Source organism: Budorcas taxicolor, chromosome 22, assembly GCF_023091745.1.
Source record: "Budorcas taxicolor isolate Tak-1 chromosome 22, Takin1.1, whole genome shotgun sequence".
NCBI classification, from domain to species: domain Eukaryota; kingdom Metazoa; phylum Chordata; class Mammalia; order Artiodactyla; family Bovidae; genus Budorcas; species Budorcas taxicolor.
Window position 1 is genome coordinate 18,101,669 of NC_068931.1, and position 72,089 is coordinate 18,173,757.

Below are 72,089 nucleotides of genomic sequence, written 5' to 3' on the forward strand. Positions count from 1 at the left end.
ATGGCAATGACATGTAGATAAGTAGAGGTGAAAAAACTGGGGTCAATAATACAATTCATCAAGGGTCTGCTATTTTCAAACTGTGATTCTATGTGATTCTTCTATCCTTATACTAAAGTACATCTTCTATTACTCTTTCTTTTCTTATTTAGCTCATATTTGAGCAAACTACAATGTAAATGCGTCAGTGATTATCAACATAAAAATTGTATGGATTTGCCTTAGTCATGTTATGCCATTTTGTGTATTGGTAAAACCCCATTCTCTTATCTATTGAAGGATTTTGGATCGAAAGCTACAATCTCATGTTAATTACTGGTGTCTATCAGGCATGGATGTATGTGATTTTGTGAAACTAAATTGCAGTGATCCCCATCCTTCTATTACGTGGGTCTCTGACTTTTAGGCCAGATGGAATTCTTGAGCTATTGCAGTACTCAGAATACTCTGCCTCAAGAACTTTCTTCATTTCTAGCCTCCTAAACTGTGTTTAGGGACACATCTTCCAGAATGTAATATACCCCTCACTTCTCTAAGCTTCATATTCATCACATTATCACGTGCTCTTTTGTTTTCCATGATTTGCACTTTAAAGCAGTAAATCTTCATGGCTTTAGATATGGCAATGGATTGTTAGATATGACACCAAAAAACAAACAAACAAAAAAATCAACAGAAAAAGTTGATAAATAGAATTTCATCAATTGGACTTCATTAAATCTAAAAACTTGTTCACCAAAGGACTTTATAAAGAAAAGGAAAAGACAACAGAATAGGAGAAAATAGTTGCAAATCATATGTCAGTAAAGATTTATTGTTCAAAATATATAAAGAAATCTTACAAGTAAACAATAAAAGAAACAATGCAATTAAAAAATACAAAAATGGGAAGATATTTCTCCAAATAAAACATACAAATTACCATCAGCAAACACAAAAAAATGTTCCAGATCACTAATTACCAGAGAAATGCAGATTAAAAGTACAATAAGAAACCATTTTACACATACTAGGATGGCTATAATAAAGGAAATAAAAAGGAAAATAGCAAGTGTTGGCAAGGATATGGAGATACTGGAATATTTGTGCATTGCTAATAAGAATGTAAAATGATGCCACTACTGAATACAAGTTCAGTAGTTCCTGAAGAGAGGAATCACGGAATTATCATATGAGCCAACAATTTCATCCTATACCTCCAAAGAATTGTAAATAGAAACTCAAGCAGATACTTGTATATCAACATCCACTGCACCATAGCCAAAATATCAAAACAACCTAAAAGATCACCAACAGATGAATAGCTTAAAAAAAAAAGTGGTACACAAGTACAATAGAATAATATTCATTCACAGAAAGAAGTTAAGTTCTGATACATGCTATTACACTGATGAAACTTTAAATGTTTTGCAATTATACTATGTGAAAAAAAGATGTAAAAGAAAAATGTTACATGATTCTACTTATATAAGCAAATTTATAGATACAAAATCAGATTAGAGGTTACCAGGAATGGGATGTTTGGATGGGAAGCAGAGTTTTGTTTGGGGCAATGAAAAAGTCTAGAAATAGATATTATTCAGTTCAGTTCAGTTCAGTCGCTCAGTCGTGTCCGACTCTTTGCGACCCCATGAATCACAGCACCCCAGGCCTCCCTGTTCATCACCATCTCCCAGAGTTCACTCAGACTCACGTCCATCGAGTCCATGATGCCATCCAGCCATCTCATCCTCAGTCGTCCCCTTCTCCTCCTGCCCCCAATCCCTCCCCAGTATCAGAGTCTTTTCCAATGAGTCAACTCTTCGCATGAGGTGGCCAAAGTACTGGAGTTTCAGCTTTAGCATCATTCCTTCCAAAGAAATCCCAGGGTTGATCTCCTTCAGAATGGACTGGTTGGATCTCCTTGCAGTCCAAGGGACTGTCAAGAGTCTTCTCCAACACCACAGTTCAAAAGCATCAATTCTTCGGCTCTCAGCCTTCTTCACAGTCCAACCCTCACATCCATACATGACCACAGGAAAAACCATAGCCTTGACTAGACGGACCTTAGTCGGCAAAGTAATGTCTCTGCTTTTCAATATGCTATCTAGGTTGGTCATAACTTTCCTTCCAAGCAGTAAGTGTCTTTTAATTTCATGGCTGCAGTCACCATCTGCAGTGATTTTGGAGCCCCCCAAAATAAAGTCTGCCACTGTTTCCACTGTTTCCCCATCTATTTCCTATGAAGTGATGGGACCAGATGCCATGATCTTCATTTTCTGAATGTTGAGCTTTAGGCCAACTTTTTTGCTCCCCTCTTTCACTTTCATCAAGAGGCTTTTTAGCTCCTCTTCACTTTCTGCCATAAGGGTGGTGTTATCTGCATATCTGAGGTTATCGATATTTCTCCCGGCAATCTTGATTCCAGCTTGTGTTTCTTCCAGCCCAGCGTTTCTCATTGATGTACTCTGCATATAAGTTAGTGCTGCCTTAACATTATATGTAGAATTAATGGCACTGAGTTATATACTTAAAAGCAGTTAAAATATTTTGTTCTTATATATGTTTCACCACCATTTATAAAGTAAAAGATACAGGGAGCATGATAGCCTCTAAACTTCTGCCCAAGCTTAGACTTGAAGAATAACCATGAATGTTTCTTGTCTCTTCATTTTAACCAGAGCTAACAATAGAAATAAATCTCTTCCTTTCCTTAACTCTCCTTCCACTGTTTTATGCATGTATTTAAATGAAATTACTTATTAGATTTAATTGTGATAATTTGCAATTTTACTTTACAGGGTAGATACTCCTTGATAACAAGAATCTTACAAAGTGGCTGGTTCAAGAAAGGTCGTGAGTTTGATAAATGTAAATTGTTAACTGTCCAGTTGTTAAATAAGTGAATTGCTCTCAGTTTGTGGCAATTAAAATAGTTCTACCGAAGGGAAGCAGATAGAGCTATATGGGTGGCTGGTGTCTACCATTATAAAGACTGAATATGATACCATGCATTTTGTAAATTTGACTTAGCTATATTTGAAAGTTAAATTACAGTGTAATAGTTTGCAATATTATATAATATGTATATTTTAGAACTGAACAATGCAGATATTAATACATTATGTTCTTAACCTGATAATATTAATCATAAGACTATACTAACATATTTTCCATACTTCTCTGTAAGAAACTTTCACATATTTATCTAATATAACCCTACAAATAATTAAATTGTATTGTTGTTTTTCAGTCATTAAGTCCTGTCTGATTCTTTGCAACCCCATGGACTGAAGTACTCTAGGTTTCCCTGTCCTTCACTATCTCCTGGAGTTTGCTCAAATTCATGTCCATTGAGTCGATGATACCATCCAACTATCTCATCCTCTGTCACCCCTGTCTCCTTTTGCCCTCAATCTTTAGGGTCTTTTCCAATGAGTTCACTCTTCGCATCAGGTGGCTAAAGTATTGGAGCTTCAGCTTCAGTATTAGTCTTTCCAATGAATATTCATGATTGGTTTCCTTTAGGATTGACTGGTTTGAACTCTTTGCTGTTCAAAGGACTCTCAAGAGTCTTGTCTAGCACCACAATTTGAAAACATCAGTTCTTCAGTGCTCAGTCATCTTTGTAGTCCACCTCTTACATCCTTACATGACTATGGGAAAAATCATAGCTTTGACTATACAGACCTTTGTGGGCAAAGTGATGTCTCTGCTTTTTAAGATGCTATCTAGGTTTGTCATAGTTTTTCTTCCATAGAGCAAGTCGTCTTTTAATTTTGTGGCTGTAGTCACTGTACACAGTGATTTTGGAACCCAAGAAAATATAGACTGTCACTGTTTCCATTTTCTCCCCATCTATTTGCCATAAAGTAATGGAACCAGATGCCATAATTTTCATTTTTTGAATATTGAGTTTTAAGCCAGCTATTTCAGTTTCCTCTTTCACCTTCATCAAGAGGGTCTTTATTTCTCTTTTATTTCTGCCATTAGAGTGGCATCATCTACATATCTGAGGTTGTTGACATTTCTCTCAGCAATCTTGATTCCAGCTTGTGATTCATGTAGCTGGGCATTCCACATGATGTACTCTGCATACAAGTTATACATTGTATTTGTAGATTATGACTTATTTCACCCATCCAAAATAGGAATGTCCTAAATCAGGATAAATTTAGTGATATTTCAGATTTATTCAGTGCATTAATGGCAGAGCTAGTGCAAAAGCTCATATAGTTGACATTAAGATAACATATTGAAAGATTCTATATTTCAACAGAGATGGTGGAATGTTTCTTCTGAGAAAGTTGCCATGAGAGGGAAAATGTTTCTGTGCATGCAGACTCTCTCTCTAAGGAGCTGCCTTGTGAATTATCTGTGCAGCCATCATGTAAAAGAACAATCAAGGGATGGCCATGGCATGCAACACAGGTGGAGCATAGACACAGCAGGTTTCTCTGAAGCTGACATCAACTACAGTGAAAAGTAGGGTATTATTTGGTGTTCCCTGATATCTAATGCTTCTCTTTGAGATCTGAGGCATATCTAGAAAGAGGAGACATAAAAAAGAGCAATGTGAATGTAACATCTGTTGGGGAAATCAAAGGAAAACTATGCAAAATGGTTTCCAAGTTCTTGGGTTTAAGGTAAAGAAATCTGTTCAACTTTAGAGTATACAAATTATCCCAGGATGGAGTTTTAGGATCTTCATCTTCATCTCATACTCTATTCACTAGATCAAGGAACAGAGCCAGTTATCAAACCATAACACTTTCAGAAGCCAATCTGATAGGATTCCATGTTGCCCCAAATGATTGACAATGGCAGGAACCGCTGGTCTCTTTCATTGTCATTCGTATTTGACTCCTTGCTCTTCTTGTTTTTACTCTCCCATATCCTCTCTCTTAAAATCATGCATCCCCAGCAGGAATCTTCTTCCACTGTATTTTGTTTCCTTCATTTTCCCTTCACTCTTCCAGAGACAAAGCCACACAACTTTCTCTTGCCTAGGTCATACTTTCAGCTTTAACTCAAATCCATCATTCCGTGTCTCGTGACAAGTGATCTTTTTTTCCACTTTTGCACACCAGTGTTGTTGCATACATTCTGAACATTTACATTGGGATTATATACTAATGAATATGCTTCTCTCCATATGGCCAGGAGTATTTAGAACAACAAGTAAAAGCAAATAAACAAAAAACAAAATACTTTAATGTACGTATATATTATGTCCTAGTTGAAATTGCTTCTAACCTGATGGCCGTTGCTGTTTAATCACAGACAAAAATCTCACAGAGCTCTAGGCTAAATTGTCATGTGCTTCTCTCTCCAAAGTATTGCCTGCTAAATATTCTAATATTTATATCAAATTAGAGAAGTGATTCAGAGAAGGCAATGGAACCCCACTCCAGCACTCTTGCCTGGAAAATCCCATGGACAGAGGAGCCTGGTGGGCTGCAGTCCATGGGGTCACTAAGAGTCAGACACGACTGAGCGACTTCACTTCCACTTTTCACTTTCATGCATTGGAGAAGGAAATGGCAACCCACTCCAGTATTCTTGCCTGGAGAATCCCAGGGACGGGGGAGCCTCATGGGCTGCCATCTATGGGGTCTCACAGAGTCGGACACGACTGAAGCGACTTAGCAGCGGCAGCAGCAGCATAAGGGAAGAGATTGTCTAAACTTAGGCCCATAGGAAGAAAGCATTTCTTGAATATGAAACTGGAATATACAGAATTAATGACACTGAAATGTCGCTCTGATGATGCGATACTAAGATATAATAAATAGTAGAAGGGATACAGCTAGGAAGAGCACATCTGGGTTTAGGGTTCTTTTCTTTAGTCAGTTTCCTCACAATTTAACAGTATAAGTTACAGGAAGAAGCTGCCACTAACTAGGTTTTGGTTTTAGCATCTGTAAAAGGAGGTTAACTAGCTCAAGGGTCTCGGTACTGTGCTTGTATGGTGCCAGTGTTTCTCAGGAGTGCCTCAAGATGCCAGGGTGAGTGAAGGGAGGGAGATAGGGTGCAGGTATACAGCTAAAAACCAAATCAAGTTACACTGTAATCCACCAGAGTGGGTTTTATATATTCTAGTCCCCAATAAAATCTCCTCTGAGAAGGATTGCTATATAGGAAAGTTTGTACACCTAAGGCAAAATAGTTCATGGGGTCTCCCTCAACTATATGAACTGAAATAAATTATTTTATGTTAAAATGTTAATTTATATTCTTTTTTATTTCAAAAGGTGCTACCAGGTGTTCCTTTTGTCTGCAATATTCCAGAGCGTTAGACCTGGAGGTGACTGTCTCCCTTTACTTCACTTCCCTTTCTGGCCTGTGTTCAGGTTTATTATGAAGGAGAAAGATAAACCAATTCCAATCCATCTATCCAAATCCTATTCATGGCCAGGCAATAACAATTATCTCCATCTTTACATTTTCTCCCATCTCTTGCTATTTCTTGTACAGTAATGAATTGTAACAGCTACTTCTTGCTGACTTCTCTCCCATATAATTAATGTCCTAAGATATTCTATTTACTGGTAAAGCAGTTTGAATCAAGAAGTGATTACTTTTAGAGTAAACAGAGCTGCTAAACCCTCTCCACAAACAAAGCTGACAGCAGTTTTATTTTTAAAATAATCAAATTGAAATCCCCAAAAGCTTCAAGTTTGGGACTTCAAATTTATTATATATATGTAGGTATTTTGTATGTGAAAAGTTTATTAATATTTAGAACAGAAGATAGGAAAGTGCATAAATTGAAGGGAATTAAAAAAAAAAAAAAAAGAACTGATAACAATGTCATCAGCCTGTTTCCCTGTTTGCCCTAAACCATAAGCCTTCATATCAGGTAAAAATAACAGAGAAGAATAACTGTTTATTTAAGAGTATAAATTCATTTCTAGAAAACATAAAAATTAGACATTGGGCTTTCTGAATTTAGAATTCTAATAATGACTGAATATAAAAGAAGAAAAAGAAAAATGCTTTCACCGTCAAGGTCAATGTGGATTTTTCATTATCAGTGTTTGTGGTGATTCTTTCATTTTTGTAATATTTTAAAATGTTGTAGTGTGGACTCAGACTTCCTTTCACATTGAAAGGAGTATTATCCACAGTTAGAAATTGATTAATACATAACCAAGTAGGGTAGATTGACATGATCACCTTCACATCTTAAAGTCTCGTCCCCACCTCTGCAAGCACTATAGGATGCCAATCCCAGCCACAACCACAATCTATGCCTCAGCTTCAGCAAATTTTCCTGAATGCATTCTCTTTTAACTTTCCAAGCCTCTGTCTCCAACCACTCTATCAGACTCATCCCTTCAAATATCTGCTCCTTTAGGAATCTCTTGATAGTTTCAAATTAATTCTCTAAACTTAAAAAATAATTGTCAATTTCTTCCTTTCTTGCTCTCTACTTCTCCAATAGCTAATTCATGTGGATTCTTTAACATGTTTTCTCCCACTTCCAGTCTCTCTGCCCACATTCATCTTTCTATTACCTCAAATGTGGATATGGAAATAACCTTCTAAATGGCCCCTCTGTCACTCTGCATTGCCCTCTTCACTTCATGTGATGCCTCCCTGCTAAATTAATCTTAAATCTTTAATCAAGCATCAGAACTAGTGACATTCAGACAATGGAGAGATCATTGAGGGTCGAGTAGTTAGGGAAGGTGAATCTGAGAAGATGGGCCTTAAAGTATGAATAGAGAGGATGTAGATAATCAGAGCAGAGGTTGGAAACAATTCTCAAAAAAAGAGAGAGCATCAAGAAATCCATGGATGGCGAGCTTCAATAGCATGCATTGGATTGTTTCCAAGTCTCCTGTCTGCCCAGACTTAACACAAATTCAAGTCATTTACAGCTCTCTGACAGACATGCTCTTTTGCAAGGACAGAGAAATGGTTTGACAGCTTGGCTTTTTTGAATGCCATCATTGCCCCCACGTATGACCTTGTCATATTTGCATATTGTTTCACGGGGAATCTGAACTTATCTTCTAAACCATATTCTCTGCACCAGTTATACTAGTTTATTCACAATACTCAAAATATAATTCTACCCTTTGATCATGTTTTTTCTTATCTAGAGGTACTAATTCTCCAAATTCTAACCTTTATCTTTTAAAACTCTGTCCCAGATTGAAATTTCCTTTCTCTTAACTATGCTTCACATAGCTTTCAATATTCATCAGGCACACTGTATGAGTTTCTTTATATTGTTAGTATTTTTAAATGTTGTTTTATGCCATATAATTTTTCAAAATATAGAAGACCTCTTAGTACATTGGCCTTTTGTATTATTTAAAATGAAGGACAAACTTCCATATTCTATGACATGTGTGTTGCTGAAAACTAAAAGTCCCCAAAATTTGTCCTTAAAGCAAAAGGCTAATCATTGAATTAATAAGGATGGGCTATATTTGCATCTGGGATATTATTTATTGATGATAATAAAATAATTCTGGCATTTCAATTGCCCTGACTGGTTGACATAAACAAGCATTTTCCTACTAGAAACTTTTTTTGTTTGTTATATATTTTAATCAATTTATGCCCTTAATCAATTTATGTCTTTATTTTGATCAATTTATGACAGTAGCCTAACTATAAGTCTACTTTTTATTAAAAAAGAAAAAAGTGACAAAGGCACCAAGAGTACACAATGGGGAAAAAAATAGTTTTTCTCTTATAACTCTGTTAAAACTATTGCATGGTACTAATATTACAGGAGATAGGATGCAGAGTCCTCAAAATACTGAAAATAGAAAAATATAGTTTAGCATTCCCACTTCCAAAGAAAATGAAATCACAATCTCTAAGACATCTGAACTCCATGTTTATTGTGGTAGTATCCACAAAGCCAAGAGATGGAAATATCTTTGGTGCTCACCAACAGATGAATGAAGAAAATGTGATATATACACACAATGTGATACCATTCAGATATAAATAAGAAAGAAATTCTGCCTTTTGTAACCCTTTGCTTACTTTTCCTTCATGTGTTCTCACTGAATATCCACATGAAGAGCACCTCCATAGCACATGCAGTATAGAACTTGCCTCATACCTTGGAGGAGCAAGAAGTCACTGATAATATGACTTTCTCAAATCTAATATGGAAACACATAAATAACCCCAAAATATTCCCCTTACCTATGAAATGCTCTTATTAGGATTTTACTTATCAAATAAGTACTGATTCATCTAAGACAGAATTTAAACACTTATGAATGCTCACTAAAATTTAGTCAAGCTTTATGGTCAAGCCACTATACTAATGTTCAAATATACTAATATACAAGAAAGTAGTACCATCTTCTGTAAAATAAATGAGGAGTGTCATAAAACAAAGTACTCCGAGAGAGAAGAAAAGGGAAACATTCTATGATCCTAAGGAGAAAGGAGGGCAGTCTATTAAAAAGTGAAAACATTTGTACTGAATTTAGAAGTGTGTATTTTGGGAAAGGATTAAGGGTAGAAATGTGAGCCCTGGAAGAATAAAACATCAAAATGTGCCCATGAGGTAACGAACTCTTCCAAGGAATAAGAAGTGTACAGGAGACTTGGTCAATAAAGCTATAAAAGTCATTTTGGCAGACAAAAATAAGAACTTTCTTTAGGCCAATTTGTTGAGTGCTCTAGACTTTAGTCCTTGAGTACTAGGACATCATTCTGCCTTTGGATTAGACAGTGAGTCAGAGGTTATCCTTGAACTAGGAGTTTCGGGGCACAGGAAAGAATGTACCCTCCAGGTTAGAATGTTAAGCCTTGCTCACCAGTTCTCAGTTGTGTAAGAATTTTCTTATTACAATACAGGCTGAGATTTGGACCTATGAGTGGAATGGGAGATAATTTTGAAAGGGAAGACACTGCATTTATTGATAAGATCTAGAAATGGGGCCACATGGGGCTCCAGGAAAAGCCCAGGAAAGAAACAATTCAGTAAAAATGACAGAGGCAGGGAGGTTGGTAGGACTCTGCTTATAACATTTACTGTTTTGATTGGCCACAATCCTGTGCATGAGATGTAAAAGAGCATTTGGAAAGGACTTGAGTAAATTATTATTGTTCTCTCAAAATTGACATTCATTAAAATATATCAAAGAGCAAAAATCAGGCCATGAGGATAAATTAAAATAAAACTTGCCATTGCATTAGTAGGTTCAGTGTTTTTCTTGACTCACTGTGTGTGTGACTGAGATAGGACAGACTTCATTCCATGAAGGAGAAAGTTCAGTATTTTCATTTTCAAATTAAGATCACATGCAGAAACTGACAGAAGGAAAAGGAAGATGCTAAAATCGTTCCCATTTAGGGTCAGTTTTCTAAAGCTTTCATTTGGAGTAATCAAGCATTACTAGTGAACAAGCTGAAAAAACTTCACCTGTATTACTCAGGGAAGAATCTATTTAGCATGCAACGAAATTACAAGTCTACTTACCTTTAAAAAGTTAGTTTGCATGCAGTAAAGAATCTGCCTGCAATGCAGGAGACCCAGGTTCAATCCCTGGGTCAAGAAGATCCCTGGAGAAGGGAATGGCTATCAATCCAGTGTCCTTGCCTGGAGAACCCATGGACAGAGAAACCTGGTAGGCTACAGTCCATGGGGTCACAAAAAATCAGACATGACTGAGAGACTAAGTACAATAAATGCATACTCTTGTGTGCTTAGCTGCTCTGCTGTGTCCAACTTTTTGCAACCCCGTGAACAGCTCACCAGGCTCCTCTGTAGGTGGGATTCTCTAGGCAAGAATACTCAGATCAGGAATCTTCTAGACTATCTACACCTAACACCCTCAAGAGAGAAAACTAAGTGTATATCAGACCCATTCACATTTCCAAACTGACCATACTTTTGATTATATTTGATGCTTTCTCTTAATTATGATCATAAAGAGGCAAAACTGTTTATATCAGTATAGATATGTTTTTTCCTTAATTTTAACTGTCTTTTCTCTGATTTAACAGAATAATACACGTTTCTTTTAGAAAAATTGGAAAGCAAAGAATGACAATAATCAGAAGAAACAAAGAAAATCGCCTACAACCATATTAGCCATAGGAAAAATAAAATCATTTTGGAAAAACTTCCATAGATCTATTTAACTGTCTCATCTTCACTAAAGTAATTTTTAGTCAATATTGTGTGCATTTGCTAAATGTTTATTGTGTACGTTTTATGGGGCAAACACTGTTCAAAATGAATATCACAGATTCACTGCAAGCTAAGATATTACTGTTTGGATGGAAAGAAAGATATGTAAATAAATTATCACACAATATGATAAGCACTATAATAGAAGGATTCCCCTTTCTAGACATTGTGTACCTTCTGGAGTGTGGGTCTTTATCTGCCATGTGGGGAAGAATGCAGTCTCAAAAATGATGACATGTAAGTGATTAATTCCAACTTACAAATCCTAACCATGCTTTTAAAAGTAAATTCTGTTTTTGATTAAGAATTGCATCACTTAACTAGCCTCTTCATACCAAGCTTGACTGTGTATATTGTTTAATAGTTCTAAAAGTGAATCCATCTTCAGTTCAGTTCAGTTCAGTCGCTCAGTCGTGTCCGACTCTTTGCGACCCCATGAATTGCAGCTCGCCAGGCCTCCCTGTCCAGCACCAACTCCCGGAGTTCACTCAGACTCACGTCCATCAAGTCAGTGATGACATCCAGCCATCTCAGCCTCTGTCGTCCCCTTCTCCTCCTGCCCCCAATCCCTTCCAACATCAGAGTCTTTTCCAATGAGTCAACTCTTCGCAAGAGGTGACCAAAGTACTGGAGTTTCAGCTTTAGCATCATTCCTTCCAAAGAAATCCCAGGGCTGATCTCCTTCAGAATGGACTGGTTGGATCTCCTTGCAGTCCAAGGGACTCTCAAGAGTCTTCTCCAACACCACAGTTCAAAAGAATCAATTCTTTGGCGCTCAACTTTCTTCACAGTCCAACTCTCACATTCATACATGACTACTGGAAAAACCATAGCCTTGACTAGACGGACCTTAGTCGGCAAAGTAATATCTCTGCTTTTGAATATGCTATCTAGGTTGGTCATAACTTTTCTTCCAAGGAGTAAGCATCTTTTAATTTCATGGCTGCAATCACCATCTGCAGTGATTTTGGAGCCCCCCAAAATAAAATCTGACACTGTTTCCACTGTTTCCCCATCTGTTCCCCATTCAGACTATTGTACTAACAGGATATTCGAAAGAACATTCTTCAGATCCTGAATACCATGTGTCTTTGCATGTGCACAATCATGAAACGGATTACTTTACTTGCATATAATTGAACATTAAAGAACAAGTTAAAGCATGGCTATAAATATCCATAATGCATAGCTCAGTAGGTAAAGAATCTGCCTGCAATGCAGGAGACCTGGGTTTGATTCCTGGGTTAGCATGATCCCCTAGAGAAGAAATTGGCAACCCACCCCAGTATTCTTGCCTGAAGAATCCCATGGACAGAGGACCCTGGCAGGCTACAGTCCATGGAGTTGCAAGAGTCAGACATCACTTAGTGACTAAACCAACCAACCACCAACCAGAGAGAAAAAAAAAGAAAATTTTAACTTTTCATTTTATATTGGAGTATAGCCAATTAATGTTTGATAGTTTCATGTGGACATCAAAGGGACTCAGCCATAGATATGCATGTATCCATTCTCCCCCAGTCTTCCCTCTCATTCAGACTGCCGCATAATATTGAGAACAGTTCCTTGTACTATACAGTAAGACAGAGAAGAATTGTAAAAGCTCTCTACAAAGAACTAAATTTTTAGAGAATTTAGAAACAAACTTCTTCAGAGGAATGACTCTTTCAGAAGTTGCCTGGGCTGAAGATAAAGTAGGGGCTTGGCAGTAGGTGAGAGGAGAAATCAGGTGATTGTTGGGGAAGTGGCCTTGGGAATAGGAGGACGGAGAGAAGTATTCACTTTCCTCAGGCTTCCTTAGGCCTCCTCTGTCAGCCAACCAGTAATAATTCCACATCACCTCCTGCCAACTGGAGAAGATCTGATTAGAGATTGGACTGGCCTAATGAAGACCCCTCCATCTCCCAGCCTCAGCAGTTCTGCAGGTCACATTGATTTCTTTATGGACATGTCAAGCAAAGAGATATCCCCTGTATAGGGAAGAGGCAGGCTCACCCTGAAAGACTTGCATCTGAGGTCAAGGAGCAAGCTTTCCTCTCGACGGCAAGATTAATAGAGAAGGGCTAAGTGCTAAATAGTCAGCCAAATCCACAACCATGAGTCTCAAGTAGAGAAAAGTGAAATCAAAGGCCAAGGGAGCTCACTCTCAGCCAAGTTAAGTGTAGAAGGTGTTTCAAGGTAAAGCAATCTAAATGCAATCTGGAGACAAAAGCACAGACTAGCTCATGGCCCGTGCAATGGCTGCCAAACACTGGACCACAGGTCCTGCTTATAAAATGGAGGGAATGATGCCAATGCACAAATGAACTCAAGAGAGTTTTAAACACTAAGTGCTTGTTGGAATTGCATAACACTTTGCAGCAAATATACCATCCAGGAATAAGAAGGGGAAAAACAATAAAGTAGGGAGAAATTGTAGAAAACATTTATTGATTAGTCATGTATTGTGAAGCTGCTAAAGTCAGTTATGATGATAGATTTAATTTTCCTAATAATATAAGAAATATCTTCCACAGTGTGAATCCATTATATATTTCCAATCTGATTTTCCATAACTCCTCTACAGACCACATGGCATCCTGATAAACCCTCCATAAGGGCTAACTAGCTTTCTTCAGAAACACAATTTCTCTCTAGGTTCCAATTCTTTTAGATCCAACTCGATCTTTCCCTGTTCAGTGAAGCCTTCTTTAATTGTACCAGCCAATCATAGCCCTCTTTCTTGAGTATCTTTAATATTTATTATTTGAAGAAGCCACTTGATGATTATTACATTAACCTCTATCTTGCTGAACACAATTCTATGTCCCTTGATGATTAGACCAATATCTGATGCAATCCCTTGTAAAACCAAAGACACAGAAACAGTGCATTAAAAAGAGAAAATGTGTAGACAACTTGCTGTGGAATTCTTATTTTGTTACTATATAATACATATAAATTATATTCAGATGTGAATGTCTATGAATTTTACCTTAAATGTTCTTTAAGAAGTTGCTTTATGCTTTAATCTTATTTGTTATGGATATAAAATAGAATCATAAATCTTAAGGCTGGATATAACTTGAAGAGATTTCTGGCTGGCCTATGTTCATGTTAACTTAGGACCTGTAATGTACTTAGTGTAGCATCTTGATCAAAACATGTTTTCAGAAAACATCAGTAAGAGATAAGTTGGTTCAGTGAGATGTAGCCCCTTCGATGAGTAGTCAGTGCTTGCTGTGATGGCATTAGAAAGGTCCAGCTTGCTCCTTATGCTTTGAGCAGGATTTAGTTGCTTGAAAGGTCTCCTCTCAGCCCTTGGCTATGCCTCTCTGAATCTAACTCTTCTTTCCTCATATCTTGCCACTTTGGCATCACATCATTTATCATGGTTCCCAACTTTCCTCTTGGCTTTCATTTCCACCCTGATTGCTAGTGTTGCTTCTGTTTGTCCTCCCCCCATCCTGAATGGAGCACCCAGAACTGAGGCCCATCTGTGAAGAGTGATCACTGGTCCAGGCTGGGTAGCAAGATTGCTGAGAACTACACCTTTTGGACACATGATTGTGGCAGAGGACTATAGGCTGTTCTCACACCTATGTTGTTGACCAGTCACTAGCCTTCCCAAAACCCATGGAAGAGCCCCTTTCTCCTTCAGGAGTCTATCAACACTTGCTCAAAAGAAAATGTAACATTGTATTCCTGTAAAGGAGAAATCTTTGTGACCCCATGGACTGTAGCCCCCCAAGCTCCTCTGTCCATGAAATTCTCCAGGCAAAAATACTGGAGTGGGTTGCCATTTCCTTCTCCATATATCTCAAATTAAGCTAATAATAATTAAATTTGTATGATTACAAAGAAGCTTGAGCACATTACTCTTTAAATAATTTTATTTGTATAAAATATATAGATAATGCAAATAAGTTCCATTGCTTATCAACACAAATATTATTTGAAGAGAGTACAAACATTTTAATATAACATATTATTTGATATTTAGTATATTAAAGATACGGAGAAGGCAGTGGCACCCCACTCCAGTACTCTTGCCTGGAGAATCCCAGGGACGGGGGAGCCTGGTGGGCTGCCATCTATGGGGTGGCACAGAGTCAGACATGACTGAAGTGACTTAGCAGCAGCAGCATATTAAAGATAAAAAACTAAAACAATTTTGTTCAAAATACAAGTGATTATACTAGAACTATGATAAGTATACATGTTCAGGGTTAGAAAGACCCTCTTCTATGAGGATATCAGCATACAAAATTATAATATTGGAGAGTAAATAGAGAAATACTAATATACATACAATGAGAAAGTATACTGATTTCAATTTGGCCAGTAGATTTTTACCCAAAACCTTTAGCTCTTTAATCAGGGCTAACCTAACTCACAATGCTTTGTCCTTAACTCAGAAAACACTTGGGGGAAAAAACAAATAGGCTCACAGAGTTTCTTCTTGAGGTAATGAAAATATTCTGAAATTGATTATAATGATGGTCATGTATACACATGAATATAATAAGCCCATTCAATTCTACATTTTCAGTTCAGTTGCTCAGTCATGTCAGACTCTTTGAGACCCCATGGACTGCAGCATGATAGGCTCCCCTGTCCATTACCAACTCCTGGAGCTTGCTGAAACTCATGTTCATGGAGTCAGTGATGCCATCCAACCATCTTATCCTCTGTTGTCCCCTTCTCTTCCTGCTTTCAATATTTTCCAGCATCAGTCTCTTTTCCAATGAGTCACTTTAAATGGATAAAATATATATGTGAATTATATCTCAATAAAACCATTTACACACACACATAAAGAAAGAGAACATTTGAGGAAGCCTAGTACAGCTTCCCTTGGGTTTCAGGAAATTATAAACTTTGTGTTAGGAATCAGAATTTTTGGCTTTCTCTAAAATTCTCTTTTCCAAGGAAGTCTTAGAATAAACCAATATTGTTTCTGTCTATGTACAATTTTGGAATGAGGTGGAGATTTTGGATATCTCTTATTGTTTTACAATTGCAAGTAGGCCCCCAAACTGGGGACAAATTAGGGTGATTAGTCAATACTAATTTCACAAAAGCTGCAGTGGAAAAGCAGGACCAATTGCTCTTTGGAGCTCATCAAGTGTTTTCTGGCAGAGTGTATTCTGCTACCACTAACCTCTCAGCAAGTCTCACTTCCTGTTAATATCAGAAGATGATAGAGGGAAGTTGAGGAACTAGGAGGGACTGAGAGTCCAGTGTTTGTGGTGAGAAGTTACACCCCTACTCTTAGTGGAGAGCTGCTAAGTGAGGGTAGACTTGGAAGTATTCCTGTAAAGACTGATATTTTAATTAGAGGAGGGCTTTCTGAAATATGGAATCTGCAGCCCAAATGCCTAGTGAAGGGCTGTGTGATGAGAGATTTCTTAACTTTTCAAGTGATTCCCAGAGCTTGAGGATCTATGAGCATGCAGATTTCTGAATGCAGTGGTTTACTAGAGTAATTTCAATGGCACTGTGACTAAGAACTGTGGCAGTTTTCCCTGAACCTACTGAAGATACAGAACAGAACTGCAGAGCATTCAGCATTTCCTGTGATGGCAAGATCTTAGACAGAGCTTAGACGACACAAAGTCATGGAGGTGAGAGTAACACGTGGCAAGGCTCTCCCTCTTTGGTGGGTGCTCTTAGTGACAAAAGGGGCCAGGATGAAGCTTAGCACAACTCCAAACTACAAGCAGACCACCCACATTTACATGTAGTCTATAGCTGTAGGCTAGGGGCTACTGATAGAGCCAGTTCTGGCTGGAACAAGACATAAATGCTTCATGCCTCTCTTCCTTTGTAAGAAGATGAAAAATAAAATTGTATGCAAAGAGCCTCTACTCAATTTTCACTTCCAGCATCCAAGCACAACAAAACTTTGTTCTCAAAATGGAGAAAAAAAAGGTGCCCTAGATTAAGACCATACCCACTCCACAGACTCTATCTGGAACAGGAGGAGTATAAGGATAGATACCAAACTCCATTGCTACTCCCTTGAGTCACAAGCCTGCTTGCCCCTGACAAAAGGAAAGACAATAACTTAAATCAAGTTGGAATTTGGAACTTTTAACTAGACTGTATATTTAATTTTTTAAAGTGATGAAATGGTTTGAACAAAAAGCTTTGTGATCTAACTGAGGTGTTAGGAAGGGGTGGTGGATAGACATAGCAGAGCCAGTGACTAGAGAGAAATAACGCTTCACATTTACTTTCCACTGAACTGAAGCTTCTGATAAACTGGTACACAGCTCTGCTGAGAATGCAAAGGAAACAGAAACTCAGAGAGTACAGTTCCATTCTAGAGACAGCTATGCGAGAAGGGACAGGTGAGCTGTGAGTATGGGGGCTAAGTAGAAGGACAGGCATTGGATCAACAGAATAAAGATATAAAGCTCTTGCCCATCCAAAGCAACTTATGTGGGTTTAAAGCTTGAACCAGGGTTTTACAGTCAGCCTCAACTCTTTCTGAATGTCATCTCTCAGCAGAATGGAGGGAAGATTCCTTTGAAAGCTTACTTCTACTACTCTCTGCTACATACAGGTAGCACCTACAGGTACCCATGGGCACTACCAAAGGAAGCAGTTATACCTATTATATAGCTGTCACAGCAAATAAAGCCACAAAGTAAAATAGCTTCCAGTTGACTGCCAGGAAAACTGAAGTGTCAATAGAAGAGGAACTAGTTCAGAATGTTTCTCTGTTCATCCACTGAACATTCCATACCAACTACATGGGGCCTGGGCTAGAGATCAATTAGTTTTCTGAGTTATTTTGAAATGAAAGGTAGAGGATATCAGAATGTACACCTTTACTCCAGTGAAGGGAGTTGCCTTCAACGAACCTCTATACCTTTTTTTGAACAGTTATGCCAAGTACTCACCTGATCCAAAAGTATTGCCACATGCTTAGATCCTTTGAAAGCCTCCCTTCTGAAAAGTCAGTGACACTCCAATAAGGATGTATGATCCAGACATTAATGAGCTCTCCAATTACTTCCATCCTCACAGCCCATACCTATCAAAACTGTTTTTCTCAACTTTTTTCTCTATTCAACTTAGGCATCATTTGGATTTATTCAACACCCTTTTTATTTCAAATGTTCTGAAATTACCCTTGAAAATCCAATGTCCTTTTTAAAGAAAGACCTATTTAAAGCTGAGATATATAAACAGTAAAAGGATTAGAAAATAATTAATGGAGGGCTGTCTTCCAGAGAGAAGTATCCCAAACTACGTGAGTCTTTGTAATGTTAGAAGTCATTGAATGTGACTACCTGTTGACCCCAGAACTGGATCTGGGCAAACAGGCTCCTCATCCCTCCTCTGTCCTTGTTATGAATCCTCTGCCTACCATTCCCACAGTGGGAGTAGGTTTTAAAGGTGCAGCCATGAAAGAGTAGTGCTTTGATGAGACAATCTGGACATGTATGACACTGAACTCCATTGAGACCTCTGTAAATTCTTAAGATTCTAGCTGGGACCAGCTAGTACTGAGATGCAAAAGACGAGCCTCAAATGCAAGTTCCCTTTTTAATACTGCTTTCCACCAACCTGGAGTGGCTGCCTCTGTCTTTGATCTCGCCTTGCCCTCTGCTTATGGGGCCAGTTTGCAAACCAGTAGCTAACGTTAGTGTTTACTTGCTGCTCTTTGGATTTAGCCACTAGATTATATTTGGAACCCTGAAGAATTATTGTACAAAAATAGAAACAAAACAAATGAAATAAGCTTTTCCTGGCTAATATCCTCCGGTATTCACAAGATCTCCCAGTTTGATATGGTTTGTGGCAATACTCCCTCATGTCAACTTTAAAAGTAATTTTCAAGAGTTCATTTTTCTCATTTTAGTACAAGAAACATTATATTAGTCTAGCTTCTGTCATTGAGCTGTTGTATGGGCCAAATAGACCAGTGTCACTGAAAGTATATTGTAAACCACAAAGCATTTGCATATTTTAGTATCTACAAAAGTGTGTGAAGGTGAAATTGCTTATAGTATGCTTTTGTTTTATAATTTAATTGGTCTATGTGTGATTCACATTTTAAACAATAACAGCAAAAAGAATGAGAGAAAAATATTGCTTTTTTTAAAGGCAGGCACTTGACTTAGTCTTTGGAAGTTCTGCTTCAACAGAAAAAAAGTCTTTACAGAGGCAAATAGGCTGCTATTGTTGGAATTCTCCCTGCTCTTTGTTCTTTAAAGGAACTAATATTAATTCAACCTTCAAGGATGAATGAGCAAAATCTGTAGGAGCTACTTCTTTGCTACATGGGCATATAAACACAATAATGAGGATGAAAGGGACTACTCAACTTAAGACATTCAACTTAAGAATTCAGGGCATTATTGAGATAAATGAGATATTATTGAGATAAATATATATTATTGAGATAAATGGCTAAACAAGATTCTGTTTTACCAAGATTAAATCACAATGCCCAGCAAAATTATCTCTTCAATGTAGGGCTTAAAATAAATTTACTCAACTTTTATGAAATAACTAATGCCATAACAAATATGCCAATGGTGTTTTCCATCCAAATATGATCATATATCCCCTGGAAAATGTTAAGTTTGGAAAAGAGATTATGTAAGACTTTGGTGGTAGAAATAGCCATGTTTCTTTTCCCTTCTCCAGGGGATTTTCCCAACCCTGGGATGAAAGCCAGGTCTCTCGCATTGCAGGCAGATTCTTTACCAGCTGAGCCACAAGGGAAGCCCATGAATACTGGAGTGGGTAGTCTATCCCTACTCGAGCAGATCTTCCTGACCCAGGAATCCAACCAGGATCTCCTGCATTCACGTGGATTCTTTACCAACTGAGCTATCAGGGAAGCCCTTTTATGTCTGTATTTGCACAAAATTAATCCATCTCCCTCAAGTGATCACCACAGTTTCCTCTTTTCCTAGTACAAGTAGCCTTTCTCTCTCTTTCTTTTCCCTTTGACAAAGACCCCTCCCCACTTCCTTTCTCCACCATACCCTCATTTTCTATACATGTGGAACTTTAGATATTTTGTGTGATTTATGGTATTATCTTTTAAACATTTTTATAATTATGGTATCATAATTTATCAAAATATTTTTGCATACTTTTCTTTCTGTGTTTAATTTTTAAGATTTAATCATATTTTATATATAGCTTTGTTGAATTTATTTTAACTGTTTATTCTGTCACTTTAAAATATAGATCATTTATCTGTTTTGCTTTTGATTCTGTGTGTCATTTATGTTGAAATATATAACTCGAGTTCATTTGTATTCACCTCAGTAAATTATTTTATTTAGAAAAGGCCAACAATTTACTTATCCGTCACACAGATTTTGGATATTTTTGTTGTTTCTAAGATTTTTAATTTAATTTTTATTGTTACCAATCATGATGCAATAACCACACATGAACACATCTTTTCACTTGTTGAATAGTCCATATCCATTCTCTACTGATTAATAATGAGACGAAAGTTTGGTCTACATTGCCATATTTCAACAATTATAATACACATATTTTTATATTTAATATCTCTACAATTAGGACACATGTTAAAATTGATGGTATCTTGCAGTCAATCTAAGCCAGAGGGCATTTGTGATGGGAAATATGCAATGTGTCTACTTATGCATTAATTTAGTTGGTATCCCTGGTAGCATGACAGAATAATCATAATCTCTCTGTTTCAGTCAACAAATCATTTAATAATTATTCAAGGAAAGAATATGGGTTCCAGAAATTATCTGAAAATGTTTTATTGATACCTTTTGGTGAGATCAACAAAATGCCGGCATTAAAATTTAAAGAATAGGTATCTACAGCTTGAGTGAAAATTATGGAGCGAATAGTGAAGCACTTTTTAAGGAAATGAGAATAACCAGCACTCACTTTGATGCAAAATAGAGTAGTATAAGAAAAAATATAAACAATGATAACTCTGAATGAAAAGGTAATTCAGAAAATTCAGCCTCTGAATATGAAAATGTTTCCATAATATCTTAGTCAATTAATTTCACTTGTATTTTCTTTATATATATGCACAGGTGTATGTATGTATATATGTATATATGTTTACACACTATGCCTACATACATATATATAAGCCTAAGAGTTCTTTTAATACATATAAAAGTAAAAGTTTATGCATGTTTGCCATTAGAGAGTATTTAGATATATAATTTAACTTGAAAATATAATTTTATATAGTCTAGGTTAAATAAAATTCAGCATATCATTTTGTGTTGATATCTGGTATCAGCCTTGTTCTTGAAAATTGTCTTGGGTATTAAAGGCCCTTAGTTTTATCATATGACTTTTATGATAAATTTACAATCTTGTTGGGTTTTTTTGGAAGTCTGTCAATACATAATTATGGGAGAAATCCAATCTTACAATATATGCTGTCTTCAATAAAGCTTTATAATTTTCTCTATGAAGTTCTGACATATTTTACGTAAGGTAAATCATAGTTATCTTAGAATTTTTTATTTTAAAAAGCATCACTTTAAAATGATATTTTATAATTGCTGGTTTATAGAAATGACATTAATTTATAATATATAGTCAGAACAAACAGTCTTGAACTCTCTTACTAACTCTAATAGTCTATTGATTGTCTTGTATTTCTTTTAATATAAGCAATCTTAATGATTTTTTTTTACCTTTCTGATTCTTTTATGCTTTATTTATTTTTACTATATAACTGTAATAACAAAAGCCTTTAATACACCACTGAAGTGGTGATAGTGAACACTCTTTTTGCTTTTAAAACTAAAGGTAAGATTTTTTTTAAGTTTTTACTATTGAATTCAATATTTTTTACAGTTTCTGACAGATATGCTTCATGAGAAAAATGTGTTAAAACAGAATATATTTTTAGTTATGAAAGTTATTTGAATAATGTCAAACACATTTATAAAATGATTATACAGGGTTTTTTTCTTTGATCTGCTAAGTAGTGAACTTTATAAATAGATTTTTAATTTGTAAAATATATATTCCCGGAATATACTCAAATCAACATGTGTGTATTTTTGAACACACTATAGGATTCCATTTCCTGCTACAAAGCAGGCTATATATAGTAGTGATAAAATGTGCTTGCCTGCATGCACAAATGCTAAGTTATGCCTGACTCTGCCTCATCAAGGACTATAGCCCATCAGGTTCCTCTGTCCATGGGATTTTTCCAGGCAAGAATAGTGGAGTGGAATCCAGATTGAAAAAGAAGAAGTAAACCTCTCATTGTTTGCAAATGACAAGATCCTCTACATAGAAAACCCTAAAGAAACCACCAGAAAATTACTAGAGGTAATCAATCAATATAGTAAATTTTGCAGGATGTAAAATAATACACATAAATCCCTTACATTCCTATACAATAAAAATGAGAAAACAGAAAGAGAAATTAAGGAAACAATCCCATTCACCATTGTGATGAAAAGAACAAAGTATTTAGGAATAAATCTAGCTAAAGAAACAGAAGACCTATATATAGAAAACTATAAAACACTGATGGAAGAAGTTAAACATTACTCAAGTAGATGGAGAAATATACTATGTTCATGGATTGGAAGAATCAATAGAGTGAAAATGAGTATACTACCCAAAGCAACCTATACATTCAGTGCAATCCCTATCAACCTACCAATGGTATTTTTCATAGAACTAGAACAAATAATCTCACAATTTGTATGGAAATACAAAAAACCTCAAATAGCCAAAGCAATCTTAAGAAGAATGGAGCTGGAGGAATCAACCTGCCTGATTTCAGATTATACTACAAAGCTTCAGTCATCAAGACAGTATGGTACTGGCACAAAGACAGAAATATAGAACAATGGAACAAAATAGAAAGTTCAGAGATAATCCACACACATATGGACACCTTATCTTTGACAAAGGAGGCAAAAATATACAATGGAGAACAGACAATCTCTTTAACAAGAGAGATGCTGGGAAAACTGGTCAACCACTTGTAAAAGAATGAAACTAGAACACTTTCTAACACCATACACAAAAATAAACTCAAAATGGATTAACAATCTAAATGTAAGAACAGAAACTATAAAACTCCTAGAGGAAAACTAGGCAAAACACACTCTGACATAAATCACAGCAAGATCTTCTATGGCCCACCTCCCAGAGTAATGGAAATAAAAGCAAAAATAAACAAATTGGACCCATTAAACATAAAAGCTTTTGCACAACAAAGGAAAATATAAGCAAGTTGAAAAGATGGCCTTCAAAATGGGAGAAAATAATAGCAAACAAAGCAACTGACAAAGAATTAATCACAAAAATATACAAGCAGCTTGTGAAGCTAAATACCAGAAAAATAAATGACCCAGTCAAAAAAATGGGCCAAAGAACTAAACAGACATTTCTCCAAAGAAGACATACAGATGGCTAACAAACACATGAAAAGATGCTCAACATCACTCATTAACAGAGAAATGCAAATCAAAACCACAATGAGGTACCATCTCATGCCAGTCAGAATGGCTGCTAGCAAAAAGTCTACAAACAATAATTGCTGGAGATGGTGTGGAGAAAAGGGAACCCTCTTACAATGTTGGTAGGAATGCAAACTAGTACGGCCACTATGGAGAATACTGTGAGGAGTCCTTAAAAACTGGATATAGAACTGGCATACAACCCAGCAATCCCACTGCTGGGCATACACATCAAAGAAACCAAAATTAAAAGAGACACATGTACCCCAAAGTTCATCACAGTGCTGTTCACAATAGTTAGGACATGTAAGCAACCTATATCCCATCAGCAGAGAGATGGATAAGAAAGCTGTGGTACATATACACAATGGATTATTACTCAGCTAATAAAAGGAACACATTTGAATCAGTTCTGATGAGGTGGATGAAACTGGAGCCTACTATACAGAATGAAGCCAGTCAGAATGCAAAACATCAATACAGTATATTAACACATTATATATGGAATTTAGAAAGATGGCAACGATGACCTTATTGCCAAATTTGGAGTTAAATTGAAGAACGTAGGGAAAACCACTAGACCATTCAGGTATGACCTAAATCAAATCCCTTATGATTATACAGTGGAAGTGAGAAATAGATTTAAGGGACTAGATCTGATACAGTGCCTGATGAACTAGGGACAGAGGTTCGTGACATTGTACAGGACACAGGGATCAAGACCATCCCCATGGAAAAGAAATGCAAAAAAGCAAAATGAATGTCTGGAGAGGCCTTACAAATAGCTGTGAAAAAAAGAGAAGCCAAAAGCAAAGGAGAAAAGGAAAGATATAAGCATTGAATGCAGAGTTCCAAAGAATAGCAAGGAGAGATAAGAAAGCATTCCTCAGCAATAAATGCAAAGAAATAGAGAAAAACAACAGAATGGGAAAGACTAGAGATACCAAGGGAATATTTCATGCAAAGATGGGCTTGATAAAGGACAGAAATGGTATGGGCCTAACAGAAGTAGAAGATATTAAGAAGAGGTGGCAAGAATACACAGAAGAACTCTACAAAAAAGATCTTCAAGACTAAGATAATCACTGCAGATGGTGACAGCAGCCATGAAGTTAAAAGACGCTTACTGCTTGGAAGAAAAGTTAGGACCAACCTAGATAGCATATTCAAAAGCAGAGACATTACTTTGCCGACTAAGGTCCATCTAGTCAAGGCTATGGTTTTTCCAGTAGTCATGTATGGATGTGAGAGTTGGACTGTGAAGAAAGCTGAACACTGAAGAACTGATGCTTTTGAGCTGTGGTGTTGGAGAAGACTCTTGAGAGTCCCTTGGACTGCAAGGAGATCCAACCAGTCCATTCTGAAGATCAGCCCAGGGATTTCTTTGGAAGAAATGAGGCTAAAGCTGAAACTCCAGTACTTTGGCCACCTCATGCGAAGAGTTGACTCATTGGAAAAGACTCTGATGCTGGGAGGGATTGGGGGCAGGAGGAGAAGGGGACGACAGAGGATGAGAAGGCTGGATGGCATCACTGACTCGATGGACTGAGTCTGAGTGAACTCTGGGAGTTGGTGATGGACAGGGAGGCCTGGCGTGCTGCAATTCATGGGGTCTCAGAGTCGGACATGACTGAGAGACTGAACTGAACAGAACTGAACTGATCAAACACCTAGAGCCAGACATCCTGGAATGTGAAGTCAAGTGGGCCTTAGAAAGTATCACTACATACAAAGTTATTGGAGGTGATGACTGAATTGAACTGAACTGACATGTGAGACAGTAGAAGAGACACAGATATAAAGAACAGATTTTTGGATTCTGTGGGAGAAGGCGAAGGTGGGATGATTTGAAAGAATACCATTGAAACATGTATATTATCATATGTGAAATAGATCACCAGTCCAAATTTGATGCATGAAACAGGGCACTCAAAGCCTGTGCACTGGGACAACCTAGAGGGATGGGATGGGGAGTGAGGTGGGAGGGGTGTTCGGAATGGGGGACACATGTACCCCCATGGCTGACTCATGTCAATATATGGACCCATTGCTGACTCATGTCAATATATGGCAAAACACACAATATTGTAAAGTAATTAGCCTCCAATTAAAATAAATAAAGTAATAATTAAAAAAATACTGGAGTGGTTAAATGAATGGACTCTACTGTCCAAGTAACTATTGGATTTATCATTTACCATCTAATTGACCTTGAATTACTTAACCTCTATGTATTTCAGTTTCCTCATTTATAAAAATAAGTATGATGAAAATAAGGCTTCCCTGATAACTCAGTTAATAAGAATCCACCTGCAATGCCAAAGACCCTGGTTTGACCTGGGTCTGGAAGATTCGCTGGAGAAGGGATAGGCTATCCACTCCATTGTTCTTTGTCTTTCCTTGTGGCTCAGCTGGTAAAGAATCTGCCTGCAATGCAGGAGACCTGGGTTTGATGAACTATGATGAAAATCATAGTTCATCTTTCATAAGAGTCATAAAAACATGTGACAATATTTTGTACCTTAGAAATAACTTGCATATATTAATTAGCATATAATCCTTGCTTGTGTAAAAGAAAATAATTCTTGGAGTGGTTTAGTTAGACATGCTTATTGTTATTATTATTTTTAAAATTATTTTCTCTCCTCTGGTGTAAGAGATAACTAAATTTTAAAATGATTTAAGAAGTATTCACACTTTTTAAACAACTATATATAGGTAAAATTGGCATATAGCAAACTGTGTATATTTAAAACATACAGTTTGATAAGTTTTAAAATATGTGTATAAAAGCAAAATTATTACCACAATCAAGATACATCACTCCCCAAAATTTCCTTGTGCCCCATTAGTTCTTTTCTTCCTGCCCTACTGGTTTTGTCTATTCCTCAGGTAAGAATCGGAGAAGGCAATGGCACCCCACTCCAGTACTCTTGCCTGGAAAATCCCATGGGCAGAGGAGCCTGGTAGGCTGCAGTCCATGGGGTCACGAAGAGTCGGACATGAGTGAACGACTTTCACTTTCATGCATTGGAGAAGGAAATGGCAACCCACTCCAGTGTTCTTGCCTGGAGAATCCCAGGGATGGGGAAGCCTGGTGGGCTGTCGTCTCTGGGGTCACACAGAGTCGGACATGACTGAAGTGACTTAGCAGCAGCAGCAGGTAAGAATTGATCTGCTTAGTGTCAGTGTAGATTAGTTTGGATTTTCTGAAATCTTATTTAAGTGTAATACTGCAGGAGGTATTCTTTATTATTTGGCTTCTTTCCCTCTGCACAATTATTTTGAGAGACATCAATGTTGTTGCCTGCATCAATTGTTCATTCTTTTTTATTCCCAAGTGGTATACCACTGTGTAGGGATACATTTTGTTTAACCATTCACCATTTGAGGAACATACAGATTTACTCAAGCTTTTGTCTATTGCAAATAAAGATGATGTGAATATTCATGTACAAGTCCATGTGCGAACATATATTTTATCATTTATCATAAGTAGATACCTGGGAGTGGAATACCTTGGTCAAATGGTAGAAGCATGTTTAACTCTTTAGAAAACTGCTGAACAATTGCTCAAATTGTTATACTATTCCATATCCCCACAAGCAGTATTTGAGAGTTCAGATCTTTTACATACTCAATCTTTTCCTAATTTTAGACATTCTGGAACAGGTGTATAGAGGTTTCTCTTTGTGGTTTTAAATTGCATTTTTCTAATGGCAAATGGAATTAAGTATTTTGTTTCCTGTACTCATTTGTCATCTGTACATCTTTGCTGAAAGTTTGTGTGCAATCATTTGCCCATATTTTTACTGGATTGTTTCCATCCTTATTATTGAATTCCAAGAGATCTTTTTTGGTATTTTAACTGAAAGTATCGTATTAGAGATATGTTTTGCAATTATTTTCTTCCAAGAGAAATTACGCTTGTATATTAATTCTCTTAGCAGCATGTATCAAACAGCCTAGGTTCCTAATTTTGATAAATTACAGTTTATCAAGTTGTCTTTAATATTTTGTTCTTTTGTATTGAATCTAACTAATGTTTGACTAACCTCAGATCGCAAAGGAGCTGTTTGTTGTAAATGTTTCATATTTTTCAGTTTTTATTCAACTCTATGATTAATTTTGAGTCAGTTTTTGTATATGGTAAGGTACTGATCAACATTCATTTCTTAGCAAGTAATATCTAATTTTTCTGGTACCATTTTTTGAATCAGTTTTTTTTTTTTTTCCACTGAATTGCCTTTGTGCTTTCTATGAAAATCACTTCTCCTTATATATGTGGGACTACCTCCAAACTCCATTTGATCATTAAATCTATGTGTTTATTTCTTCATCAAGACCAAGTGTAGATTTATAAGTCTTGAGTTCAGATAGTTTTAACTCTAAATGCATTCTCCTTGTTGAAAGCTATTTTGGCTATTCTAGGATTTTTTCATTTCTATGAAATTTTAGGTTTTGGTTGTCAATTATTACAACAATTCTGCTTGAATTTTTACTTGGGTTGTATCCAATCTATGTGTTAATTTCTGGGAAATTTGTTTTGCTACATATTGAGTTTTCTATCTTATGAGCAAAATATTGGTCTCCTTTTGAAAGAGTTGTTGAATTTTGCTAAGAATGGTTTTTTTTTTTTTTCCAGTTTTTAGCATACAAATGTTGGAAATATTTTGCCAGATTTAACCCTAAGTATTTTACATTTTTGGCACTATGGTAAATGATAATTTAAATTTTAAATTTCTCAAATTTGTTGCCAGTGTATAAAAGCGAAGTTGTTTCTTGGATGTGGTTTTTCAGCTTGCCAACCTTACTAAATATGCATATTTGCTCTAGTAACACTTTGTAGATTTTATCAGACATTTTATGTATTTATATTTTGTCTGAAAATAAAAATCATTTTGTTTTCTTTTTAATCTGATGCATTTATTTCTTTTTCTACTCTGATGGTGCTGGCTGGCAGTTTTGGTACAGTGTGAAATAGAAATTCTGAGAAGTGGCTTTCCTATTTTGTTGTTTGTTCTAAAAGGAAGGCCTTTAACCTTTTACATTAAGTATGACATTTTTCATAGATACCTTTTATTAGGTTGAGAAAGTTTCATCCTATTCCTAGTTTTCTCACAGTCTTTATCAGGAATAGATATTGAAAATTTTCAAATGTGTCTACTTAGAGGCTTATGTGAGTTTCTTTTTTGGTTTCTTAACTTCATGAATTAAATGATTTATTTTCAAATATTAAACTAATCATCAATTTCTGAAATAAAATACACTTCATCATGGTATATTTTCATTCCTATTACATATATTTTAGGAGAAGGCAATGGCACCCCACTCCAGTACTCTTGCCTGGAAAATCCCATCGACAGAGGAGCCTGGTAGGCTGCAGTCCACGGGGTCGCTAAGAGTCGGACACGACTGAGTGACTTCACTTTCACTTTTCACTTTCATGCATTGGAAAAGGAAATGGCAACCCCTCCAGTGTTTTTGCCTGGAGAATCCCAGGGACTGGGGAGCCTGGTAGGCTACCATCTCTGGGGTCACACAGAGTCGGACATGACTGAAGAGACTTAGCAGACATATATTGTAGGAATTGCTTAAAGTTTGTCTTGAATCTTTGCATGTTTTCAAAGTAGTTTTCTACTTTATAAGTCTGTCTTCTTTTAGCATCAAAGTAATGTAACCTGGAAGAGCAAGAATCAACCTCAATTTTCTACAGGAATTGTGTAAAATTGTTATTAATTCTTTTCCAAATATTTTCATAGAATTTACCAAAGTAGTCATTTGGGCCTGTAGTTTCTTTGTTGAAAAGTTTCAAACTATGAAATTTATATTTTTATTATAAATAGGATCATTTGGTTTATTAGCTATTGAGAACACTTTGATAATACTTATCTTTCAATGAAAATTTTCACTTAACCTGAACTGTCCAGTTTAGCATGAGCATGAAGTTTATTATCTTTTAAGTAGCTATAAAATGTGTAGTGATGTTTTCTCTCTTATTGCTGATATTGACCATTTGTATTTCCCCTCCTTATCTTGCTCTTTTCCTTAGTAAGACTAGAGTTTTATCCATTTTATTGATTACCTCACAGAATCAACTTTGGGTTACTGTTATTTTTGTTGCTTTTCTCTTTCTGTTTCATATATTTTTACATTTGTGGCTATTATTTCTTTCTTTTGTTTACTTTTAAAAAATAATTTGCCTTTAGCCATACTTTTAAGGTGACAGTTTACTTAGGTTATGGACTTCTTTTCTTTCCTAAATACAGTTGTTTGTATTCTAAAATTTTCCCAAAATACAACTTTAGTGACATTACACACATTTGATATGTTATATTTTGATTTTTATTTAGATAAAATACATTATAGCTTTATTTTGCTTTTATTTTGTCCACTGCATTTTTGAAAACACATTATTTAATGGTCAGATATTTGTGAATTTTCAGACATGTTTCTGTAATTGATTATTAATTTAATTCCACTGTGATTAGAGAAAATATTTCATAGTGACTTGAATTATTCTATATTTATTAACCAGCTTTATAGTTACTATCAATATGGTTACTATAGAGTAGGAAATGCAACTTACTCCAGTATTCTTGCCTGGAAAATTCCATGGACAGAGGATATTGGTGGACTAAAGTCCATGCAGTTGCAAAGAATCAGATACTACTGAGAGACTGAGTACATAGTCAACTACAGTCTCTTCCTTGGTAAAATATCTTTGCGCACTTGAAAATAACATGTATACAGTTGTTGTTGGGTTGAATATTTATAAATATCGATTATAGTGAGTTGGAAGGTAGTTTTCAGTCTACTTGATTTTCTGCATATTTCTTTTTTTTGAAATGCAAAAAAAAAAACACAACAGTCTTTTTTTCTTATTTCTTTGTTTTTAATGGACGACAGTTGCTTTACAACATTGTGTTGGTTTCTGTCATAGATCAACGTAAATTAACCACAGGTGTACATATGTCCCTTCCCTCCTGAAACTGCCTCCCCCTCCATCTTCCATCCCATCCCACCCCTCTAGGTTGTCACAGAGCACTGGGTTGAGCTACTTGTGTCACATAGCAAATTCCCACTTGCTATCTATTTTGCATATGGCAATGTATGTTTTCATATATATTCGTTTCATTTGTCCCACCCTCTTTCCCCTGCTGGGTCCACAAGTCTGTTCTCTATGTCTGAGTCTCCATTGCTGCCCTGCAAAGATGTTCATCAGTATCAATTTTCTAGATTCCATATGCATGTGTAATATAAAATATTCGCCTTTTTCTTTCTGACATGCTACACTCTGTAATAGGCTCTAGATTCATCTATCTCATTAGGACTGGCTTGAATGTGCTCTTTTTTTATAGCTGAGTAACATTCCATTGTATACATGTACCACAATTTCTGTATCCATGTATCCATCAATGGTCATTTAGGTTGTGTCTATGTCCTAGCTATTGTAAAAAGTGCTGTAACAAATATTGGGGGTACATGTATCTCTCTTGATTATGATTTTCTCAGGGTATCCAGTAATGGGATTCTAATCCAGTAATAGGATCTTAGGGCATATTGTAGTTCTATTAATGGTTTTTAAAGAAATCTCCATACTGCTCTCTGTGGTATGAATTTACATTCCCACCAACAGTGGAAGAGGGTTCCCTTTTTTTCGTATCCTCTCCAGCATTTATTGTCTGTAGATTTTTTTAAATGATGACCATCCTGACCAGTATGAGGTGATACCTCATTGCAGGTTTGATTTGCATTTCTCTAATAATGAACAATGTTGAGCATCATCTCATGTATTTGTTAGCCATCTATATGTCTTCTTTGGAGAAATGTGTTTAGATATTTGGTTCTTTTTTTTTAATTAGGTTGTTTGTTTTCCTTGTAGTGAGCAGCAAGAGCTGCTTTTATAGTTTGGAGACTAATCCCTTGTCAGCTGTTTCATTTGCAATTCTTTTCTCCCATGCTGAGGGTCCTCTTTTTATCTTGTTGACTGTTTCTTCAGCTGTGCAAAAGCTTCTAAGTTTAATTAAGTCCCATTTGTTTACTTTTTTTGTTTGCTTGTTTCCATTACTCTAAGGGGTGGGTCAAAAAGGATCTTGCTGTGATGTATGTCAAAGAGGATACCGCCTATGTTTTCCTCTAAGAGTTTTATACATTCTGGCTTTACATTGAAATCTTTAATCCATTTGAGTTTATTTTTGTGTTTGGTATTAGAAAATGTTATAGTTTCATTCTTTTACATGTATACCTGTATAGTTTTTGAAGCACTAGTTATCAAAGATGCTGTCTTTTCTCCATTATATATTCTTGCCTCCTTTATCAAAGATAAGGTGCCCATAGGCATGTGGGTTTATCTCTGGGCATTCTGTTTTGTCCCATTGGTCTAAATTTCTGTTCTTATGCCAATGCCACACTCTCTTAATGACTGCAGCTTTGTAGTATAGCCTGAAGTCAGGAAGATAAACTCCTTCATATCTATTCTTCTTTTTCAAGATTGCTTTGGCTATTTTGGGTCTTTTGTGTTTCCATACAAAATGTGAACTTTTTTTTATTCTAGTTCTGCCAAAAATACAATTAGTGATTTGATAGGGATTGCATTGAATCTGTAGATTATTTTGGGTAGTATAGTAACTTTCTCAATATTGATTCTTCCAATTCAAGAACATGGTATATCTATCCATCTGTTTGCATCACCTTTTATTTCTTTCATCAGTGTCTTATAATTTTCTGCATACAAGTCCTTTGTGTCTTTAGGTATGTTTATTTAGGTATATGTCTTTAGGTATTTCATTTTTGTTGTTATTGCAGTGATGAATGGAATTGTTTCCTTAAATTTTCTTTCTGATATTTTCATTGCTAGTCTATAGAAATACAAGGGATTTCTGTGTGTTACTTTTATATACTGTGACTTTACTATATTCTTTGATTAGCTCTAGTAATTTTCTGGTAGAATCTTTAGGGTTTTTTATGTATAGTATGATGTCATCTGCAAGTAGTGAGTGTTTTACTTCTTTTCTGATCTGATCGCTGTGGCAGGACTTCCAAAATATGCTGAATAATAGTGGCTAGTGGGCACCCTTGTCTTGTTCCTGATCTTAGAGAAAATGCTTTCAGTTTTTCACGGTTGAGAATGTTTTCTGTGGCTTTGTCATATATAGTCTTTTTATGTTGAGGTAGGTTTCTTCTATGACTACTTTCTAGAAGGATTTTTTTTTTTTTTTTATCATAAATGGGTGTTGAACTTTGTTGAAAACTTTTTCTGCATGTATTGAGATGATCATATGGTTTTTATCTTCCAGTTTGTTGATATATATCACATTGACTGATTTGCATATATTGAAGAATCCTTGCATCCCTGGAATAAATCCCTTTTGATCATGGTGTATCATTCTTTCAGTGTGTTGTTGGATTCTGTTTGCTAGAGTTTTGTTGAGGAATTTTGCATCCATATTCATCAGTGATACTGGCCTGAAATTTTCTTTTTATGTGATATCTTTGTCTGGTTTTGGTATCAATGTGATGGTGACCTCATAGCACAAGTTTGGGAGTTTTCCTTCCTCTGAAATTTTCTGGAAGAGTTTAAGCAGGATAGATGCTAGCTCTTCTTTAAACTTTTGGTACAATTCAAGTGTGAGACCATCTGACCCTGGGTTTTGTTTTCGGAAAAATTTTTTATTACAGTTTCAATTTTAATTCTTGTGATTGGTTTGTGCATGTTTTCTATTTCATCATGGTTTAGTTTTGGAAAGTTGTAGTTTCTTAAGAACTTCTCCATTTCTTCCAGGTTGTCCATTTTATTGACATATAGTTGCTTACAGTAGTCTCATGAACCTTTGTATTTCTCCATTTTCTGTTGTGATTTCTCCTTTTTCATTTCTCATTACATCAATTTGAGTCTTTTCTCTCTCTCTCTCTCTTTTTTTTCTTGACTAGTCTGGCTAGCGGTTTGTCAATTTTGTTTATTTTCTCAAAGAACCAGCTTTTAGTTAGATAGATCTTTTCTGTTATCTCCTTCATTTCTTTCTCTTTTATTTATGCTCTGATTTTTATGATTTCTTTCCTTCTACTACCTTTGGGGATTTTGTTGTTGTTCTTCTTCTTTTTTTTTTTCCCCTAAGTTGCCTTAGGTGTAAATTTAGATTGTTTATTTGATATTTTTCTCTTTTCTTGAGGTAAGTTTGCATTGCTTTAAACTTCCCTCTTAGAACTGCTTTTACTACATGCCATGTTTTGGGTGTTCATGTTTTCCTTGTCATTTGTTTCTAGGTAATTTTTAATTTTTTCTTAAATATCTTGATTGACCTATTGGTTATTTAGAAGTGTGATATTTAGCAGCCATGTGTTTGTGTTTTTTACAGTTTTTGTTCCTTTCATTTAATTCTAGACTCATAGTGTTATTATCAGAAGAGGTGCTTGATACAATTTTGAGTTTCTTAAATTTACTGAGACTTGATTTGTGACCTAAAATGTGATCTATCCTTGAGAATGTTCCATGTACACTTGAGAAAAAAGTATATTCTGCTGTTTTGGGATGGAATGTCTTAAAGATACCAGTTAGGTACACCTGGTCTAATGTGTGACTTAAGGCTTGAATTTCCTTATCAATTTTCTGTCCTGATGATCTGTCCATTAGAGTGAATGAGGTGGTAAAGTCCCCTACTATTATTGTATTACTGTTGATTTCTTCTTTCATGGTTGTTAACATTTCCCTTATGTATTGAGGTGCTCATATATTGAGTGCATAAATATTTATAACTATCATATTTCTTCTTGGATTGATCCCTTGATCATTGTATGATGTCCTTCCTTATCCACTGTAAAAGTTTTCTCTTTTAAAGTTTATTTAGTTTGATATGAATATTACTTTTCCTGCTTCCTTTTGACTCCTATTTGCATGGGATATCTTTTTCCATCCCCTGTTTTCATTCTGTATGTGTCCAGAGGTCTGAAGTGAGTCTCTTTTAAGCGGCAAATACATGAGTCTTGTTTCTGTATCCATTCAGCCGGTCTGTGTCTTTTGGTTGGGGCATTTAATCCATTTACAATTGATAGTTATTGATATTAATTTTGCTATTGCCATTTTCTTGATCATTTACAGTTTGTTCTTCTTAGTCTTTTTCTTCTTTTGTGTTTCCTGCTAAAGTTCCTTTAATATTTGTTGTAAGGTTGATATGATAGTGCTGAATTTTCTTAGCTGTTGCTTGTGTATAAAGCTTTTGATTTCACCATCAAATATGAATGAGATCCTTGCTTGGTAGAATAATCTTGATTGTAGGTTTTTCTCTTCCATCATTTTAAATATATCATGCCACTGCCTTCTGACATGCAGAGTTTCTGTTGAAAAATCAGCTGTTACCCTTGTGGGGATTCCTTTGTATGTTATTTTTTGCTTTTCCCTTGTGACTTCTAACATTTTTTCTTGTGTTTAACTCTTCATATTTTGGTTAATATATGTCTTGGTGTATTTCTCTTTGGGTTTATCCTGTATGGGACTCTCTGGGTTTCATGTACTTGGGTGGCTATTTCTTTTCCAATGTTAGGGAAGTTTTTGACTATAATTTCCTCAAATATTTTCTGATACAATTTCGTTTTCTCCTTTTCTTCTGGGACTCCTATAATTTAAATGTTAAGATTGTCCCAGAGGTCTCTGAGACTGTCAATTAGTTTCATTCTTTTTTCTTTATTCTGTTCCTCAGCTGTTATTTCTATCATTCTGTCTTACAGCATACTTATCTGTTCTTCTGCCTCACTTATTCTACTATTGATTTCTTCTAGAGCATTTATAATTTTAGTAATTGTGCTGTTCATCACTGTTTATTCATTTTTCTTCTAGGTCTTTGTTTCTTGCATTTCCCCCTATTTTCAATATTTTGAAACTTCTTTACTATTATTATTCTAAATTTTCTATAGATAAGTTCCCTATTTCCTCTTAACTTTTTAGCTATTGATAGTTTTTCACTTGCTCCTTCACCTTTTTTTTTTTTTTTTTTTTTTTTAATGTATGGGACTGTGTCCCTGTCTTACTAGTTGTTTAACCTGAGGCGTCCAGCAATGGAGTTTGTGGGAAGTTAGGTAGAGCTGAGTTTTGGTGTTGAAATATGGACCTCTGGTATAGCTCACTCCAATTAATATTCCTTGGACCCCTGGGGTTCTCTCTTACTCCAGTAGTTCAGACACAGTATTCCCACCTCAGGGGCTCAAGTCAGGTCTCTGGTCATCTGTAGGTCTCCTCCTATCTACCTGTCTGCTGGAGGTCCCACACTAATGTCTGGTAGGTATTCTAGGTGTGGGGAGACAAGAACTTTGTGTCTTTCTTCACTGCCATCTTGGCTCAGCCTCAGAATATCTTCATATTTCATTTAATCAATTATTTAGCATATGGTATTAGAATCTCACTGTGATTAAGGTTTTGTGTGTTTTTTACTGCAGTTTTATCAATTTTTACATTTTGTATTTTGTAACTCTTTTATAAGATAGGCAAACATTTCCTATGTCCATTTGATTAACTCATTTATCATTATGATTGTGTCATAACATTCATTGCTTTGAAATATACTTTGAGTGATATCCAAATGATCACTCCAGCTTACTTTTGATGAGTTTTATTGTGGAATCTTCTTTATATATATGAATATACATATGAATCTATACATTATATCAGTTCAGTTCAGTTCAGTTGCTCAGTCATGTCCGACTCTTTGTGACCCCATGGACTGCAGCACACCAGGCCTCCCTGTCTATTACCAACTCCCAGAGTTTACTGAAACTCATGCCCATTTACTCAGTGATGCCATCTAACCATCTCATCCTCTGTGGTCCCCTTCTCCTCCCACCTTCAATCTTTCCCAGAATCAGGGTCTTTTCAAATGAGTCAGCTCTTCCCATCAGGTGGCCAAAGTATTGGAGTTTCAGCTTCAACATCAGTCCTTCCAATGAACACCCAGGACTGATTTCCTTTAGGATGGACTGGTTGGATCTCCTTGCAATCCAAGGGACTCTCAAGAGTCTTCTCCAACACCATAGTTTGAAAGTTCAATTCTTCAGCACTCAGCTTTCTTTATAGTCAAACTCTCACATCCATACATAACTACTGGAAAAACCGTAGCCTTGACTAGATGGACCTTTGTTGGAAAAGTAGCATCCCTGCTTTATAATATGCTGTCTAGGTTGGTCATACTAAATATTTATACATATAATATACACAGTGTATAGGTTTTATATGATTTTTGTTGTTATTGTTTAGTTGCTAAGTTGTGTCTGGCTCATTTCAACCCTAAGGACTGTGACCCACAAGGCTTATCTGTCCATGGAATTTCCTAGGCAAGAACACTGGAGTGGGTTACCATTTCTTTCTTATGGGCTCTTCCTAACCCGGGGATCTGACCCATGTTTCTTACATTGGTAGGTAAATTCTTTACTGCTGAGCCTCCAGGGAATCCTCCCTGGAGTGGGTTGCCATCTCCCCCTACAGGGCATCTTCCTGACTCAAGGATCAAATCTCCATCTCCAGCATCTCCTGCCTTGGCAGGTGGATTCTTTACTACGGAGCCACCTGGGAAGCCTCTTATATATGATATTATATATAATATATGTATATGATGCTATGCATGCTAAGTCACTTCAGTCGTGTCCAACTCTGTGTGACCCCATGGACAGCAGCCCACTAGCTCCTCTGTCCATGGAATTCTCCAGGCAAGAATACTGGAGTGGGTTGTCATTTCCTTCTCCCTATATATATGATATTATATATCAAATTTTTATATACTATATGAAAAGTGAAAGCATTAGTCACTCAGTAGTGTCCAACTTTTTGCTACCCATCAGTTTATATCTTCTTTAATTAAGAGTCTGTTAAGATTTTTGATTGAATTTTTAATGCTGCTGTTTTCTTACTGTTGACTTTCAAGCATTCTATGTTCATGAGATATATTGATCTTCAGTTTTCTTTTATTGTAATGCAATACATATTTTGATATTATAGTAAAGCTGACCTCATAGAATAAATTAAGATACATTTTTTTCTGCTTCTGTGTTCTGAAAGAAATTATAGAGATTTGGAACATTTTCTTCTGAAATTATTTGTTGAATTCACCAGTGAACCCATTTGGACCCAGTGCCTTCTTTTAGGACAATTATTCATTATTGGCTTTGTTTCTTTAATGGAATAAGCCTATTCAGATTGTCTATTTTTCTTTGTGTAAGTTTGGACAATTTGTCAAATTGTATAATTTTATTCAGATTATTAAATTTGTGGGCATAGAATTGTTCATAGTACTCATTTATCCTTTTAATGTCCACAGCAATGTAGCAATGTCCTCTCTTTTATCTCTAATATTAGTGACTTGTATCTTCTTTTTTCTCTCATATATGCATTCAGTGCTATAAATTTCCCTCCAAGTACTATTTTCATTATAATCCATAAATTGTGGTAAATTATTTTCATTTTCATTTAGTCCAAAATATTTGTTAGTTTCTCCTCAGGTTTCTTCTTTGATTAATGAGTTATTTATAAGTGTGTTTTTTAATTTCCCTGCATTTTGAGATTTTCTATTAATCTTTCTATTATTGATTTCCAGGTAGATCTATTGTGATCTGAAAGCATACATTGTATGATTTCTAATCTTTTGAATTTGTTAGTATGCGTTTTATTTTTTGATCATTCTAACAATCTCTGCCTTTTTATTGGTATATTTACCATTGACAGTCAAATGATCATTGATATATTTGGACTCACATGTACCATATTTATTATTGTTTTTCTATTTGGTGCCCTGGTTGTTTGTTTCTATTTTTTTTATTCCACTTTTTTTCATTATATTTTGCATTCTCAGAATGTGGTAGCAATAATCTCAGAGGAAATGAGCACCTTGTGATCATAGAATAAAGCTTTTGCTGAGCATTATGGAACAGGGAAATACAAGGAGTAAGTTTTTTGGTGAAGTGCTTGAATGCCTCCACCAGTTTTGGATTGCTTAATCCCCTATGTTTTGTTACATGGTTTATGCTCATTATTCAGCTTTCTGTTGTTCAAAGAAGGGTAGACCTCATTCTTAAGTGAAATTTTCTAAGTTTTACTTTGTTTGGCTTATGAGGAATTTTTCTAATTAAAAAAATATGTATTTATATTAATTGGAGGCCAGGAGGGGTGGTGGTGAGGAGGTACCCCTTGTCCAAGATAAGGAGCAGCAGCTGCACTTTGCTGGAGCAGCTGTGAAGAGATACCCCAGTCGAAGGTAAGAGAAATCCAAGTAAGAGGGCAGGTGTTGCAAGAAGGCATCGGAGGGCAGACACACTGAAACCATAATCACAGAAACTAGTCAATCTAATCACACTATAACCACAGTCTTGTCTAAATCAATGAAACTAACCCATGCCCATGGGGCCACATAAGACGGGCAGGTTATGGTGGAGAGGTCTGACAGAATATGATCAACTTGAGAAGGGAATGGCAAACCACTTCAGTATACTTGCCTTGAGAACCCCATGAACAGTAGGAAAAGGCAAAATGATAGGATACTGAAAGAGGAACTCCCCAGGTTAGTAGGTGCCCAATATACTACTGGAGATCAGTGGAGAAATAACTCCAGAAAGAATGAAGGGATGGAGCGAAAGCAAAAACAATACCCAGTTGTGATGTGACTGGTGATAGAAGCAAGGTCCGATGCTGTAAAGAGCAATATTGCATAGGAACCTGGAATGTCAGGTCCATGAATCAATTTGAAGTGGTCAAACAAGAGATGGCAAGAGTGAACATCAACATTCTAGGAATCAGCAACTAAAACAGACTGGAATGGGTGAATTTAACTCAGATGACCATTATATCTACTACTGTGGGCAGGAATCCCTCAGAAGAAATGGAGTAGCCATCATGGTCAACAAAAGAGTCCAAAATGCAGTACTTGGATGCAATCTCAAAAACAACACAATGATCTCTGTTCATTTCCAAGGCAAACCATTCAATATCACCGTAATCTATGTCTATGCCCCAACCAGTTACACTGAAGAAGCTGAAGTTGAAGGGTTCTATGAAGACCTATAAGACCTTTTAGAACTAACAACCAAAAAAGATGCCCTTTTCATTATAGGGGACTGGAATGCAAAAGTAGGAAGTCAAGAAACACCTGGAGTAACAGGCAAATTTGGCCTCGGAATACAGAATGAATCAGGGCAAAGACTAATAGAGTTTTGCCAAGAAAATGCACTGGTCATATAAACACCCTCTTCCAATAACACAAGAGAAGACTCTACACATGGATATCAACAGATGGTCAACACTGAAATCAGACTGATTATATTCCCTGCAGCCAAAGAAGGAGAAGCTCTATACCGACAACAAAAACAAGACCAGGAGCTGACTGTGGCTCAGATCATGAATTCTTTATTACCAAATTCAGACTTAAATTGAAGAAAGTAGGGAAAACCACTAGACCATTCAGGTATGACCTAAATCAAATCCCTTATGATTATACAGTGGAAGTTAGAAATAGATTTAAGGGACTACATCTGATAGATAGAGTGTCTGATGAACTAAGGATGGAGGTTTGTGACATTGTACAGGAGACAGGGATCAAGACCATCCCCATGAAAAGAAATGCAAAAAAGCAAAATGGCTGTCTGGGGAGGCCTTACAAAGAGCTGTGAAAAGAGGAGAAGAGAAAAGCAAAGGAGAAAAAGGGAAGATATAAGCATCTGAATGCAGAGTTCCAAAGAATAGCAAGAAGAGATAAGAAAGCCTTCCTCAGCGATCAATGCAAAGAAATAGAGGAAAACAACAGAATAGGAAAGACTAGAGATCGCTTCAAGAAAAGTAGAGATACCAAAGGAACATTTCATGCAAAGATGGGCTTGATAAAGGACAGAAATCGTATGGACCTAACAGAAGTAAAAGGTATTAAGAAGAGGTGGCAAGAATACACAGAAGAATTGTACAAAAAAGATCTTCATGACCCAGAAAATCACGATGGCGTGGTCACTCACCTAGAGCCAGACATCCTGGGATGTGAAGTCAAGTGGGCCTTAGAAAGCATCGCTACAAACAAAGCTAGTGGAGGTGACTGAATTCCAGTTGAGCTATTTCAAATCCTTAAAGATGATGCTGTGAAAGTGCTGCACTCAATATGCCAGCAAATTTGGAAAACTCAGCAGTGGCCACAGGACTGGAAAAGGTCCGTTTTCATTCCAATCCCAAAGGAAGGCAATGCCACAGAATGCTCAAACTACCACACAATTGCACTCATCTCACATGCTAGTAAAGTAATGCTCAAAATTTTCCAAGCCAGGCTTCATCAATACATTAACCATGAACTTCCTGATGTTCAAGCTCGTTTTAGAAAAGGCAGAGGAACCAGAGATCAAACTGCCAACATGCGTTGTATCATGGAAAAAGCAAGAGAGTTCCAGAAAAACATCTATTTCTGCTTTATTGATTATGCCAAAGCCGTTGACTATGTGGATCACAATAAACTGTGGAAAATTCTGAAAGAGATGGGAATACCAGACCACCTGACATGCCTCTTGAGAAATCTATGTTCAGGTCAGGAAGCAACAGTTAGAACCGGACATGGAACAACAGACTGGTTCCAAATAGGAAAAGGAGTATGTCAAGGCTATATATTGTCACCCTGCTTATTTAACTTCTATGCAGAGTACATCATGAGAAAGGCTGGGCTGGAAGAAGCACAAGCTGGAATCAAGATTGCCAGGAGAAATATCAATAACCTCAGATATGCAGATGACACCAGCCTTATGGCAGAACGTGAAGAAGAACTAAAAAGCCTCTTGATGAAAGTGAAAGAGGAGAGTGAAAAGTCGGCTTAAAGCTCAACATTCAGAAAATGAAGATCATGGCATCTGGTCCCATCACTTCATAGGAAATAGATGGGGAAACAGTGCAAACAGTGGCAGACTTCATTTTGGGGGGCTCCAAAATCACTGCAGATGGTGACTGCAGCCATGAAATTAAAAGACGCTTACTCCTTGGAAGAAAAGTTATGAACAACTTAGATAGCATATTGAAAAGCAGAGACATTACTTTGCCAACAAAAGTCCATCTAGTCAAGGCTATGGTTTTTCCTGTGGTCATGTATGGATGTGAGAGTTGGACTGTGAAGAAAGCTGAGCGCTGAGGAATTGATGCTTTTGAACTGTGGTGTTGGAGAAGACTCTTGAGAGCCCCATGAACTGCAAGGAGATCCAACCAGTCTATTCTGAGCGAGATCAGTCCTGAGATTTCTTTGGAGGGAATGATGTTAAAGCTGAAACTCCAGTACTTTGGCCACCTCATGTGAAGAGTTGACTCACTGGAAAAGACTCTGATGCTGGGAGGGATTGGGGGCAGGAGGAGAAGGGGACGACAGAGGATGAGATGGCTGGATGGTATCACTGACTCGATGGACGTGAGTCTGAGTGAACTCCAGGAGATGGTGATGAACAGGGAAGCCTGGCGTGCTGCAATTCATGGGGTCGCAAAAAGTCGTACATGACTTAGTGACTGAACTGAATTGAACTGAACTACTTTACAATATTATAGTGATTTTTGCCATACATTGCATGAATCAGCTATGGGTGCACATGTGTCCCCCATTCTGAACCCCCCTCCCACCTCCCTTCCCATCCCATCCCTCAAGGTTGTTCCAGTGCACCGGCTTTGACTTCCCTGTTTCATGTATCAAACTTGGATTGGTGATCTATTTCACATATGGTAATATACATATTTCAATGGTATTCTCTCAAATCATCTCACCTTCACCTTCTCTTACAGAGTCCAAAAGTCTGTATTTTGTATCTGTGTCTAGAATCAGGGTCTTTTCCAGTGAATTGGCTCTTTGCATCCAGTGGTCAAAGTATTGGCGATTCAACTTCAACATCAGTCTTTTCAATGAATATTCAGGACTGATTTCCTTTAGAATTGACTCGTTTGATCTCCTTGCAGTCCAAGGGACTCCAAAAGTCTTCTCCAACACCACAGTTTGAACTCATTAATTATTCAGTGCTCAGCCTTCTTTATGGTCCAACTCTCAAACACATACATGAGTACTGGAAGAACCATAGCTTTGGCTATAACCATAGAAATAGATAGGCTTGAGGGGCTTGCGAAAAGATGGCGGAGGAATAGGACGGGAAGACCACTTTCTCCCTCACAAATTCCTCAAAAGAACATTTCAACTCCGAGCAAACTCCACAAAACAACTTCGGTAGGCTGGCAGAGGTCATCAGGCATCCAGAAAAGCAGACCATTGTCTTCAAAAACAGGTAGGAAAAAATATAAAAGACGAAAAAGGAGACAAAGGAGGTGGGGAGGGAGCTCCGTCCCGGGAAGGGAAGCCCGTCCCGGGAAGGGAATTTTAAGAAGAGAGGTTTCCAAACACCAGGAAACACTCTCCCTGCCGAGTCAGTGGCGAATCTTGGAAACACAGAGGGCAACATAACAGGAAGGAAAAATAAAAAAATAATTAAGACCAAGAGATTACAAGCCCAACAGTAACTCCCCCAGCGGAAAAGCGGCACAGACGCCTGCATCCGCCACTGGGAAGTGGGGGCAGGGCAGGGACGCGCGGGAGGCGCAGGCTGCAGTGCTTTGTAAGAATCCGGCAGGAACGCCCCACGCGCAAGCAGAACGATCTAACTTGCGCTAGCAAACCAGACTGTGGGATAGCTACCACGCGAAAAGCTCGAACATAAGACACCGCCAGGACCGAGCACAGAACAAAGGACGGAACGGAAAAAGCCGGCTGCAGACCATCCCCCGCCGGGGACAGGCAGCCAGAGCCGTAAGGACTGGAAAGGGGCAATTGCAGACCCGGAGAGACTTTACTTACCTAACTGCAAGCAGGCCTCTTTGCTAAGACTTCTGGGGGTGCTGGACACTCACAATCTGCCTCACGGGGGACGCCAGCGGTCCACCCAGAAAGCTGAGCAGCAGCGGCAGAAAAGGTGACACGCCGCGGCGATCACGCTCGCCAAACTCCTGAGCTACTCGGACCTGGGAAGGGCACAAAACGCAGTCCCAGCTGAATCTGTGCCTCTGAGGGCGGCCTGAGCGGCTTGGACCGGGGAAGTGCACGCAGCCTAGGGCCGGCCCCAGACGGTTCCCGGCGGAGCATCGTAGAGCCGGAGCGGTTTGTACGCCGCAAGAAGGGACAAGTCAGGCGGGGCTGAGACACTGTGCACACGACAGTGCTATTTGTTTGCAGCATCCCCCCTCCCCACAGCGCGACTGAACTAGTGAGCCTAAAAAACCAGCAAACAGAAGAAGTTAAACAGAGGGAACCACCTTGGAAGTGATCCCACACGGCCCAAAACATCAGAGAACGGCCAGATATATTTTTAATAATTTTAAAATCATTCCTTTTTTTTTTTTTCCTTTTTTTTCTTCTTTTTTTTTTCTAACTATTTTTTTAATTGTTAAGTCTTCTATTTATCCTCTAATTTTTATTTCTATAACCTACTATTAATATTTTAAAAAAAAAAGACTTTTTTTTTTTTTTTTTTTTTTTTTTTAAGGCAAACACCATATATAGCCTTTGGATGGTTGTTGGTGGTTTTTTGTTTTTTTTTGGTTTGTTTTGTTTTTTTGTTTGTTTGTTTTTTAAATAATTCTTGTGTGTTTTTTTTCTTTCTTCCTTTTTCCTTCTGCTTCTTTTCTTTAATATTGTATTTTTTAAAATCCAACCTCTACTCTAGATTTTTAATCTTTGCTCTTAGGTTTCTGTTGTCAATTTTGTACATCTAAAAACCCAAACTTCACTACCCAAATTTACCTGAGAGCGAGATTACTGGCTTGACCACTCTCTCCTCCTTTGGACTCTCCTTTTTCTCCACCAGGTGGCCTCTGCCTCTTTTCTCCCCCATCTCTTCTCTATCCAACTCTGTGAATCTCTGTGTGTTCCAGCCAGTGGAGAACACCTAAGGAACTGGTTACAGGCAGGATTTGTCTCTCTCCTTCTCATTCCTCTCTCTTATCCCCCTGGTCACCTCTGTCTACTTCCTCCCTCTCCTCTTCCCCGTATAACTCCGTAAATACCTCTGAGCGGTCCAGACTATAGAACACACATAAGGAAGTGACTACTGGCTAGCTTGCTCTCTCCTCTTTTGATCTCACCACATCTAATTCCAGTTACCTCTAACTACCCCCTCCATCTTCTCTTCTCCTTGTAACTCAGTGAACCTCTCTGAGTGTCCCTCAATGTGGAGAAACTTTTCATCTTTAACCTAGATGTTTTATCATCGGTGCTGTATAGTTGGAGAAGTCTAGAGGCTACTGTAAAAATAAAACTGAAAACCAGAAGCAGGAGGCTTATGTCCAAAGCCTGAAAACATTAGAGAACTCTTGAATTCAGGGAACATTAAGCAATAGGAGCTCATCAAATGCCTTCATACCTACACTGAAACCAAGCTCCACCCAAGGGCCAACAAGTTCCAAAACAAGACATACCACTCAAATTCTCCAGCAACACAGGAACACTCCCCTGAGCTTCAATATACAGGCAGCTCAAAATTATTCCAAAACCCTTGATGTCTCATAACCCATTACTGGTCACTCCACTGCACTCCAGAGAGAAGAAACCCAGCTCCACCCACCAGAACTCCAACACAAGCCTCCCTAACCAGGAAACCTTGACAAGCCACTGATAGAACCCCATCCACAGTGAGGAAGCTCCATAATAAAGAAAACTCCACAAACTACCAGAATACAAAAAGGCCACCCCAAACCCAGCAATATAACCAAGATGAAGAGACAGAGGAATACTCAGCAGGTAAAGGAACAGGAGAGTTGCCCACCAAACCAAACAAAAGAGGAAGAAGTAGGGAATCTACCTGAGAAGGAATTCCGAATATTGATAGTGAAAATGATCCAAAATCTTGAAATCAAAATAGAATCACAGATAAATAGTCTAGAGACAAGGATTGAGAAGATGCAAGAAAGGTTTAACAAGGACCTAGATGAAATAAAAAAGAGTCAAAATATAATGAATAACGCAATAAATGAGATCAGAAACACTCTGGAGGCAACAAATAGTAGAATAATGGAGGCAGAAGATAGGATTAGTGAAATAGAAGATAGAATGGTAGAAATAAATGAATCAGAGAGGAAACAAGAAAAACGAATTAAAAGAAACGAGGACAATCTCAGAGACCTCCAGGACAATATGAAATGCTCCAACATTCGAATTATAGGAGTCCCAGAAGAAGAAGACAGAAAGAAAGACCATGAGAAAATCCTTGAGGAGATAATAGTTGAAAACTTCCCTAAAATGGGGAAGGAAATAATCACCCAAGTCCAAGAAACACAGAGAGTTCCAAATAGGATAAACCCAAGGCGAAACACCCCAAGACACATATTAATCAAATTAACAAAGATCAAACACAAAGAACAAATATTAAAAGCAGCAAGGGAAAAACAACAAATAACACACAAGGGGATTCCCATAAGGATAACAGCTGATCTTTCAATAGAAACTCTTCAGGCCAGGAGGGAATGGCAAGACATACTTAAAGTGATGAAAGACAATAACCTACATCCCAGATTACTGTACCCAGCAAGGATCTCATTCAAATACGAAGGAGAAATCAAAAGCTTTACAGAGAAGCAAAAGCTGAGAGAATTCAGCACCACCAAACCAGCTCTCCAACAAATTCTAAAGGATATTCTCTAGACAGGAAACACGAAAAGGGTGTATAAACCCGAACCCAAAACAATAAAGTAAATGATAACGGGATCATACTTATCAATAATTACCTTAAACGTAAATGGGTTGAACGCCCCAACCAAAAGGCAAAGACTGGCCGAATGGATACAAAAACAAGACCCCTCTATATGCTGCTTACAAGAGACCCACTTCAAAACAAGGGACACATACAGACTGAAAGTGAAGGGCTGGAAAAAGATATACCACGCAAATAGAGACCAAAAGAAAGCAGGAGTGGCAATACTCATATCCGATAAAATAGACTTTAAAACAAAGGCTGTGAAAAGAGACAAAGAAGGCCACTACATAATGATCAAAGGATCAATCCAAGAAGAAGATATAACAATTATAAATATATATGCACCCAACATAGGAGCACCGCAATATGTAAGACAAATGCTAACAAGTATGAAAGGGGAAATCAACAATAACACAATAATAGTGGGAGACTTTAATACCCCACTCACACCTATGGACAGATCAACTAAACAGAAAATTAACAAAGAAACGCAAACTTTAAATGATACATTAGATCAATTAGACCTAATTGATATCTATAGGACATTTCACCCCAAAACAATGAATTTCACCTTTTTCTCAAGTGCTCATGGAACCTTCTCCAGGATAGATCACATCCTGGGCCATAAATCTAAACTTGATAAATTCAAAAAAATCGAAATCATTCCAAGCATCTTTTCTGACCATAATGCATTAAGATTAGATCTCAATTACAGGAGAAAAACTACTAAAAATTCCAACATATGGAGGTTGAACAACACACTTCTGAATAACCAACAAATCATAGAAGAAATCAAAAAAGAAATCAAAATATGCATAGAAACTAATGAAAATGAAAACACAACAACCCAAAACCTGTGGGACACTATAAAAGCAGTGCTAAGAGGAAAGTTCATAGCAATACAGGCATACCTCAAGAAACAAGAAAAAAGTCAAATAAATAACCTAACTCTACAACTAAAGCAACTAGAAAAGGAAGAATTGGAGAACCCCAGAGTTAGTAGAAGGAAAGAAATCTTAAAAATTAGGGCAGAAATAAATGCAAAAGAAACAAAAGAGACCATAGCAAAAATCAACAAAGCCAAAAGCTGGTTCTTTGAAAGGATAAATAAAATTGACAAACCATTAGCCAGACTCATCAAGAAGCAAAGAGAGAAAAATCAAATCAATAAAATTAGAAATGAAAATGGAGAGATCACAACAGACAACACAGAAATACAAAGGATCATAAGAGACTACTATCAGCAGTTGTATGCCAATAAAATGGACAACATGGAAGAAATGGACAAATTCTTAGAAAAGTACAATTTTCCAAAACTGAACCAGGAAGAAATAGAAAATCTTAACAGACCCATCACAAGCACGGAAATTGAAACTGTAATCAGAAATCTTCCAGCAAACAAAAGCCCAGGTCCAGACGGCTTCACAGCTGAATTCTACCAAAAATTTCGAGAAGAGCTAACACCTATCCTACTCAAACTCTTCCAGAAAATTGCAGAGGAAGGTAAACTTCCAAACTCATTCTATGAGGCCACCATCACTCTAATACCAAAACCTGACAAAGATGTCACAAAAAAAGAAAACTACAGGCCAATATCACTGATGAACATAGATGCAAAAATCCTCAACAAAATTCTAGCAATCAGAATCCAACAACACATTAAAAAGATCATACACCATGACCAAGTGGGCTTTATCCCAGGGATGCAAGGATTCTTCAATATCCGCAAATTAATCAATGTAATTCACCACATTAACAAACTGAAAAATAAAAACCATATGATTATCTCAATAGATGCAGAGAAGGCCTTTGACAAAATTCAACATCCATTTATGATTAAAACTCTCCAGAAAGCAGGAATAGAAGGAACATACCTCAACATAATAAAAGCTATATATGACAAACCCACAGCAAACATTATCCTCAATGGTGAAAAATTGAAAGCATTTCCCCTAAAGTCAGGAACAAGGCAAGGGTGTCCACTTTCACCGCTACTATTCAACATAGTTCTGGAAGTTTTGGCCATAGCAATCAGAGCAGAAAAAGAAATAAAAGGAATCCAAATTGGAAAAGAAGAAGTAAAACTCTCACTGTTTGCAGATGACATGATCCTCTACATAGAAAACCCTAAAGACTCCACCAGAAAATTACTAGAGCTCATCAATGAATATAGTAAAGTTGCAGGATATAAAATCAACACACAGAAATCCCTTGCATTCCTATACACCAATAATGAGAAAGTAGAAAAAGCAATTAAGGAAACAATTCCATTCACCATTGCAACGAAAAGAATAAAATACTTAGGAATATATCTACCCAAAGAAACTAAAGACCTATATACAGAAAACTATAAAACACTGATGAAAGAAATCAAAGAGGACACTAATAGATGGAGAAATATACCATGTTCATGGATCGGAAGAATCAATATAGTGAAAATGAGTATACTACCCAAAGCAATTTACAAATTCAATGCAATCCCTATCAAGCTACCAGCCATATTTTTCACAGAACTAGAACAAATAATTTCAAGATTTGTATGGAAATACAAAAAACCTCGAATTGCCAAAGCAATCTTGAGAAAGAAGAATGGAACTGGAGGAATCAACTTGCCTGACTTCAGGCTCTACTACAAAGCCACAGTCATCAAAACAGTATGGTACTGGCACAAAGACAGACATATAGATCAATGGAACAAAATAGAAAGCCCAGAGATAAATCCACACACATATGGACACCTTATCTTTGACAAAGGAGGCAAGAATATACAATGGAGTAAAGACAATCTCTTTAACAAGTGGTGCTGGGAAAACTGGTCAACCACTTGTAAAAGAATGAAACTAGATCACTTTCTAACACCACACACAAAAATAAACTCAAAATGGATTAAAGAGCTAAATGTAAGACCAGAAACTATAAAACTCCTAGAGGAGAACATAGGCAAAACACTCTCCGACATAAATCACAGCAGGATCCTCTATGATCCACCCCCCAGAATTCTGGAAATAAAAGCAAAAATAAACAAATGGGATCTAATTAAAATTAAAAGCTTCTGCACAACAAAGGAAAATATCAGCAAGGTGAAAAGACAGCCTTCTGAATGGGAGAAAATAATAGCAAATGAAGCAACTGAAAAACAACTAATCTCAAAAATATACAAGCAACTTATGCAGCTCAATTCCAGAAAAATAAATGACCCAATCAAAAAATGGGCCAAAGAACTAAATAGACACATCTCCAAAGAAGACATACGGATGGCTAACAAACACATGAAAAGATGCTCAACATCACTCATTATCAGAGAAATGCAAATCAAAACCACAATGAGGTACCACTTCACACCAGTCAGAATGGCTGCGATCCAAAAATCTGCAAGCAATAAATGCTGGAGAGGGTGTGGAGAAAAGGGAACCCTCCTACACTGTTGGTGGGAATGCAAACTAGTACAGCCACTATGGAGAACAGTGTGGAGATTCCTTAAAAAATTGCAAATAGAACTCCCTTATGACCCAGCAATCCCACTGCTGGGCATACACACCGAGGAAACCAGAATTGAAAGAGACACATGTACCCCAATGTTCATTGCAGCACTGTTTATAATAGCCAGGACATGGAAACAACCTAGATGTCCATCAGCAGATGAATGGATAAGAAAGCCGTGGTACATATACACAATGGAGTATTACTCAGCCGTTAAAAAGAATTCATTTGAATCAGTTCTGATGAGATGGACGAAACTGGAGCCGATTATACAGAGTGAAGTAAGCCAGAAAGAAAAACACCAATACAGTATACTAACACATATATACGGAATTTAGAAAGATGGCAATGACGACCCTGTATGCAAGACAGGAAAAAGACGCAGCTGTCTATAACGGACTTTTGGACTCAGAGGGAGAGGGAGAGGGTGGGATGATATGGGAGAATGGCATTCTATCATGTATACTATCATGTAAGAATTGAATCGCTAGTCTATGTCTGACGCAGGATACAGCATGCTTGGGGCTGGTGCATGGGGATGACCCACAGAGATGTTATGGGGAGGGAGGTGGGAGGGGGGTTCATGTTTGGGAACACATGTAAGAATTAAAGATTTTAAAATAAAAAAAAATAAAAAAAAATAAAAATTAAAAAAAAAAAAAAAGAAAGAAATAGATAGGCTTTACTTCTGACATATTTTTCTAACTTGTGCATAGCTTTTTTCTAGCTTATGTTGTCACCAAAAGTGTAAACCTTTCAAAATTCTGGACTTACGGAGCACCAATAGTGACCTCAAGTTCAGCCTGCATGTAGCCTAATTTAATTTTATCAAAGTGCTATACCAGATCTCCAGGTAACTGGAAACAATATTGTCTCAATGATATTTGAAGACTCTCTGATCACTTACCACTGTGGCTTCAATATAACTATATATATATATTTTATTTTAGCCTAAGTAATCTTATGAATTGTGTCTTAATATAATTAATGCATTCAAAGAATCTTGTTTAATGACTTTATCCAGTCCCTAGGTGTTTTACAATTAGTAGGTTTTCAATATATTTTGCAGAATTTTTAAAATAACAAATAATTTTCTTTTTTCTTCATCACATCTGTTTCACTGCACTTGAACTCTTATGTTCTATTATCTCAACATAATTATCTTCTCTCTGGATTTTTCTCTTTTACAGATGGGCTACTATTAAGACCTATTGGATTTGTAGAAATCATATCTGCAGATTGTGGTGGGGATTCACAGGTGGTGACCAGCTAAGTAACTAGAATTATTCCTTGAGGTCATATGTATTAAAAATGCAAGTAAAATGTAGTCTTACCCATGAATAAATGATAGTGTAGTAAGAAAGAAAGTAAAAATATTAGTCACTCAGTCATGTCTAACTCTCTGCAACCCCATGGACTGAAGCCCACCAGGCTCCTCTGTTCATGAGATTTCCCAGGCAAGAATACTGGAGTGGGTTGTCATTCCCTTTTCAAGGGGATCTTTTTGACCCAGGGATTGAACTCAAGTCTCCTGCATTGCAGGCAGATTTGCTACCATCTGAGCCACCAGGGAAGCCTAAAAGAGAAAAGCATGTAAAATAATAAGAAATCTATGAGCTTATGAGAAAATTAAATAATACAGTAAAATTTTAGAGGTTTGTGCAGAGTAGTGGGGGACAGTGGAGTTAGTGACCAATACTGCCTATGAAATGCAAGAGAATTTCCTCCACACCCAGGTGTGAAGTAACAGCTTCAGACCATAGGGACACATTTGACAGGCATTGGATTAATGTCTTGCTTTGAACTTAAAGTTATGAAATTGGAGAAACTTTGGGAGTGGTGCTACTCAGTTCTAAACAATAAAGCAGGATTGATGTGAATAACTTGACTGAAAGGAAACTGCTGTTTGTTTATAATATAGTCCATGTCTAAGTCATGGAAGTCATGGGTATATTACGTTATCTTTCCTTTAATTATTCCTATGTTTAATTTTGATATTTACTTGCAGCCTTTACTTTCTGTTCAGGGCATGCAGGCTCTGTCAGTTGTGTTTTTGTCTCCGCCCCACCCACCACCCCTGCCTCTGATCTCCACACTTAGCACACTCTTCTTTTTTTTTTCCAATCAGGCCACTCAGAGGAGTTGAAAAAACACCTTTGTTTACTCTACACATACTGAATCTCTAAACCTAACTGGCTGTTTATTTCAGAATATATTGGTTTCTCATTAAAGGATTCTATTAGCATAAATTAGTATTTCTGTTATAGGAAAAATAAAAGATTCAGGGTATGCACCTCACCTATCCATCCACTCATCTAGTCAAGCTTTCTAGATCACTTGCTTGCATGTTTACCTTCACACAGAAAACAGAGTGCTTCACATAGCGATCTGGGGAGTGAATTAAGGGCATTACCTGAAATCCAGGATTTACTTACATAAAAAGAGGTAGCCAGAAGTCATGTTCGCCAAAGTCCATTTTAGCTCTAACATATAACATTCTAAGCAACAAAATGATTGATTGTGGTCTAGGGAATTAGATTCTTATTAAACCAGAAACAGGTTAATAAAATATTCTTTATATACGGGGGGAAATGAAACATGACAGAAATGGGTAAGTAATACTACCACTTTTAGCATTATAAATAAAAAATAAGTAGTATTAAAGAAATAAAGGCCACCTAGCTGACAGTGTTTAATATCTGGCCAATCATGTGCTCATCTTCTAGGCGACATTTTCATTATCATAGAAAAGAGGATGGTGGGGCTCTCAAATACCAATTTTCACCACTGTATTCTACTTGAAATAGTGTATGCATCAACCAAAACATAAGTATATTCTGAGAGATTATGCTTCAAGGAACTTTTACCTATTGTAGACATAAGAAACATTAAGAATACACCAAGTATAAAAGTTAAGAAATGGATACATATCTAAGAGAAGAAACACTGGACAGTAATCAGAAGACGTTATTTAATCTTGGGTATATCTTTAACTGGTTTAAGAACATTGGACAATCATTAATGATTTCAGGGTTTTAATTTCTTCAACTGTTAAATAATTTTATTGCTAGATGTTTAAGATTTATTTGTCATATATAACAGGAGTCAGACAGTAGTTAAAACAATAACTATAGATTTTATTTAAGAGCTATGTCAATAGGAAAAAAATGAGACCTCAGTATGGAGATGATGGAATACCAGTTAAGCTATTTCAAATCTTGAAAGAGGACACTGTGAAAGTGCTGCACTCAATATGCCAGCAAATTTGGAAAACTCAGCAGTGGCTACAGGACTGGAAAAGGTCAGTTATCATTCCAATTCCAAAGGAAGGCAATGCCAAAGAACGCTCAAACTACAGCACAATTGCACTCATCTCACAGGCTAGTAAAGTAATGTTTAAAATTCTACAAGCCAGGCTTTAGCAATATGTGAACCGTGAACTTCCAGATGTTCAAGCTGGTTTTAGAAAAGGCAGAGGAACCAGAGATCAAATTGCCAACATCCACTGGATCATCAAAAAAGCAAGAGAGTTCCAGAAAAACATATATTTCTTCTTTATTGACTATGCCAAAGCCGTTGACTATGTGGATCACAATAAACTGTGGAAAATTCTGAAAGAGATAGGAATACCAGACCACCTGACCTGCCTCTTGAGAAATCTGTATGCATGTCAAGAAGCAACAGTTAGAACTGGACATGGAACAACAGACTGGTTCCAAATAGGAAAAGGAGTACATCAAGGCTGTATATTGTTACCCTGCTCATTTAACTTCTATGCAGAGTACATCATGAGAAACGCTGGGCTGGATGAAGCACAAGCTGGAATCACGATTGCCGGGAGAAATATCAATAACCTCAGATAGGTAGATGACACGACCCTTATGGCAGAAAGTGAAGAAGAACTAAAGAGCCTCTTGATGAAAATTAAAGAAGAAAGTGAAAATGTTTGCTTAAAACTCAACATTCAGAAAACTAAGATTATGGCATCCAGTTCCATCACTTCATGGGAAATAGATGGGGAAATAGTGGAAACAATGGTTGACTTTATTTTTCTGGGCTCCAAAATCACTGCAGATGGTGATTTGTAGTCATGAAATTAAAAGACACTTACTCCTTGGAAGGAAAGTTATGATCAACCTGGAAAGCATATTCAAAAACAGAGACGTCACTTTGCCAACAAAGGTTCGTCTAGTCAAGGCTATGGTTTTTCCAGTGGTCATGTATGGATGTGAGAGTTGGATTATAAAGAAAACTGAGTGCTGAAGAATTAATGTTTTTGAACTGTGGTGTTGGAGAAGACTCTTGAGAGTCCCTTGGACTTCAAGGAGATCCAACCAGTCCACTCTAAAAGAGATCAGTCCTGGGTATTCATTGGAAGGACTGATGCTGAAGCTGAAACTCCAATACTTTGGCCACCTGATGCAGAGAGCTGACTCATTTGAAAATACCCTGATGCTCGGAAAGATTGAGGGAACGAGGAGAAGGGGACGACAGAGGATGAGATGGCTGGATGGCATCTCTGACTCGATGGACACAAGTTTGGGTGAACTCCGCGAGTTTGTGATGGACAGGAAAGCCTGGCATGCTGCGGTTCATGAGGTCGCAAAGAGTTGGACACGACTGAACAATTGAACTGAACTGAAGAGTATGTAATCACCAACTCAAAGGACATGTGATATTGGTTTAGTTGCTAAGTCATGTCCGACTCTTGTGACTCCATGGACTATACCTACCAGGCTCTGTCCTAGAAATTTTCCAGGCAAGAATATTGGAGTGTATTGCTATTTCCTTTTCCAGAGGATCTTCCCGACCCAGAATAGGACCCAGGTCTCCTGCATCGCAGGCAGATTCTTTACTGACTGAAGAGGGAAGCCCCAGTGGACATGAGTTTAAGTAAACTCTGGAAGGTGGTGAAGGACAAGGAAGCCTTGTGTGTTGCAGTCCATGGGGTCACAAAAGTTGGACACAACTGAGTGACTGAACAACAACAAATGGATCTATATATCAAATTCAAGTGGTATATGACTCAATGAGTAGAATGGGGAGCTGGGTAGGTGGATGAAAAATTACTAAGAGAAACATCCCCAGAGGATAGGAAATTTTTACTGAAATGATGTAGTAGGCTTTTTGCTGAAAGTAGGCCTGGCTGACCAAATATCTGGATGTGGTGGGTAGTGAATTCTCACTAAGCTTACTTAGCAGGATTATTGTTAAATCTGAAGTAGGCAGCCTCATCAGGAATGGTGGCTATAGCCTAAACACAGTTGAAAATAAGGTTCAGAGGAACCAGACTAAAATTGGTCAAGGAAGCAGTTTTTGTAGCCTTCCATACTTAACAATGTATTCAATACTATTCCATGAAAATTAGGTCAATAGGCCAGAATTTACTTTGATCTGAGAGTATAATCTCAGACAAGCAGGGCAAGGAGGGAGATGTCAGGATTTGGCATGAAAACTGCCCTTTAGAGCTAGAGAGGCTCAAGCTATTGATGTTGCCGGGGAGGTAGAGCAGCTGGGGAAGCGTTGCACAGTGTGCGAGCTGGACTAAATCTAGATATTAAAAGTCTACATGAGAGTCCCAATTGAGTGATGACATTTTCTGAAAACAAGATGAAACAGAGAAGAAATAGTCATCTTAGAAAAATATAAGCTGCACAGAATTGTAGAAATGAGGTTTAAGGATTCCTATACAGATTACATTACCTCAGTGAGTTAACTGAAGCCCAAAGAGATTAAATAACTTGGCCAAATTTACTAGGCAAAAAGTAGGAAGTTAAATTCACTTTTACAGCATATTTGAATTTTAAAAAGAATGCTAATTCTCGGAGAGACAAGGTATCTCAGAAACTTTTATACAACTTACAATGCATACAAATTCACATAATCTTAAGAAATCAACAATGAATTACAGTGTCTCTGTAGGTCTCTCTGATCTGTGTTCTGTGCTGTTGATGCAATAAGATAAAAAAAAAAGAAAGAAAACTTTAGAGAAATAGTATTTCATATCTGCTTTTTTGTATCTTGCAATATCCTTTCTGGTCAAGTACCCTATCTCAGGAGCAGGTATTGATTTTTTTTTTTTTTTCCCAGCTACAGTACAATGCTTCACCCTTACCCTCCACATTCCAACAGTTTCTAGCTTATAACTATAAAATGTTAAAGGCACAGTAAGTCATGTAGTTTCCTACGCTTGTTAGAATATTAAAAAGTTAGTTGCAGCTTAGTAATAAAATAACATTATTGACAATAATGAGTTTCAGGAGAGATGCAGTGTCCTTGTTTGCCAAACCATTCAGTGAAAGGAATATGAAGACAACAGCTGGCGGTTACTCGTTGCTCAGTTCATAAAACCCTATTTTTTTCCTGCACTCCTGAGATCTCCCAAGCTGGATTCAAGGTGAGAAATGCAGTCTGCTTAAGAATCCTGTGTAAGAGTATCTGTTTTCTAGTCCTGGCTCTGTCAGTGAGTCATACTATTACTGTTAACTTCAGGGAGAGGTTAGAGGGAGACTCTTTTTGCTAGCTGTGAGGTTGGGAAAAATGTTTTCTATAACCATCTCATGAAAGTTTTATGGGATAAAATATATGTATTTGGAAGGAATGTAAAATTTAATATTGTTTTACTTTCTTCTTGGGCACAATTTCCAAAAAAAACATTACTTTTATTCTATGGAGGAGTATTTTACAAACAATTTTTTTTTAAGCATTAATATTATTTGCATCTGAGTCTGAATGAGAAACACAGACTGGTGTTTTTATATTGTTGGTAAGGTGTACTTTGAAGGTTAACACTTGCAAATGACATGACTCAGAAATTGTAGGATGTGGTCTTCCCAATTAAAAAGTGAGTACCCTGACCTCTTTGTGGGGAATACTAAATGGTTTTCTGTGTCTGCATTTCCATTCTGCTACGAACATCAAGAACTATACTCTAAATCTGGTTTTACTAATAATGATGCTCATTTGCATTCCAGAGGAGCCCATATACTGGATATTTCAGTGGAAAAAAACATCATTTACAAATCATAACAAGCAAAAAGAAATTAAGCATTTAATTCCAAATAGTGAGATGAAACTTTGTCTATGTCATGAAAAGATCTGCATAAAAAGTGAAAAAATAAATGCATTTAAACACCCAGGTTATTTTGGTCTACCTATCAATATATGTGAGGAAATTAGATTTTTTTCCCCTCTTTTCTTCCAGGGCTTTTAGAACTATGATGGATGTATTCTGTATCTGAGCTAATAGCAGTAGTCACATTATATGTGACTTAAACACAAAGTCGCTTAAAATGTGGCTACTGCAACTAAGAATTGACCTTTTAATTTTATTAGTTGATTTGCCTTTGAACAACTTGTGACTGTGACTACCATATTATACAAGGCAGATCTGGATGTTTATTTGTAGCCTTTATTGCATTTTCAGAGAAACTTATTGTAAATAATCCTACCTGATGGCTGATTAGACAATTGTTACTTTCTCCCATGCTCTTTTTAAATTTCAAATTCAGGAAACAAACACCTATTAGAATGAGCCCTTCTCTGATGTTAGTTCTATCACCTAATCCGATTATGGGAAATTAATCCCTTTGACAGAAGCTGCTTTTTATTTACTTAATAAATATAATTTTATTATTATTTCAGTACAAAATTATTATTGCACTTCACCAATAAAAAATAAAAGCTGGCAAAACCCCTCTGTTAGCTCACACACAATGTTAACCTCAAATACACATGATGTACACAGGGAAAGACACTCATGACTTCCACAGATATAGGGACTACCTGCTTTGTCACGTCAGATGCCTTTCAAAGCCAATCTCTGTTCAGGATGCAATTCATCACAGTTATCCTAGGTCACCACGTGTTCCTCTGTGGCATTTCACAGAGGAACACAACATGACATGATGTAATTAAAGGAACGCAATGTGGTGGCTCCCATTAGAAAGAAAAGACACATTTTCCAGATCAGCTCATAGGTCTCCACTCCAGCTGCCACAGAGAAGCTCTGAAGCTTCTGTGATAAAAGCTGGCGATCTTGTGTGTTCCAATGCACAAGGTCTCTGCATTTCTGCCCATTTCTATTAAAAGCCAAGTCAAGCACTGTCAGAGAGTGTTACAGACATTCTCCCTCAAACTGTGATCTTGTCAGATCTTATAAACCAAACAAGGTTGGGGCTGGGTGGGTACTTGGAGACGAGGCTTAAAAATAAAGATGATTGTGATTGAATCAGGAACTCAGTCCATTTTCCCAATCCAAAGGGGATCCCAATGGCCATCCTTGCTCTTAGTGCCTTGACCTGTGAGCCTAGGCTGAAAGCATGCTCACACACCACACTTTGCCTTCTCTTTCCCAAAGTTAGGGAGAATCCTGTCCTGCTTGCCTGGCTCTGTTCCAGCTCAGCTAATTGCTTCCTCTTGCTTTAAATTCCCCCTGCGGTGTCTATCGAAGGCTGTCTTCTTCATTTATGATTCTAAACGATTGTGCCATGTTGCTGGGCGCTGGCAAGCAGCTGTTGCTCTCCATTCCAGCTGTGGTGGAATTTTTGTAGTGGCCACAGTGAATTGTACACATGCCATACTCAATTGAGGAGAGAGAAGTCGTAAAGTTCTGGAGCTCATCCCAATGATGCATGCCATTTTAGTGAAAAATTATTCTATATAATCATATAGATGCAAATGCAGATATATACTCCCACAGTCTAGACTTGTTAACTCACTACCATCTGTCTGAGACAAATTCTCCAAAGAAAACCAGGGTGGTGAGGCAAAGCGTGGGCTGGGAGTTGTGAAATTGGAAACCCTTAGTTTCATGATTTTTATTTTTTGCTGTAGCAGGAAGATGCTAATTTAAATCAGTCATTGTAAAAATGTACCCATATCAGTTTACAGACTATCATTTGAAAGCTATTTTTCTGTTTCTGATTTTAAAAGGGGTATAATGTTTTGCTACCCTTGAGAAGAATTTTAATATTAAAAAAATTGAGATCATAAAATATTTGTCTTGGACACATATGTGAGGACTTGAGTAAGCATTCAAAGTGACTCTGTTTTGGATAAAGATCATCCCTAGATTCTTTCTAATTTCCTTTTATTCCACATTTCCATAATAACTATGAAATATTTTCATCATTGGGAGTTTGCCTCTATGATACTCTTCATTTTAATCTACACTTGCCATTCACAGTACCTCATACCCCTAAGCAACTCATCTTTACATATAGTTTCCCCATTTTAGACCCTCCATTTTCTCACTAACAAGCAATCTACTTTAGTTTGAGAAGAAACAGACTGCTTAAAACAATTTCCACTAAAATGAGCATCACTGCGTTTGTTTGCCTGGTTCTGTGGTCTTTTAAACTAGTCCAACACATCCAGGCATGGGCTTTAGGGTCCACCTTGCAATTTCCTTATCATCCCTTCATTTGTTCCAAATCTGATCTTTTTCTAACTTAACCTCCACTAAATTTTGAAATACTGGCACACGACCCACATTGCAATTCTGCTACAGGCAGCACAGATTCTTCACTTCACTTTTGATTCCTGAGTTTCCACTTGTTGAGGCTGGACTAGGTTTAACTCCAACTCTCCTTGCATTGTGGCAACATGTTTTTGAGGTAGAAACCTGTCCTCCCCTGAGTCCCCTGGGCACTGCTGTAGAAAGGCCACATCTGACAGCCTCTTATGGAGACTGAAGGAGGTATGGAGGACTAGATTTATAGAATTGTCTTTAATTATCTTCCTTTGATGACCCAATGGGTAGAGAATCTGCCTCCAATAAAGGAGACACAGGTTTGATCACTGGGTTGGGACAAACTCCTGGAGTAGCAAATGGGAACCCACTCCAGTACTCTTGCCTAGAAAATCCCATGGATGGAGGAGCCTGGTGCAGGCTACTGTCTATGGGGTTGCAAAGAGTAGGACATGACTGAGCAACTTCACTTATTATATTTGGAAGAAGTATTTTGGATTAAAAATCGAGAGACCTGACTCTAACTCAAAAATTGTATTTATTTTCTGTATCTTTTGGTAAGTCAGACAATCTTTTTAATTGAAGAAACTGTACCAGATTTAGAGATTTTTTAATTATTAGAGATCATCAGATTAAAAAATTACTCAGTTCATCTGGGAATTTGTGAACCAAATCCAACATAGATTCCCATCCAGATAAGACTGTTTATGAGCATTTGGAAACTTGATGCTTCCAATGTTCTTGACTTTCAAGACACTCAGTTGATTGCTTCTTTGACAGATTTCCAGGTTAGGTAGGAAGCTAGCTAATCTTAGAAAGCATCTATTAACCTTAGTTTAATTGTATACACTGTTTCACTTTCCTGAAGTGTAATCTGCTACAATAGATGTTATTTGTAGTTGGTGAAGCTGAGGCAGAGATTTAAGTAACTTTCCCATGGGACCACAGTACATCATAAGAAACGCTGGGCTGGAATAAGCACAAGCTGGAATCAAGATTGCTGGGAGAAATATTAATAACCTCAGATATGCAGATGACACCACCCTCATGGAAGAAAGTCAAGAGGAACTAAAAAGCCTCCTGATGAAAGTGAAAGAGGACAGTGAAAAAGTTGGCTTAAAGCTTAACATTCAGAAAACGAAGATCATGGCATCTGGTCCCATCACTTCATGGGAAATAGATGGGGAAATAGTGGAAACAGTGTCAGACTTTATTTTTGGGGGCTCCAAAATCACTGCAGATGGTGATTGCAGCCATGAAATTAAAAGACACTTACTTCTTGGAAGGAAAGCTATGACCAACCTAGATAGCATATTAAAAAGCAGAGACATTACTTTGCCGACTAAGGTCCATCTAGTCAAGGCTATGGTTTTTCTAGTGGTCATGTATGGATGTGAGAGTTGGACTGTGAAGAAAGCTGAGCGCCGAAGAATTGATGCTTTTGAACTGTGGTGTTGGAGAAGACTCTTGAGAGTCCCTTGGACTGCAAGAATATCCAACCAGACCATCCTAAAGGAGATCAGTCCTGGGTATTCTTTGGAAGGAATGATGCTAAAGTTGAAACTCCAGTATTTTGGCCACGTCATGTGAAGAGTTGACTCATTGGAAAAGACTCTGATGCTGGGAGGGATTGGAGGCAGGAAGAGAAGGGGACAACAGAGGATGAGATGGCTGGATGGCATCACCGACTCAATGGACATGAGTCTGAGTGAACTCCGGAAGTTGGTGATGGACAGGGAGGCCTGGTGTGCTGTGATTCATGGAGTCGCAAAGAGTTGGACATGACTGAGCAACTGAACTGAACAGCAGTGTGGATAAAATGTTTGACTCTCAACCTCTGTGTGGTATCCCTTCTCACCCAGGAGTGTCACACCAGCTCTGAAACTTCCTTCCTTTTGCAGTTATGGAGTCTACAAAGAATTCACTTGTCTCTGTGTGTGTGTGTGTGTGTGTGTGTGTGTGTGTGTATGCTCAGTCGTGTTCACTCTTTGTGACTGTATGGACAGCAGGCCACCAGGCTCCTTGTTCTCTCCTATTTCCCAGGCAAGAATACTGGAGTGGGTTGCCATTTCTTTCTCCAGGGGATCTTTTCTGATCCAGGGATCCAACCCATGGCTCTTGCATCTCATGAATTGGCACTGGTGCCACTTGGGTTAAGTATATTGATACTTATCTGACACTGTTAGTCAGGAATTAAAGAATCATAGGATTTCAGCATTGTCAAGTCTTTTCAAGACTACTTGCTTTATCTTCCTTAGCAGATTTACATGTTTTCTCTAGTCATTATTGTCCTTATAAATGAGAGTTTTCCTGTTCATCAGGGACACAGCCGGCATGAAATAAAGAGCATGTTGCCATCACAGTCCCCAAAACTGATGTAGAAACTCCTGCAGAAAGCTTTCGATTTTTTTTTTTTTTTAAACTAAAGAATCATTAGAGACAGAAATTGCTGTTTTTGTTGTTTGATCACTAAGTTGTGTCTGACTCTTTTGCGACCACATGGACTGTGACCCTCCAGGCTCCTCTGTCCATGGGATTTCCCAGGTAAGAATATTTACCACTTTGCCACCTGGGAAGCCCAGAGATGGAAATAACAAGTGCTAAAGACTAATCAGTTCTTAGTTTAGTGTCTCACTACAGAGATACGTACATAAGAGTAAAGCAAAATTGTAAAAAAAAAAAAAAAAAAAAAAGACTTTCATTGCCCTGTAGTTAGATACCCATGATATTTTGACTTCTTCAGCATTCAATTAAACCAGAGTGAAGAGATGAGACCCAAGTTCACTGTACTTTGTTAGGCTAAAGTTAGCTCTCCAAGCTCTTCACGCTCTTCAGCTTTGATTGTTCAGAACTGCACCCAGGGTTGTCCGGCCACGTTTGGAGTTAGATGGGAATCTACCAGGCTCACCTCCAGAAGAGGACCATCTGAGGGTGCTCATAGGAACATTACCTTACTTCCCAGGCTCATCAACAGGCCCGAGAGAGTGTCTTTTCACTTCTATTAATCCTTTCACTTCTGTTAATCTTGTTAACAATTTAATTCCTTCCATTTATTCTTTTCTGACCACATCTATACAGGCTGCTATATGTTACTTCTGAAATCTAGGACTCACAACACATTTAATAGCTTTGTGTTAGATCTCTGTTCTCTTGTTTTCCTTTTAAAATTATAGTCAAGGACAACATATAGGTGGTATGAGTGTTTATTACCAAAGAAAACAGTAGAAGATACTCAATAAGTCATCGCCAAATGAAAGCCACATGTTTCACTTACATCTCTGTTATCTCTGAATGAAACTGAAACAAAGATCTAAAATGGGGCGCACATTTGGACAGACCCGATGTTCTAAACACAAACCCATCTATTTTGTTCAATGCGCGTGTATGCTTCATTTAATGAAATCTAGAAAAGCATTGCCTGGTCTTTCAACCTTTGGATGAGCATCTCACCAATAACTGCCTGGGTCACTGAGAGCAAGTATCTGGGAGTATATTTCTTCCTGGATCAGGCTGTCCATTTAATCACTTTCCAACAGCCTCCTCTATTCACATGTCCACTTGATCTACATTAATTATTTTAACCGACATCCTTGTTAAGTGAAATTGTTTTTCCTAGCCAGACTATAAATAGCCTCCAACTTGTTCATCATTTATCTCTTTGGAGATCACACTGGCTGCATTTATAAAGAGAGAAAGTCATGACTTGGCCAAGATGCAGAAAGCAGCCATCTCTAGGGGCAAAGGAATTTCACAGTTATTGGAGAGACACAGCTTATTTTTTTCCTGACAACACACCCAGGACAGGGCATCGGCTTTCTTTTAAGTGTGAAAGATTGCTTTTTGTAGTGTTCTTTCTCTGCTGTCCAAGGAGGAGGCAAAGGAGAAACACCAGTATTAAGGGAAAGCTGCAGGAATAACTAAAATTAATAAAGCTTCATCTTCTGTCAGCTCTTCTCATCCACACAACAATACACACGCACGACAAAGAAAGGGTTCCAAGATTAGGTTTTATTTTAAAGAGAAGAACAAAAAAGTAGTAACTTTTCTGTGACTATATGTAAAACAGTTAAGATTACTTAATCTCTCAATTTCTCTAGTCCAATCAAAGAATTGACTGCTGAAAAGGAGACATTCAGTGTGGAATATGTCCAAAAAATTCCAGCTCATATTATTGCTTTTCTACTGAGATATTACGACCTCCTTATATCGTTCAGGGCCTGATTATTCTACACTAACAAGCAGCACCGTAATTTCAGTGGCTCCAAAAATCAAAACTTTCTTACTCATGCTGGTTCTCCACTTATGATCAGCAGTGTTTTATATTCCATGTTATCTTTAATCAGGCACTAATGGAGATTTCATAATTTTGAATGTGGCTAGTCACCTACAAAGGTACAGGTAAACAGCAAGTCACACATAGTTTGTAAGGACTTTTGCTCGGAAGTAAGGTGTCACTTCTGTTAACATTTTATTAGCCAATGTAAGGCACATAGCCTGGCCTAGCTTCAAAGGAATAGGCAAGTGAAGACTTGCCATGTTTCTGGAAGATGGGTGGCAGCAGACATATTTGTTAAACAACATTGATGACTTCCATGAATCACTTCTTTCAGTATTAAGTATTAATTGATATACATTTATTTCATGCAAACTTTCCTCTACAAATGAAATCATATTCAAGTGTCCCTGATTCAATTAAAAGTCCATAATCTCAGAGATGCAGAGCAGTCTCTACACTAGGTTTGATTTTGCCTACTCTTGATCCAGATTCCTACAAGTTATATTTTCTTAAAAGTCACTTTGTATGGGCATCATATTGACAAGGCAGAGGGTGACCAGCAAAAAAATCAATGAGATTGTCATTTTCTCTGGTTAAAACAAATTGGCTGTCAAATTGATTGTTTTGCTGATCTTAACAATTAAATTCAAACAGATCCTACCATCTATTTGATTATGTGGCAGTTTGCTATTATGACCATTGGGAAGGTGCATTCAACTAAATAAGAAAGACTGAAGCACTGTATTTTGATCAAGAGAATACTATATAAAGTACCTGGATATTATTTCATAGTATTCTAGTTTTTCTTCTGATCATTTTTTGTTTGTTTGTTTCCCATTAGCTTTAACATTTCATTTTTCTCTTGGCATAGTTATGGTGAGTGGAAAATTAATAATTTCTAATCATATTTAAGTTTATGGTATCAGTTTTAGAAATTCGGAATCATAGCTAGAGTTACAAATTGGCTAATGTTCTTCATTCTTTCGTTTCACTCTCACTTCTCGTTTTCTCAACACTTCTTATGGTCTCAAGGTTTATTCTTCAGCTCTTTTTTCTTCTCTCCTATTTATTGCATCTAACATTGCAAGGTGAAACAGATCCTGGAATTTTCCCAATAATAAAATCTCAAATTAACTATAATTTCAAAGAAATGAACATTTCCTAGGAGAAGAATAGACAAAAGATGAATATTTCCAGATTAACCAAATTCTTTCTGTAGCAAGGAATAGAGTCCTGATTCAAAGTAGGTTATGTTTTCTTAAAGCATATATATCAACTACTGGTCTGTAACAAACTGCTTCCAAAACTCAGTGCCTTAAAGTAACAATCACTTATTTTCTTTCAAGAGTTAGTAGGTCAGCTGACCTCACCTGAACAGCTCAGCTTTAAGGTATAGATATAGCTACTGATGCTGCTGCTAAGTTGCTTCAGTCATGTCCAACTCTGTGAGACCCCATAGATGGCAGCCCACCAGGCTCCCCTGTCCCTGGGATTCTCCAGGCAAGAACACCGGAGTGGGTTGCCATTTCCTTCTCCAATGTATAAAAGTGAAAAATGAAAGTGAAGTTGCTCAGTCGTGTCCAACTCTTAGCGACCCCATGGACTGCAGCCTACCAGGCTCCTCTGTCCATGGGATTTTCCAGGCAAGAGCACTGGAGTGGGTTGCCATTGCCTTCTCCCATAGATATAGCTAGGGATAGCTATACTATGGGTTGTGTCTGTTCCATGAACATAAATTATGAAGCTCAGAATGAAGACAAGTAGCACTTTTAATGGCAATGAAAGAGACACTATAGGGCAAGTTCAATGGCACAAATACATTTTAAGCCTGTGTTTACATCATATTTGTTAACATCCCATTGGCAAAAAAAGTCATGGGGAAGAATTCAACATCAACGTAGAGGAAAGTATGCACCTCCCATGGAGGTGGTAGAAAGGGAAGGAGTAATTCAAACAGTGTTCTCATCTTCTACAAAGAACATTATATTGGTTTATGTATCTGGGAAGTCCAAGGGCAGTAATTAGACTGTGTGCACAGCCAGATTCAAATCAGGTCATTGCTTTTCTCCTTCTCTTTTCTTCTCACTGCCTCCATCTCCTATCCTCGATCTCTCAGTAGGTTCATTTTATTCTCAGGCAGGTTTCCCAAAGTGACTCAAAATGTAGCCTCTGGTTCTTTGAGGCTTATATTCTCACGTGTTACTATCCAAATGGAAAAGAGACTGTTCTTCCTCTAGAATCTATACAAAAACCTCAGATAAGATTCTGATTATCTGATTAGTTTAATAGCCTTAAAATCAGGGGAATCGTCTATGGGATCAAAAAACCTAAATAAAGTGGGGCATGATAATTGACAGCCTCAGTAGAATTCTGTGCACTGGGGAGAAGATGGCACCACAAAGGAAAACTGGCTGGTGTTATAAGCAAAGAAGTGATTAATGCTGAGCAGATAAAACAAAAGATATTCATTATAATAACACTGTATAATTAATATGTGTAAATATTGTGCAGCTCACCAGACTCCTCTGTCCATGGAATTCTCCAAGCAAGAATACTAGAGTGGATTGCCATTCCCTTCTCCAGGGGATCTTTTCAATCCAGGGATCAAACCTGGGTCTCTCACCTTGCAGGAAGATTCTTTACCATCTGAGCCACCAGGGAAGCCCCATAAATACTATACAAAATAGTAATTATATGATTCCACAAAAAATAAATAGATGTGGAATGGAATTTAAATGGAGTTTAACCATTTACAAAAGTTCAGGTTAATCCTTCATCTGAGTTTTCAGAAAGGGAGACTGTTCCCTCAGTTCCAGAGTACAAAGGTATCTTTTCACTTAGAACTTACATAAAATGTGCTTATTTTCATTTTACTTTTAAATGTATAGAAAATAATATCTATATTTAACTGAAATGTTTATAATGAGGTTCTGATAAAATTTATTGAGTGGCCAAGAAGCATAGTAGTCCTATAATATAGCCTGCATACTAAGTTATTTCAGGGGCTTCCCTTGTAGCTCATTCAGTAAAGAATTTGCCTGCAGTGTAGGAGACCTGGGTTCAAACCTTGGGTTGGGAAGATCCTTCAGTCATGTCTGACTCTTTGGAACCTATGGAACACTCCAGGCTCCTCTGTCCCTAGGATTCTCCAGGCAAGAATTCTATAGAGGGTTGCTGTGCCCTCCTCCAGGGGTTCTTCCTGAAACATAGATGGAATCCATGTTTCTTAGGTCTTCTGAATTGAAAGCTAATTCTTTATCACTAGCACTCCTGGGAAGACCCTATAACATAGTACACTTATTTAAAGATAAGGAGAGAGATGTATTAAGATAGCAAGTGATTTTGTCAAAGCCATAGCTAGATATTGACAGGACACAGCCAAATCAGATTATGAAAGCTAAAGTAAACAAGAAAAACAAAATGGCTATTTTGAGTTTAGTTTCAGCCAGACCTGTTGCTTAAATAGATTAGCTTAACAGATGGATGGGGAGGCTAACCTTCATTCCTTAATTTATAGAGGCAAACCATCCCTTTCAAGACCACATTCCAATTAGAAAACAATAGAAGTTCTAGTCATACAAATTTTCTACAATTCGGAGGTTGGCAGAGATTTTGAAACACATCCCCTACTGCCCCATGCCCAGTGTTGTAAACAATTACATCTCTCTTCCCCTTTCCAAATTCCGTCATGGATTTCTAGCCAAAGCCTTGCCACCTGGCTGACCCTTGCCAAAATGAACTTCAATCTTTAATTTCCTAGTTTTGTTCCTATAAGATATTTGGGGATAGTAAAGGAGTAAGATGTGCAAAATAGAGGATCATCATGAAGAATAAAGAAATTCAGTCAAAGAAGTAGTATATGTATTTGGTGAGAAAATCACATCAGCAATCATTACAATGTTATTAGTTTCTTCTCTGGGAGGGCAAGCATAAAACTATATACGCAGTGTATGTATGCCCACCTGACAACTTTTAGTGGGAAAGAGGGAAAACAAAGACTTTTAGTTTGGTTAGAGCATTAGCTGAATTGTGTTCTGTTCTTTCCCACTTTGGCCAGAGCCAATTTAAGCAGATCTCCATTTTCTTCTCATGCTCCATTTCCACCAAATGTCTTTTCAGCTCAGATAAAGCCTCTCTCAGCCAGACTTTACTTCTGTCTTGCACTGGCATAATTACAGAAAATTGCACTGTTTGCTCAATTTTTGCAAATTGAGCTAATGTAAAACTATGTAAATTATTTACCAAAAAGGAGCAAAATCAAACAAGTAAATGGGTTTGTGCTGCACATTAAAGGAGCAGAGTGGCACATCCAGCATCTTGGTTACAGAGCCAGTGTGATTAAGTCAGCCCAGAGCTATAGAGTCCTTGCTTGGCTCCAGTGAACATTCAAAGGGGTACCCCTCACTGCACTCCCCAAAACCCTAATCAAGTGTTTTTTTTTTCAACTTCTGAGTCAGCTGGACGATGTGGAGAGGTCAATATTTCACAGTCTGTTTAAGGCTCTTCTATTGCTTCTAGTCTTCCTCATTCTTTCCTTTCTTCTTTTTATGTTGCTTCTTTACTTTTTCCTTCCTTCTCTTATTTTCTTTCATCATAAAGGGGTTGGCATTTTGAAACAATGAAAGATTTTGTATTCTCCATTTTTTTTTCTCTCTCTCAAAACACTTTCCCCAGACAATCTTGTTGCTTGTCACATCTTCAACTGTTATCACCAAGGAGATGACTAATAAATCTTAGAACTTGTTGCAGTTTGACCAACATTCTGCACCCCCATTCCCTCCTTTCAGTCTGCCTTCTGAGTTGAATATTGCTGTGTGGGTGTCTGACATCTGAAAAATTTCTAATAACATTGTTCTTGCAAGCATTTGTCTTTCAGTTTCCCACCTTTGTCTAATAGAAGCACCATTCTCTTAGTTACCTGGGCTCATAGTCCCAGAATTATATTTGGTTCTTTCTTTTCTTTTGTCAAGTTAAATCAATGCCATTTAAAAAATTTTTACATCTTGTTCATATCCAATATTGGTTGCTTCCCTTGCTGTGTTCCTATTTCAAACTCTTAGCATTTCTGTTTGCTGTCTGTTTTGTGCTCATTGTCCATCCCTCCCATTCCCCTCCCAAGAGACATTTCTCTAATATGAGACTCCATCTACATCCTTGACCAGTGTTGATGACATAAGAGATCAAGCTGGCTATGGCTGTTAGAAAGTTGAGAACATCATTTGAGATCACCTCCAACAATTTAAAGAAATTACCTCTTGTGCTACAGACTGACCTCACATTTACCTTCATTTTATCTTTCTACTTTTCCTTCGTTGTTTACATATTGTCCACTCACCTTTTATTTTAATATTTTATTTAATTGCGTTTAAAGACTTTTTGAAAAATGCTATAAATAAGAATGTTCCAGTCATCAAATACCCCATAACAAACCATGTGCCATTAAACAAAACCAGTCTCTCATTATTATCTCTAACAGTTTTGGAAGATGACTGATTGAGATCAGTTAGATAGTTCTTAGAGTTTCTTGTAGAGTTGTAATCACAGAGTATCTGGGACTGGAGTGATCACCAAGTCTTCTTTATTTGCATGTTTGGCCTCTGAGCTGGGAAGACTCAGAAGCCTGGCAGAGGAATAGCCAGAGATATTCAGGCATCTCTTCTCATTGCTATGTGGTCTCTCTGGAATGACAGAGTCAGGGTAGCTGCACCTCTTAAAAAGTGTCTTAGGGATCCAAAATGCAAATCCTGAGGGAGAGCTGGGTAGAAACTCTATCCTCTTTCATGCCCTCAACTAGGAAGTCATGTGCCCTAACTTGTTAATCACCTTATTGCTTGAGGCAACCACAAAATTTCACTCAGTCTCAAATAGAAGAGATGAAGACTACAGCTCTTGGTGGGGAGTGGCAGGATTCTGGAAGACCATGTACAATGTAAGATGTTATTGCATTCATTTTCGGAAAATACAACCCGTCATCTTGAGTTAAGATGTAACATAAGCAACTATATTAAAAACATAATTTATCTTGCCACCTCCAGTGTCTGTCACCTACTGACTTAGCTTGCTAGGGATTAATCTTTCTACAGCATAAACATTTATCCTATGACACTTTTTCAATCAATAGATAAGCATTCCCACTTTTGTGATGTCCCTTTGTGTCCTGTGATAAAAAGGTTTATGTGGTCAAAAATTGTTAAAACATTTAAATAAATTTCTATACCACAGAGCTTGTAAGGATGCATTGCAAATATTTTAAAAGGATGTAAGTCATATACAATATTCTTACAACAGTCTATAGAAGCCTTTTTTCAGAGTTCCTATTAACATTTTACAGTAATTGTATTCTGCTGGATACATTGCAGAAAGCATCTAACTACACGACATTGTCACAGCTCCTTATGTACAAGATAATCTTGTAATCTGCTATTAAATCCAGGTACTTTTGAGAGACCAAAGGTTGCTTTTACTAATCAAAGCTGTTAACATCCCAAGATAGAAGTCATTCTATTCATAGTCTATAGAATATCCATTCTGGATTCTAAAGCAACCTCATTCTTGCATGCTTATACATTTTTGTATACTTAGCAGGATAGCCCCAATCTCCTGGACTCACAGGATTTTTGGACATAGCATATTCTTTGCACACTCTATGCTTGTACATTTTCTCACCTTGAAAATGTTCCCATTTCCATCAGGAAATGTTTAAAGTCCTCCTTGAAAGGTACCATCCTCTTGAATGAAGCACTTCCCCAAGGAAACCATCCTAGCCTGTATAAGTATTCCCTACTCTTCAAAAATCTGGTTTTTGACAGTTCACTTTTATGAAAGACCTACATTAATACCTTTTTTTCATTGATTGACAGAAATCTGAAGAAGATATTTTCTTTTACAAAAAAAAAAAAAAAAAAAAAAGAGGCAAAATGTAAAAATCAGATTCAGCTTTTTTTTTGTCCCATCATGGAGACGGCGGCACCCAAAGCAGCGAAAGTGGCATCGCCAAGCTCCTTTCCTGAGAACCGCACTCAGCATCTCAGCATCTCTCATCAAGCAGCCACAGCTTTGAACTGTGTCAAAGACAAAGTAGCATCTCTGCTTAATCTCAATGTATTGTATGCCTTCATTAGTTAAGATTTATGCTTAGGTAATTGCCTCTTCACTTTAGGCCATTTGGCTTATGAGATTTCATAGGAACAGTATAACTTCAGATACCAGGGGAAACCTGTACTACAGCTACTTACATCCATGACTCCTCTTTCCTTTACATTGTGAAATCTGGGAGTGTTGGGTTAATAACTCATTTTGTTTGAATTGATAGACATCAAACTATATCATGTCTTAACTACAAGCAGATGGGTATATCTCACATATTGAAGTGTTAAGGTAGAAGTCATTTTTTACTCAAATAGTATTAATTAAAAACAGTTTGGAGGACTTACTATATCAGCCTCTCCTAGTGCTGAGTATCAAAGGAGAAAGAAGATATTGCCCACAATTTTGAAGGGGAGGGAGATTCACACATGTGATATGGTGAGTACAAATATATGCAAAGGTTCAAAGAAACAAATCATTGCAATGAAGATCTATTGACTTTATAACTATTGACAAAAAATAATCTATAATAATGTAAAATGCAAATATCTCCAGACATGTCAGTAAACAAGAAATGTCACAGCTATCAGTGATTTCTGGCCTCCAAATGTGAATGAGGGCTCCCCAAACTGAGATCCAGCAGATTCTGCCACTCACCATGATGATTGCTGAAGAACTTAGGGGGAAGGCTGAAGTAGCCATCTGCCACTCCTTAAGGTGAACAAGGAAAGGGACTTGGCCCCAGAAAGCTGGGATGCATATGAAAGGAATGATTTCAGTGAGCCCAGAGGCTTGCATCTTCCCGTACAAGATTGCTAACTTCCTTAACTTGATACCTGATTTTGATGTTCACATTGTCTGCTCTCTTACTTGTATATAGCTCAACTCTTCCTCCCACCTCTTTGGAGTAGTTTTCTCAGAGCTACTGAGATGCTGTCTTTGCATACTGCTCACAAGTTTTTCCCCAGAGCCTTGGATGTAACTCTCCATCCATGGAGGAAGATCCCACCTTTGAAAAAGAGAAATGAAATTGCAGACATCTGAGTGGTGGGAATACTCAATGGAGAAGATGTTAGAAGATGTAAGGAAGTGATAAAAGCTAGAAAAGAATGACTTTCATAATTATGTTGATTTTAAATCAGCAAAGACAGTGTGGTAGTGGGAAGCCTAGTAATAAGTGGGATGCCTAACAAATATGCACATGAGTAAAGCAGGGGAGAACTTTGAAGTCAAAGAAAATATATTTACATTTTTAAAGATTATAAGGGGTTAGCTTGAGGGAAAGAATGGCCTGTTTATTGAATAGCAGAGAGACTTGTCAGAAGCATTCTGAATTATATGCAAACAAAAGCTGTGGAGAAAACTTGACACTGAAGTCTCCATATAAGGAACATTGAGTAATATTATGAATGATAGCTTTACTAGCTCTATTTACTGGCAGAAAAGGTGTACAAT